We start from the raw sequence: 72,089 nt of genomic DNA, 5'->3' as shown, positions 1-72,089 counted from the left end.
AATAACCATCAAACCTAGTAACATTCGGTTGCTTACCTTTTTTGCTCCGACAAACGTTGGCAGTATGTCCTCATTTTCCACAGTAGTTACGAATAGGATTCTTGTCCTTCATGTTATTGATGTTCTCTTTGTTTCCAACTTGCTTTGATGATTCTCCTATCTTGGTGGTGTTGATCCCTTTCTTGGTAGAGTTGTTTCCTTTGTAACCGAGTCCTACAGTTTTGTTGGGTGTTCTCATATTTGGTTGCTCATCCAACATTCTTGACGATTCATGGCTTTTCCTTAGTGTTTCTTTTGACTTCTTTTCTGCTTCTAGTTCATCGGTCAATCTTGATAATTCAAGTTTCAATGCTTGGATCTCATTTTCCTTTAGAGTAGCTTCATGATGTGCATAATCCAATTGATCAGACAGATTATGTTGAACTTCAGTCATCCTTGATATTTCGTCATTTTTTGCAGACACCATTGCTTCTAGCTATTGTTTTTCTCCTTTTATATTTCACTTATTATCTTCAATTGTTCTCAATGCTTCAAGATTTTCAGTCATTTGTGTGCTGAAATACCCATGTTCCCTTCTCATTGCTTTTAGTTGTTCATTTAGTGCTTTGTTCTTTTCTTTCAATTCTGCAATCATTTCTTCAGATTCTTCTGATATGTTGTTCTTAGATGATGTCTCAATTTGTTCCACCAACTCTTGTGAGTCTTATAAATCATTAGACAACCTTCTTCTGACTTTCAGTGATCTTTGCATTTGCCTCTGCATATCTGCAATCACTTGATTAGCATGATCCAATTCTTCTTGAAGATTCACAATCCTGCGTGATTGTTTATAGCCTTCCATTGATAAGATCTTTCTCTTTAGGCTGTTAGTCCCTTTACCAATAATTAAGCTTTGATACCAATTGTTAGGTCTGACTTGGAAAGCTAATGTACTGAGAGGGGAGGGGTGAATCAGTACTTCAAAACTTTTCTTGAAAAACAATTGTACTGATAAACACAAACTAAGTATTGTTGATCTCATAAATATATAATACTGAAACATAATCATAGAAATAACATCCATCAAAATTTCACTCCATAACACAAAGATTTTTGGTCATGTAGAAACTCTTGGTTAGAGAGAAAAACTGTGGTGGGGATGGCACCCACAACTTCACTACTGCAGTAATCAAGATTGCTCTGTTAGAGCTACATGTTTAGCTATTTCTGATAGCTTACCCTATTAGGAGTATAAAGATCTTTAGATCTACCTTGCTAAAGGATTTTACAAACACTTCTAAAAAATGTTGTACCTGGTTAAAGGCTTTACAATTTATAGACTTTATTAGAGTCTTTTACCCTGTTAAAGGTTTCTAACACAACTTAATAATTCAATCAAAATATTTACAAAATATCTGCAACTTCACATCTGAAATGTTATAGCAGACTCTATGTGCTCAATATAAAATTACCTTGCTCATAGCATTCCTCGGTAATGATAAATAAACTCGGTAACCACTTCTGTATACTCTGTCCCTTAAATTGTTCTCTAAATCCTTCTTGGTAACCTCTGAATATCTCTGTCAATCTTCTTTCTTCACACTTAACTATATCATCACTTCGTATCTTCTCTCTTGATTGTCATGTCATATCTCAAATACTCAAATCATTCTATTTATATAGATCTCTGAGACGGTGATTTGTTCATGCTTCGATCATACAAACATGTTTTATTGAATGAATAAACATAGAAATTATTTCATTGGATATTCTTCCTCAAAATCATACAAAATCTTTAAATGCAATTTCCTATGTAATAACGGTTTCATCTTCTCGAATCTTGTAACACGTTTCACATGTGTGTCCAGGTTCATTGAATCTGGTAACACGTTTCCACTCGGTTCAGATTAACTCGGTATACCTTCTTTGTTGCTTGGTATACATACTGTATTTGTCTTAGTTCATAGCTCGGTGTATATCATCTTGGTGACTTGTCTCTCTTCTATAACCGACACCGATAACCTTGGTATTTATCAACTGGACTTTTTGATAATATAAACCGACTAGTGTATATAGGATGACTTTGGGCATAAAACTAATGATAACTTAGTAAATAGCAACAAAGCAAATCAATCATTCATTTGCATCCATAAAATCAAAGCATATAGATCATCATCCATGTAATCACTACATCCATAAAATCAAAGCATATAGATCATCATCCATATAAAATTAAAGCATATAGATCATCATCTATATAATCATTGCATCCATAAAATCAAAGCATATAGATCATCATCAAATAGAAAAAAACATAATAAAGATCATCATCATATAGAATCCATGTTTGCATATAAGATCATCATAAAACAATAAAAGTCCAAGTATGCAATGATATCAGATAAACAATACAAATGCCTCATCAAATACAAATCAAGTCACGACTATCCTGTACCACTACCACCTGACTCTGTCCGTCTTTGTGGTTGTGGGCATGAAGATCCTCCAGATACCTGTCTCCCATGCTCACCACTCCTTTCAGGAGGTCCCATGACCCCACCACTGCTAGTATCCATCAACACGGTAGTATGATAACTACCTGCTCTCTGGTTCTTTGCAACTACCTCCTCATATCGTCGTCACCAGTGGGAAGTCTCCTTCCCAGCCCGAACTAATGGTCTAACGGTGTCAGCCGAGAGAGTACTTGATCCAACCTATTGAATATAATCAAGAAGGCCCTGAGTATCCTGCTATCTCCTAACAACTCTATCTCGCTCAGTCATAAGAGTCTGCACCTGTGCTCGAAGATGATCAATTTGTGCTCTCAAACTGTCTATGGTATCCTGCCCTGGCACATCATGCTCTGGTGCATCCTGCTCTGGTAAATCCTAATGAGGTGCATGAACCCCAATCCCCTCACCACCACCCTATCCATCTGCTGAAATCTCGGTCCGAGTAACTCTCTGAACCCGTCGTCTAATCAGGGGAACATGATCCTCAGGATCCTCATCATCTCCACCATGCACTGCAATAACCCTAGAGTCTGGCTGAATCTATCCAAAATCAATGCCTCTCCTGCAACCCCCATCTAGTCCAGTCACGCTGCCTCCTATCAATGGCAACCCTCTCGCTGATCTCATACCTGCCCTGCCATGCTCCCTCCCAATCCCTCCAACATCTCTCCCACCCATAGGACGTGCTCTCTCAATCCTGCCAGCCGGTCCAAACGGTCCTCCACAGACTCTCAGTCGACCTCCCCTCCATCTAGGTCTCCTCCCACCACCACCTCCATCCCCACCCTCATCTCCACCTCCCCCAGCCTCATGAGTAGCTCTGAGCTCTCGTCTCTATCTCTGTCTCCTAACAACTAGATCATCTTAGTCATCATCATCATCTCCTGAGCTGGGAGGAGGATCTGTTGAATCAGTAATGCGAGGAAATGGATGAGCTAATATGTACTGAGCATAATCTGCAGTAACCCCAGGATCAAGAATGTGCAATCTCATATCATATGCCACTCTTAGAGTAGCAACAAACTTTGCATGAGCAGTCTCAAATGACAATGAAGGTCCCCAATCTCGTCTATCTTTGTACCGGTGAGCATATATCGTCACACCAGTAGGCATAGGCTGGATGATCCCAAACTGTCTCAAAATACAACCAATCAACTGTCGCTCAACAATGTAAGGAGTCCGACCAATGAGATATCTACTCTGCATGATAAATGGTAATGTATGTGCATCATCCATCCATGGCTCACAATCAAGACATGGTCTCCAAGTAATGTTATCCAATGAATCAAGCACCCAACACCAATACTCCATCTTACCCAGCTTATGCTGAGTAAGGATACCTGCATAGAAATACACATATGGCTACCTCTCTCTCTGAACTCTGTGATGGATAGGCCGAGTAATAGCAATGTGCTCCCAACACCAAATCTGCAATAAAGTGCATCCTATAGACAAACTCGCACTCTCATCATACACTACCTAATGAAGATCATGATATAAATGTGCAAGCATGAAAATACCCCAAGCATATCGAGTATGATGTTGCATCATACTCAGGAGAATTTCACCCCAACCAACGAAAAAACCTCGTGATCTCCTATCAGGACATATAAATCCTCCAATCAAACCAGCAAGAATAACAGGAAGAGCCTCATAATACATCACCATATCTACCAATCAGATCTCTCCTCTACCAATGCTATCATCAGCAAACACGACTCTGCAAGCCTCTGTCCCAACCCGATCTTGAAAATCATACTGCACTAGCTCGCCAGTCACTGGGATGTGCAGAATCTCGTAGACATCCTCAAGAGTCACACTAATCTCACCTGTCGGCAGGTGGAAAGTGTTATGCTTGCTGTGCCATCTCTCGGCTAACGCCATCAATAATCCTCTATTATGCATAATCTCAAGCATATACAACAAATGACGTAAACCACATACATCTATATGTCTAATCTCAGCCTGTGTCAACTCTAGAACTTAATGATGCACTGTCGGTAATTTCTCACGAAACTGGAGAACATCAAGTTTCTCCTATTTTTCAAGAGAAATCAAGCAATCATCATCTATCTATCTATCAAATCAAAATCAAGCAATCATCATCTATCTATCTATCAAATCAAACTCAAGCAATCATCATCTATCTATCTATCGAATCAAACTCAAGCAATCATCATCTATCTATCTATCAAATCAAACTCAAGCAATCATCATCTATCTATCTATCAAATCAAACTAAATCAAATCACTATCTATCTATCAAATCAAGTTGAAGCAACTTACGCTATCAAAACATTTTAAAACCTATCAATCATGGTTTTCTATCAATCACTGAGTTCACTCAAAACTCTGCTAAGCTCTTACATCAGAAACTAAATCGGTTTCTTAGAGCTACTCTATCAATATATCAATCAAGCTACTCAGAGCTACTCTATCAATCACACTAATCAAAGCAATCCAATCTATCAATCAAGCTAATCAAAGCAATCCTATCAATCAATCCAACAATCAAAACTATCAATCGATCTATCAATCATGTAATTGCTCAATCAAGACCCTTTTACATCATCAATGCGTATTAAACACATTAAATCTAATCATCAAAGTGATTTTTAACCTTTGCACTTATCAAAAACATCAAACTTGAGCATATGCACTATTCTTTTGAACAAATGCGCTAAATCTAAAGACATTTGCGCAAACCCATGCAAAAGCGCTACCTTATTGAGCAAAAGCGCTAACACACGAATCATTTGCATTATCCTATGCAAAAGCGCTAACATTCTTAACATATGCGCTAACAAAAAGAGTATATGCGCTAATCTATGCATTTGCGCTAATCCTAAATGCATTTGCGCTAAAATAAATTGCAAAAGCGCTAACCTAACACCGAAAAAATCGCAAAAAATTTGAAAATTCAAAAAATGCACGAAACACATGAAAAGTCAAATGAAAACTTGAAAACAAAGCTCAGGATAAGATACCTATCAGATACCCATACTCGACAGGTCATTGATATCGTTGAACACACTCAAATCGATGGTTCTCCACGGGAATCACCATTTCGCCACCTCAGCAAGAATATTTTCTCCACAAGCTGGCAAGGATAACAATGAAATTAAAATTAACTTTGGTTAATTTTATATTTACTATTTGAAGAGTAATTAATTTCAATGGGGCAATTTAATTTGTTTTTTCCAAATGAATTTAATTGACTTAATTTTTATCAATTATCATGAGATCAATCGTTCAAACAAGATTTTTTCGACAATTTCACGATCAATCTCTTGAGGGGGCACACAATCAGGATTTTTTATCTTTGCTAGGCACACTATCGAGACTTGATTTAATCTTTGAAACAATGTTGTCTTGACATTATTTCAAAGAGGGGCAAAATGTATAAACATAAAAATTGGCTATGAGTAATTAAATAAATATTTTATATTTATTTAATAATTATTCTTCTATTAAATAGTTAATTTGAAAAGATTAATTATTTAATTCATTTTCGTGTCTTTCTATTAATTAATATTTTATTAATTAATTCATCTATCCCATTCTTCTAATAATTAAATATCTAACATTTAATTATTCTTTTAACCAAGTTAATTAAATATCTAAATATTTAATTATCTCCTCCAATCAATTAAATATCTAATATTTAATGGTTGTTCTCCTATCCTATAGTCTCAAATATTAAATAATTCTCAAAATTATTTAATCCCTTTTCCAACTCACCTTCCATCTCCACTTCATCTTCCCTTTGCCAACTCATCAAACATGTGGCTAAGGAAATTAATATTTCTTAAATATTAATTCATCATTTATCTTCAACTTCCAAAACTTAATGAAAATTGTGTACATACACATATTTCATAACCATTTCCTATATTCTCTCCAACACCCCCTACATTTTAGGAAGGACTTGAGTCCACTTGTACTATCATGCCTAAATTTCCTCCAACCATCCCTAGATTCCCTCAGTCAGAAACCCAGTCAAGGTGAGATGAGTGACACTTGTCTTCTCCTTCTCCCTTTCTCTCAACCTTCACCTTTTCTCATAGCCATTCAAATCTGCAGATCTGATCATGACCGTTGATTCGAGCCACATCATCTAATCCTCTCAAAGTCTATAAAATCAAGAACTTCATTTGAGAGAGAGTTAGTCTTCAAATCAATCATATGCATCCATGAGTTTTTGAAGCAAAGAGCAAATATCATATAGCATTTTAGCATAATCATGTAGTATTGCATATCATAGTATCAATTAACTACAAGTTATCAGTCCATTCTTCATATGCCATCTTGGAAGCCATCAGTGCATTGTCTGAGAGCACACCATCTGCAACCAGGAACAATGGAGTTAGGACACAATGAGACATAAGTCATGAAGGTAATATTAATATTTTATTTCATATCTATTTCATGCAGTTTCATTGGTTGAGTTTGAATTTCCTGTAGCATCTCCATTAGTATTTTGTGATACTAACTTGTTGTAGGTAGCATTCTGAGGATGAAATTAAAGCTCACACAAGTTGATCCCCTTCGTACCATTGTTACATTCACCATCTAGCTATAATGGTTGAAATCTCTTATATGCATGCATTAGAGCACACATACTACTCATGTGGTGAAAGAACACTTCACCATTCACCTTGCCACCATAGGGAAGCCATAGAAAATAGTCACCTGAGACATTCGGGGATGAATGAAGCATACACATAGTAGAAAGGGGATAGTTTTTTGGGAGTCAGCTAGCATAAAAAGAACTACTCCTTGCAAAAGAGAAATCATCTCTATTATACAAGGGGGCATCATTTTTTTCACAATAGTCGACCTCCTCTTGTCATGAGTTGGAACCAAAGGAAAAGGCCTCGAACTCACATGGTGATGAAAAGTATACCATATCTTTGTCTTGGTCTACACAAGGGGGCTCTTCAGACACATCAAATTGGAAACTTTGAAGCTCAGGTATACTGTCAAGTTGAGCAACCAAAAGGCTATTAGCATGACCAACATGTTGTTTCTTAACGTCATCAAACTTGGCATGTTGGTCCCAAGTGAAATATTCAAGCTTAGGCACATCATCCCTAATGCCAAAGGAAACATCTTCACCATGAATGAAGAACTCATAACCAACATCATCACTTTCAGGGACAAGGGAGAACCAACATACATCATAATCAGATGTGCTTATATCCAACTCATCAGCACAAATCTTAGGTTTATGAGACACCTCAAAAGGAACCAAAATCTTTAGATTGTCTCTTTGTTTTTGTTTCCTCCTCCTAGCAATAGAAAGCAACAACCTCAGGTTCATGGCACGATCCATCCGCCATGCAATTTGTAGTAAAAACATTACCCCTTGTTGCCTCCTCAAGACTAGCATGTTTCTCCAGAGCTACCCCTGAGGGAGGTGTAGACATATCCTTCTCCTCATGATAAATAAAGAAAGGAAGATTGTCAAATGAGAGGACAGTGTCCTCCTCTTTACCTTCACACTCCTCATGTTCAATGACCTGCTGCTGCAACTGATTGTTCTCAATATCCTCCTACAACATTGTTGATTCCTCTTTCTTTGGAGCATATGAAGACTCACCAATGGTTGATTGAGCCCCTTTGTGATGATGAGGGTGAGAACCATCCGTCCTCCATACAATAGGTCTGCCCTTAAAAATGGAGATAGCATCAGGAAAGGGCCTAGGTGGTGGGGTGTTTTGCAAAAGGCACTGAGGAGAACGCTCTTGTATAACAACAACTGGAGCTCCCTTGAAACCCGGAACTTGAAAACTAGGGGGGGAAGTTGAAGGCTTGGGAGGTCTCCCCTGCCTGAAGCTTGGGATTTCAAACTTAGGAACCTTAGGGGCAAAAACCTCCTCCTCTATAAGCCCATCTCTATGGCTACTAGTTGTTCAATTTCTTCCTTCCTAGCAGAGGCAAGTTGCCTTGCAAGGAACTCCTTATGTTGTCTTTGAGCTCCCATTTGTTGTTGTTGAAGTTGAGCCTAATACGAAAGTTGGTCCTGCTGTAAATCCCACACCTGTTGTCTCTTTAACTCCTCCAACTTCTTGGTGAAATCAAGCAACACACTTTTAATTTCTACAATTTGCCTTTTTTCATCATCTTGGGGCTGGTTGGGCTAAAAAGAAGGTTGAGCAGGGGTGGGTGGGTGGTAAGCATTAGGAAAGTACCCACCTACTCCTGAAGTGGAGTTGTTTGGGTTGAAACTAGGAGCAGTCCTAGTTCGGTCTTGTTGGTAAGGAGGGGAAAAATGGTTGGCATTCTCGTAGTATGGGGGTGAATAGAAGTTATACCCATGATATGAACTTATTTTATAGCATTTGAAAGAGATGGAGCTTTTTTAACAAAATGCTTAAAAGAGCAGACAAACCCTCTCAACTAGTGACTAATAACATACCACAGATCCACCAAATGATTGCAGAGTTGCAAGGTTCTTGAAAGATGTTGCCTCCAAAGGCTTGATGAATTGAAGAACACACTGAACCTTTAGTTGGCTTGGGCTTAGGACTGCATGACTTCAGAACCTTGGGGTTCTGGAGTTAAGGACTTGGGTACTTTGAAACCTGGGGATTTCGGGGTTCTGGACTTGCGAACTTCGGAACTTGGGGGTTCTAGAGTTCTGGAGTTGGTGACTTGGGAACCTGGGGGTTCCGGGGTCCCAGAGTTAGGAATTTTTTTATGAACAAGAACTAGACTTGTTGAGAAGAGTAGCCAAGTGCTTGAGACATGACTGCATCTAAAGGCTGAAGCACTAAGAATTAGCATTGAATCCTTAGCATGTATGTCTAACTAAGTCCCACCAGGTATGCCAAAAACTGTTATCACAAAAGCTCACACCCTTGCTGAGCTATCAACTCAACAACCTTGTGAAACATGGAGACAACCCCGAAGTGTGGGACCTTACGCAAGGGGGTTGAATTTCCGGAGAAGGACGACTTCCTTCTCAATCCAAGTGTAGGTGTTGAACCAATTCAACACTTCAAAACTAACTCCTAGGCCTATCCTAACAAATTGTAGAGGAAAAGGGAAGAGAGAAATGCTAAAAATGAAAAATAAGAGATTGTTCCTCTCCCCACCCAAAATGGCACAAGGAATCAACTGAAATACCCAAGAGATGCACAAACTTCAGTTGTATGAGTGACCCAAATGCATGTATAGAGGTTAGAATTTGCTAAGTGTCAAGAGGGGAGAAGGATTCCCACAAGTCACACTCAGAGAAAAAACAAGTTAACACAACATATATGGAGAGAAGAGCCACAAAACATACACTTATGGTGAAGGTAAAGAAACATACATAGTATGCATAAGTTGAAGGAAGGCGAATATATAATTTCAATTCATTCAAAGGCCCAAGGCCAAATGTACAGTTGCAGAAATGCAAAAATAATTACAAGTCTTCAAGAAAAGAGAAAGAGCATAGGAAAGCTCAAGGCAACAGGGAGAGAACCCTTTACAATGAGGCTTAACAACCTTTATATAGAAAATTGGTTACATGAGTGATCATGACCCCTGTATGTCAGTCTGGGAGTGGAAGGAAGTCCATGCACTTGACTTCTGTACATGCAAGCAACCTAGCCATACCCTGAAAAGGGTGGATTGACTGACCTTCCAAAGTCAGAGCATGTAGACATGACTTATGCAGACATGACATAAGTCACCACAATAAGAATGGCCCCGTAGCTCTCCTAATGGAAATCTCGCCAAAAACATTAAATGCACCCATCTGGCTCCACAAAAGAAGGTGCAAAAGTTACACAAGTTGTTGGAGCATTTAAAGCCTTGAGTGTCGATCATGCCATCCATAAGTATTGTTAGTCAGAAAGAAGTTTCGAAAACTTCGGGGACTTGGGTCACCAAAGTTTGGAAACTTTGGAGACCTGGGTCACCGAATTTGGGTAGACTTGGGAACCTGGAAACTTCGGGGTTCCGGAGTTCCGGGGTTGAGGAAGAGAAGACCTAGGAACTTCAGAGACCTAGGTCACCGAAGTTGGGGAAACTTGGGAGACCTGGGTCACCGTAGTTGGGGGAACTTCAAAGACCTGGGTCACCGTAGTTGGGGGAACTTCAAAGACCTGGGTCACCGAAGTTGGGGGAACTTCGAAGACCTGCGTCACCATAGTTGTGGGAACTTTGGAGACCTAGGTCATCATAGTTGAGGGAACTTCGGAGACCTGGGTCACCGAAGTTGGCAAGACTTGGGAACCTGGGAGCTTCGGGGTATTGGAGTTCCAGAGTTGAGGAAGAGAAGACGTAGGAACTTCGGAGTTCTAGGGTTGAGGAAGAGAAGACCTAGGAATTTTGAAGACTTGGGTCACCAAAGTTGGGGAAACTTTGGAGACCTAGGTCACAGTAGTTGGGGGAACTTCGGAGACCTGGGTCACCGAAGTTTTCAAGACTTGGGAACCTGGGAACTTTGGGGTTTCGGATTTCCGGGGTTGAGGAAGAGAAGACCTAGGAACTTCGGAGACCTGGGTCACCAAAGTTGGGGAAACTTCGGAGACCTGGGTCACCGTAGTTGGGGGAATTGCAGAGACCTCAATCACTGTAGTTGGGGGAACTTCGAAGACCCAGGTTACCGAAGCTGGGGGAACTTCGAAGACCTAGGTCACCGAAGTTGGCAAGACTTAGCAACTTGGGAACTTCTGGTTTCTGGAGTTTGCGGCAAGAGAACAAGAGACCAAGGAAGAGAACTTCGGAACCTCGGGGTTCCGAAGTTCCGAGAAAGAGAGAGGAAGAGAAGGCTTGGGAAAGGAACTATCGACAAGACAACACTTCATACTTTATGATTCCATTGTCTTCTCTTGGATGAAACTGGGACAACGCTGGTTCATGGAACATATCTTTGATCGGTTCTCACTGATGGACCAAGGGTGTCATAAAATAACAACAATATCCAAAGGATGATGGTTTCAGATTATGTGCCTATACAGACTCTGATTGGGCAGGTGATATTGATGACAAGAAGAGCACTACAGGTGGTGCATTCTTTCTTGGGAAGAAATCGGTCTCATGGCTTAGCAAGAAACAATCATGCACTTCATTATCTACTGTTGAAGCTGAATATGTAGCCGCTGCAATAAATTGTACTCAGATTTTATGGATGAAGTAGATGTTGAAGGATATTCTTGGTATCAGTTAGCTTTACCAGTTGGCAATATTTGATGATTTGGTTAAGTGATTTTGGTCTAGCTTACTGTATTGGTTCCTAATATGCTGAAGGTGCTTCTTGATCGTTTCCTAATTTTTTGGTGGCTTCGCATTGGCTAGCATGATGATTTGGTGGTCCTATTTGGAATCAGATGATTATTCTGTGTTATTGCACTGAGGGTTTCTACAGGCTGGTGAAACGTGTTGGAGATTGGTTTTAGCATGATTTTCGACGGATATAATTGTTTGGGAATTTGAATTAGGTCCATGCTATGTAATGTAAATCATAATATTGGTCCGGTTGTATCGTGTGATGTAATTTTTGTAATTATAGGTTTATGGGTTTAGGGTTTAGCCGACCTTGTTATCAAGGTTGATGATCTGTATTTTAGATGTCTTATTCATGTAATTTGGTATGGATGGGATGGTATGGTTATGTCTGTATTATCAGAGAAAGGTTTATGTGTGAACAAGGTTAGATCATTCAGCGAAGGTTGTGAAGGATTTGGTGTTGCAGAGAAGACATCAGTGCTTAACCGAAACTATATCAAGAATTAGGAGATGCTACTTTCATAGTTCATTTTCTCTCGATTGTAGTCCGATGTTTATGTAAGTCAGTGAGACTTCTTTTTGTGATGCGCATTGAGCTCTAGGCGGTTGGCCTGATTGCAAGTGCAATCCCCATTGTAATTATTTCACATATTGCTGTAGAAGTATTATCTGATTATGGGTAGGGTTTCCCACCGTGGTTTTTCCCTTTATCGAATTTTCCACGTCAAAAATATTGGTGTTGTGTGTACTGTGATTTCATGTTTTATCTTTCACTGTGCTGTTCTTATCTTGCTCTGGTAAAAGGTTTATAATTTGCTTTAATTGTTAAACTTGTGGAAAACTGACTCACCGCCCCCACGCGCCCCCCCCCCCCCGCCCCCCTCCTCCTCTCAGGTTTCCTCCGGTATCAGAACATTCTAACATAATTAAAACTATTTAATCAGTTTAGACAAAAAAAAAAAAGTGAAAAGTGTCATTGAAGACTTAGAGAAATTTTCAGTGTCTACAAATATTATTTCCAAAAAAAATTATGACTATCCCAAGATATCAGTCATTCAAATTTGAATGAATATTTTTTTAAATTTTTTTGAAGTTTCTTGATTTATGTTCAAGTAGTTTGGAAGCTTTTCGGAATGTACTTGTCCTTTATTTCCCGGATTTTCTTGCTTTATGTTCTAGTACTTAGGAGGTATTTTTTTTAATTGAATCTCTTTTTATCCTTGAAAATTTCATGGTTTATGTTCAATTTAGTTAAATACAATTGGACACATAGTCTCATTGTAGTCTAAGTGCTCTTCTCCTTCAATAATTTTTTTTTTCATATAACTTTAACATGATATTGATATGGTTGGTTTAGAATCTTTAGGTTTTCATTCTCAATGGATATAAATCTAAACAATAGAAACACAGTTAACTTCCACATTTAGTAGTATTGTTGGAATCGAGTCTATAGATATTCATGGATAATCAATAAAAATCTAAAGTATTTGAAAAACACTTGGACTTTGAACATACCATGTAATTATTATTAAGTGTCATGTTATTATTCTCGACTTTGAATCCATAGATATTCATGGTTTATTGATGTAAATTTGACTATCTGAACATCATTTATGCTTAAATCAATTACTACTTAACTGTCGCACTACCATGATTGATCCATGCCTATATATTTATTCATTAGTAATAAATTTGAAGGGGTGGCCTTACTCTCTTCCACACTCCATTTTCGAAATGCAAATATTATTCTTATGATTTTACAATCCCTACTTCAAAAGAAATAATTGAAATCCAAACCATCCTTTAAAAAACAAAACAAAACAATACACTAGATCCTTAAACCTCAACCAAAACATCACACCATCCGCAAAAACTTGACTACAATTAAATAGAGTAATTAGAGGGTTAGATGAACAAAAGTGAACAAAAGTGAACAAAAGTGAACAATTATTAGAACTTGGACTTTTCCCTAATATTAAATCGAAGAAGAAGAAGAAATAATTTTAATATTCATGAGACTTAACAAAGTCTATGGAACAATGCATTAGAATCTAACTGATTTCTGTAAATCTATCCATTCCCTCTACAATATGATGACAAATCACCCCAACTTCTCAACAAAATCCTCACTGAAAACGTTAACTAATAGTCAAAAATTTACTATACTTCTCCCTAACATCGTAGAAGACATCGCACTCTAAAATGAAATGAAGTGTTTTTCTACTTTCCCGAATGTCCAAAACATATAGTAGTTCTTAATTGCCAATAACACTGCCTGATCGATGGATGATAGCTGAGGTGACAACTCGAAAGCTTACTTTCAGGGGTAGAAGTGAACTGAAAGCCGAGGATGACTTCTCTGTTTTCAAGCTAAAAGAAAAACACAAACAAATACCAATCATATGATACATCCAGCTGAAATTTTCTATGAAAGCCTCGAAGTTCTTGATCACCATTCTGAATCGTCCTCCGTTTCTTTTATCTCAACTAGCCTTGTCAAACAAGAGATTGGTAAACACCAGAATCACTTTTTCTTCATCGGAAGAGGAAAGCGATGGTAATGGGCGAGAAAAGATACCGTTGGAAGCCTCGGCCTCGGCTTACCGCGCAGCCATATATCACATCTGTACCATCGTTCGGTCGGACTCCGTGTACATGGAACGTTCTCTCCAAAACCTCAATTTGAAGCTCACATCTGAACTCGTATGGCGCGTCCTCAAAGATTGCGCTGCCCACGGAAAAGAAGCCTATCGCTTCTTCAACTGGGCGCGGCACCAGACCTCCTATGATCCCACTACTATAGAATTCGAGGAAATGATTCAAATTCTCGGCCGCACCGAGAATTGGGATCCAATGTGGAAAACCCTAAACGAAATGCGGCGTGGGGGCTATGCTCTGACGGATAAAACCTTTGCGCTAATGATTGAAAGCTATGGAAAAGCGCGCCTTGTAAACCGCGCGGTCGAGGTGTTTAACCGCATGAAAAGTACCTTCAATCGCCCGCAGACGACGCCGGTTTATAACGCTCTTCTCCGTGCTCTTTGTGAGGCTCGGAATCATCAGGTAGCTAAAATTTGGGAGTGGTTTGAACTGATTTTCCATTTTTACAATCTCAGTAGTCTTCGCACGTCTGCAAGAGAATTCAATCTTTATGGTAGCTTTCTTGTAGAAAAAATTATTTCTGTATAAATTCGATGTTTTTGAAGAATTACAATAGAAAATTTATCTTTCAGACAAATTGAAGCAAATTATCATTTTCAGATGCTTCCGCATTGTAAATGTGTTTCTGAGGAAGACTGTCAAAAATCAAAACTAAATTCAACAATCTGTTTTTTTGGACTCTGATTGTGGGTAAAAACTCGTCAAAAACTATCTATTAAAAGAAAAATATAATATATAAAAATATGTGTATAAAAGTTGATTATCTGTTTTTCCATAGACAGGGTGAGTCTGATAGAGTACAGTTGCTTAGTTTATTTTAGGTAGCAGTCACTGCTCAATTAATATTTTTAGGAGTAATTTATGGAGCTGGTAGCCTTATTTGCTTATTTTTAAGCAGTCATTTTAATTTTGCTGTTAACAGTATTTATATTAATATTTCATATAAAATTTGGTGGTAAATGAAAGAGGGAAAATTTGGTGGCAAATAAAAGAGGGAAAAGAATCTATGAAGACACTTGGCATTTTTTCAATAAGCAATTGTTGCTTATTTTCATTCCCTCTATTTTTTCACGGTGTATTTTCATTTTTTAAACAATAGCTGCTTCACAAAAATAGGAAAAGATTCTATATTATCCTTTTTCCACAAATTTAATTTTCTATGGGAACATTGTAATTGCTTAGATTTAAGCAGAAAATACACTTAAACAACAACATGGGAACATGCTGTAACTCTTGAGTCTCGAGTCTCGCCTGTCAAAATTGACACACAAAGTTGCAGGCTCAGTGAGCTTGGCTTGGACTGGATTTCCTCTCCAACACTCGCTAGTTTCAACACACTATCTAAAAATAGGCCACTGAAATTATCTCTATTTAGGGTTTACCAGTTGATATATATATAAATATATAAATATATAAATATATAAATAAAGCCCACCTGGGTCCCAACATGACCAAACAACAAGAGAATTATAAAGTAGAGAACCACCTCTCCAACATACCAACAAGACAACCATTATCCAAGCATATCCTCATGAATTAACTTATCTTACTCTTGGGAACCATCCAAAGTAAGATGCTTCCACTCACTGACATTCCATCCAAGCATGTATTCAAAAGCCCCATTTATCCAGACAATCAACCAACCTGTTCCACTCCCTTGGGATGTAGACAAGGAAACAAACTCCAAGGAATTACTTTTCAGGAGAATCTGTCAAGCAACAAAAGCCAGCTACCAATTAGCTCCATCAAGATTCTGCTTGTTCAAAAGGTTGATCAGAATCTGAGAATTTGATTCACAAATAACCTTGTGCCAGCCAAGAGCACGAACTTCTTTCCAAAGTACATAGGATAGCAAGAGCTTCCATAAGATTATTCATCATTAGATGGACCGAACCAAAGCTATCCCTCCCAATTTCACCAGTGCTAGCATGCCCAAGATTACCCCTAGAAGATTCATTTGTGTTGATTTTGAATATCCCCTTAGGAAGTGGAATCCATCTACCCTCCCTATGAGTTTTCCTTTTAGGGGAAAACAAAAGATTCAGTTGTGTTTGTTAATGTTTTAGCAACACAGAAATCTGAAACAAGAAACACAAAGTTTATCCTGGGAAAACCTTCCACTTGAGGGTGAAAAACCCAGCCCGCAAAAGTAATACCTTTATTGAAATCTCAAAAATAAGTGCATGTCTCTCACACTTGGAAGACAATCATTTTATCAATGATTGATAATGCTCAAATAGAAGTCAACTATCAGAATACCGCTTACAAATAATGTAGAAGGAGATGCAATGGAATGAATCTGCACACCCAAATGTTTACAGCTGAACATAAATGATCAACTCAGAAAATCAGATACAAAGTCCCAGCAGAAGACCATTCAACGAATATCAATCATCATCTTTAAATGACCCATGGCACACAAATAACTAATATGCTTCAAACCCGATAACTCCTCAAGAAGAAGGCAGAAGATAAATAAAAAAGAACAGTGTCAGTTACACACCGACACACACAATGAGCTGGCGAACTTAAATAAAGGAACCGAATTCCAGAAAATACAAGTCGGTGGCAGTTATAAAGAATACGAACCAAGAAGAAGGAATGGAACCATCTCCAGCTGTATAAGAAGGAACTTGAATAGGAGGAGCACGACAACATGATATCTACTGAAGTTATTATCTTTAACACTCTGTAACATGCAAAAAAAATTTAAAAGAAATAACCATTCAAATAATCTAACTGTTGCAAAAATAGCCGTTAACATAAGCATAGCAAGATGGATATATTTTTAAAAAAAAATTTCAAAACAGGAACATGAATAATGATAACTGAAGATTAAGTACATTGAACTAAAAATTAAGCATACATGCAATATTTAAGAACTAATCAACTTGCATGAAATGAAAGAGAGATAGGGTTTAGAGAGTACTTTTCAACTGATGCTAAATTCTGAACTTCAAACTCTGTCATGATACTGGTGGGGAGGGAAAGTATCATTAGGGCGCTTTTCCGCCCAACCACGGACTATCTAGTCCTCCGTGCCATATCCTTCTGGATTGGCCCGGCCCTTCGCAGGGAGGTAAAGGAATACGAGAACTCAATGCCATCTGAAACTTGGTGTTAGGACCTACACACTTAGTCGGTCATACACTAAGGGTAACTCCCTATTAGTATGACGCTCTGACTAAGGGTGTATCTGGTGCTAAAGATCAAACTAGTGCATGCATTATGCAACACCACCTTGGCCAAGGTTTTACACTATAAGCACGAGTCTTCGCGCTATCAATGATCTCACCCTTCTCGGCAAAAGTCTGGGTTGAGGAGTTTAGCTGAACTCGAAAATAATTCTAAGGACCATCTTGGGTTTAGCGTTCAATAGTTATAGTATAGGTATTTCAAGTGTTAACAACCATTTCTTCCTCGCACAACTACTATGTTTTAAACTGGTTTCAATTGAACCCCTGGCTTGGTACAAGTCTGCATCGCTATGCTGGAACTTGTCTACCTGTGCATGCTAAGATATGCGTATACGGACACGTGAGTACAATTACCTTTGCATGTACGTCAAATATTACCAGTTATAACTTCAATGGTACATACTTGCCAGTATATGCCCAAGTACTTGTAGTTATGTGCACATGTACCCGCCCTTCACATGCACAATGAGTAATCACGATGTTTAAGGTTTACAACTTATTTTTATTTTGGATAGACTTCACAATAGCCTTAACCTTTGTATCACAATTACATAAATTTCATGAAGGCAAAGATTCTGAGGATAAGATTTATTTCAGTCTATAGTTCAGCTGAGGAATACATGTAAATCTAACACATAGACCTGCAGTTTACTATACACAATTATATCTAATTTAGAGATATATGTACTTGCGTAAAGGTTTATAATATATTTATAACATAGACCTGCTGATTATAAACTTTATGGTTTTCTGGTTTAAGTTTGACCAAATGGAGCCTTTCTGCACCTCAATACTGGTTATGTTCTTATGATTTTCAGATTTCAGTTAGCTGAATGGTGTGAGTAAACATAACTTCCAGGCCTGCACATCATTACTCAGATATACCCGTATTTATAGACATAATACATTTATATATTCATTCATTCAAGCAGACCTTAATCATGCTGGTTTGATAATAGTGTGACCTTACTGTTTATAAACTTTATGGTTTTCTGGTTTTAGTTTGACCGAATGGAGCTTTTTCTGCACTATAATAATTTTCCTGACCTTTCATAACATATGCATTCCAAAGTTATATCTATACACACACACACACACACACACACACACACATATATATATATACACATACCCATGTATACATATATATATTTATGAGTATATATATATATATATATATATTTTCCATAACTGTGCATGTATGAGAACCAGTTCATAATTTCATAACCATCCTAATTTTACCACGAACAAAAAGTAAATCTGGTTTAATACAGAAATAAGCAGATATGATACATATTTTGTCATTTAAAGACTGCGTAAAGGTTTACGCTTCTCATTCATTCTTTTCCTCTAATTTTTTTTTTAGAAACTTGAATGAGAAATGGAAGAAGAATTATCAAATTCGTAGGGTATCCAGACTACATTACCTGAGAATGTAGAACCTTGTCAGAGAATGCACTTTAACGCCCTTCTCAAACAAAACCCTCTATCTTTTGTAATGGCAGAGCAGCACAATCAAATAGCAGAGCAAAACCCATTATCGTGCCGTCCAGAAGAAGAAGAATTATCAAATTCGTAGGGTATCCAGACTACATGACCTGAGAATGTAGAACCTTGTCAGAGAATGCACTCCAACGCTCTTCTCAAACAAAACCTTCTATCTTTCGTAATGGCTGAGCAACACAATCAAATAGTAGAGCAAAACCCTTTATCGTGCCGTCCAGAAGAAGAAGAGTGCCCTTTAATCCCTCCTCCTTTGTTTATGTATTCACCCTAAAACATATTACTGCTTGCCACGCCCTAATACCAGGCGGAATTCAAAACCTGCCTCATGATTCCCGTGACTGCAGCCCTCACGCACTTAGCAATTTTTTTGGCTTCTTCACCAAGCTTTTTCTGTGAAAATATCTCTTTCCTCTTGTTATGAAGTTTTGCGATAACTATTCAACCCCTCTTTTCCCCAAAAGGCTCGATAAAAAATATATCATGATGTGCGATTTTTAAAAGAGATTTTTAATTTTTGCAATACTCTTTTCTTAAGTAATCCTCCTAATAGCTCGATATAGCATAATAACTTACTCATAGAATGAGTAAACATGCCATAGCTTAGAGTACTATAAAATTAAAATGCTTTTACTTAAAACTTATTATTATTATTATTTTTTTAATATTAAGGAATTAATCCACGTAAATCAATTAGCAACTTTAGGAGGGTAAATTTATGTCTCCCCCTCACATAATCTTCACTTTAATAAAGATGCCAAATAAAGTTGGCACAAGATTATTTGTTTAATTAAAAAGAAACGTTGCCATATAATTATAAATTTATTTAAACTATAATTATATATTTATTTATATTTATATATGTGGCCTATACTCCCTACGAATACCTGACTGCGGTAGTATGTAACGACCATGTATACGTACTCTCGTACCCAGGTACTCGTATAGGATATATATGTAACATATATATATATATATATATATATATATATATATATATATATATATATATATATATATATATATATATATATATATAGGATGAAAGAACATTGGTCCAACCATTTGATTAATAATTAATAAAACAATTAATTAATATTAATAATTAATAATTGCAGCAAGAAGTGACAACCCTAATTTCTCTATACTGACCTGCCCGGTTATCTAGCGCACTAGCTAGCAAGGTTTGACAAAATCAACCTAGGTTTACCTGGCTTAGGCTAGGGTTTCCAAACAGCATTGAGTTCTTCCTTCCTTCCACCTCTCGACCTGATGATACTTTCTCTCCTTTCGTGGAGGACGACGATCTCCTACACACACTTGGCCCACGTAAATCGGTTAGATCCAATCTTGTCTAGTTCTGACAAATAATAAATCCTGGTAAAAGTGAAACATGATATCATATTGTTAACTGCTATTCATCTATTTACTATATCAAAGTACATCAAATTAGCATATAAAAACATAATTATCATTATTCACATTTGCATAATCATCTGAACAAATCCATCATTTAAAACATAAAACTAGACACATTATACATCATACGAGTATATCAAAATGCACTAGGGCTAACATGTATCAGGACGTAAATACTGCACAAAATCAACTAGGGCACAAGTGGGATGTAACACACTCCTTAACAAAGGAGATATCATTCACAGATATATAAGTCATGGAGTCTCTCAACATGACAAACAAAATATGAAAACAACAAAAATAATCACGAATTCTCTCAACGTGATAGGCATCATGGATTCATTCAACATGATGTCCATCGTGGCTACTCCCATGGATGAAATTACACAAGCTCTCATCACGGAGTCACTCAACGTGATGTTGTCATGGAGTTTGCAACCAAAGAGATGTCAACAAAAATCTCATCATAGATTTTCTTAAATAAAAAATGTTATCTCAGGATAACAATATTCACCATAGCTACTCCTAGAGGGTGAATCAGAAAAACAGAAAATAAAGTCATGGAGTCACACACATGACTTCCACCATGGCTACGCCTAGAGGGTGGATCCACCATAGCTACTCCTAGAGGGTGGAACAAGGGATTTCACCTCAAACTTCTCTCTCAGAGAAGAACTCTTTAACAAGGGATTTCACCTTGAACTTCTCTCGTAGAGAAGAACTCATTAACAAGGGATTTCACCTCGAACTTCTCCTTCACAGAGAAGAACTCATTAACAAGGGATTGCACCTCGAACTTCTCCCTCACAGAGAAGAACTCATTAACAAGAGATTGCACCTTGAACTTCTCCCTCACAGAGAAGAACTCCTTAACAAGGGCTTTCACCTCAAATTTCTCTGTCATAGAGAAAAATGCATTAACCAAATTTTCATGATGACGTGGCTCCCTCTAAAGCTGAAATGCCAAGCTCCCTCTGAAGCTAAAGTGTTGGGCTTCCACAAGCTCCTTCAAAAGCACATGATCTACCTTCAAGCAGTTAGGCTCTATAGAAGGAACCTAGCTCTGATACCATGTTAATGTTTAGCAACACAAAAATCTGAAACAAGATACACAAAGTTTATCCTGGGAAAACCCTCCAATTGAGGGTGAAAAACCCAACCCGCAAAAGTAATACCTTTACTGAAATATCAAAAATAAGTACATGTCTCTCACACTTAGAAGACAATCATTTTATCAATGATTGATAATGCTCAAATAGAAGTCAACTATCAGAATACTGCATACAAATAATGTAGAAGGAGATGCAATAGAATGAATCTGCACACCCAAATGTTCACAGCTGAACATAAATGATCAACTCAGAAAATCAGATACGAAGTCCCAGTAGAAGACCATTCAAAGAATGTTGATCATCATCTTAAAATGACCCATGGCACACGAATAAATAATATGCTTCAAACCCGATAACTCCTCAAGAAGAAGGTGGAAGATAAATAAAAAAGAATAGTGTTAGTTACACACTGACACACACAATGAGCTGACGAACTTAAATAAAAGAACCAAGTTCCAGAAAATACAAGTCGGTGGCAGTTATAAAGAATACAAACCAAGAAGAAGGAATGGAACCATCTCCAGTTGTAGAAGAAGGAACTCGAATAGGAGGAGCACGGCGACATGATATCTACTGAAGTTATAATCTTTAACAGTGTTGATTTTGAATATCCCCTTAGGAAGCGGAATCTAGCTACCCTCCCTTTGGCTTTTCCTTTTAGGGGTATGTTCCCCTAAACAAAAGAGAACCCAAATCATTCCTAAACAAGGGTAAACCATGTCTCAACCCAACCTCACTAGGCTCCAAAGGGATGTTGATATCACATTTTGTGGATATCTTCTCCTGAATCATGCCAATAATCCTCTACCAAAGGTGCTGGGCACACAAATTTTTTCTTTGAATTTTTTTTTGTTTCCTTTCCAACCAAATCTACCAAATGATGCAAGAATGTCCAATATTATAAGCCACCTGAAGATATGGAGCTTTAGCTGGTAGCCTCCATATGCTATTCCAAAAGTCAACCAAGGACAAAGCGTGAATACAAGGTTGTTTCCAAGCTCCTCACCACTAATTGTTGTGAGGTATTCACACATCGCCTCATTGGAAATGGGGACCCCCCCCCGTTTTTTTGCTTTCTGGGGTTAGCCCTTTTGGTTTTGTTGTTAGTCATTTTAGTTTTTTAGCCTTTTCATTGAAGGGATTGAGTCAGGTGGATCTCCTCAAGAGGTCAGGTCAATTGAGTGATTAGGGGTTATCTAGATCATTCCTAGGGTGTTTTTTGTGTACTATCCGGTCGCACTTCAAGTTGCTAAATCAAACCTTGGTTGAATGCATAATGTCCTCCTAGGTCCCATCCCTTACATCAAGGACAGAGTGAATTCGCCTCAAGAAGTCTGGAATGTCATCCTAATCCTCAAATGTCCTGAAATTTGGCTAAGTCTGGAATGTCATCCTGATCCTGAAATTTGACTAAGTCTGGAAAATTGAAGAATCCTCCAAAAACTAGATTTTGCATTATAACTCCTGGAGGTCCGAAACTTACTCTCAAACATCTTGACAATATATATGGAATATAACTTAAAGTATAAGGAAATGTCACTTATACTTAAATGTTATATTCCATATATGAATCCTGACAGAGAGACTAACATGTCAAATTTTGCTCTTGACCCTTCCAAAGGGTCCAGAGCGAATTCCTCTTGAGATCAACGTACCTTCCAAAGGTACCTAAGCAAATTTGCCAAGGATTGTGCTTTGATCCCAAATTTGAGCAAGGAAAACCCTTGGGATGCCTTCCTAGCATAGATTAAGGTCCAAACAAAAGTAAAATGAAGGATAAATTGAGTGAAAATATGAATTTCGCTCTTGACCCTCTCAAAGGGTCCAGAGCGAATTTCACCTAAGCTCCCGACCCTTCGAAAGGGTCCAGAGCGAAATTCTTCAAGGGACCTCCTATCTCACTCAAACAATTGAATGAATCCCATTTGAGGGCGAATTGGCTTGATTGTGATAGAAGAAGGATGGAAAAGGTAAGTCAAAGGCAAGTTGAGTACCAATTTCGCTCCTAACCCTCTCAAAGGGTCCAAAGCGAATTTCACCTAAGCTCTTGACCCTTCCAAAGGGTCCAAAGCAAATTTTCTTGGAAACCTTGTACCTTGCTCAAACCTTTGAACTAATCCATTTCTAACCATTTATTGAAGGCAAATGACTTGATCTTGATAAGGTAAGGGTGAGAGATGAATTTTTATGAAAAAAAATTGAGCAAAATGCAAAATTCGCTCTTGACCCTTCCAGAGGGTCCAAAGGCAATTTTTCTAAACACCTATTTACTCCTTGTTTGGGGTCAAAATCTTTGTTCCTATGACGTGGTTGAGAGAGGGTTGATGTATACTTGTCTTGAGAAGTGAATTGAAACAAATTAAATGATGAATTTGAGACTAAATGCAAAATTCGCTCCTGACCCTTCCAGAGGGTCCAGAGCGAATTTCATTATAGGTCCTGTCCTTGGAGAGGGTCCAGAGGGAATTTCATTATAGGTCTTGTCCTTGGAGATGGTCCAGAGTGAAAATTTCATTATAGGTCCTGTCCTTGGAGAGGGTCCAGAGCGAATTTCATTATAGGTCCTGTCCTTGGAGAGGGTCCAGAGCGAATTTCATTATAGGTCCTGTCCTTGGCCAAGGTCCAAAGCGAAATCCTTCTTTTAGGCCTTTTTGGGGGTCAAATCAATGATGTCTTCAGGAGAGAGGGATTGAAAGGTCAAGTTTAAGTCAAGGCTAAGTGAAAAGGAGTATGAATTGAGCCTAGAGGATCAAATTCGCTCTTGACCCTTCCCAAGGTACAAGAGCAAATTCTTTCAAAATCTACATCTCACCTCCAGTTTGGGTAGAATCCTTGGTTCAAAAACTTTGCATAAGGAAGAATGACCTCATCCAAGCCTTAAGGACCTATAATCATGGTTTGAGCTAGTAGAAATGAGTAAACTTGATCAATTTGAACACAAATGTCAAATTCGCTCCTAACCCTCTCTAAGGTACAGAAGCAAATTTCTTCTAAAAGTGTGTCTTTTCCTCCTAGCGTCAAGGGAAATTGATTCAAATATCTTCTTATTGATGATTTAAGGTAAGAAATGCCATGTTAGAATGAATATATATCATGTATTATTAATCATCTTTTGTTCTCTTTGTAGATTAAAAAGGCCAGGCTAGAAGGAAGAACAGACAAAGACAAGGAGGACGTCATTAGGAAGCTTCATCATGTCAAAGGGCCCCTTAAGCGAATAAAAGAAGACTCAAGTGTTTAACAGTTGCAAACAATGGAGCTGGCCATCCTCAAGGACCTCATTCTATCACATGGAGAAATCACAAGATGGCAGAGAAGAGGGATCATACAAACATTTCAAGGCGATATGAGCTACTAGAGAGGGAGTGACTTGACCATGACTTCCTATCACTATTATGCAAAATCAAGAAGAGGCCTCATCAAGCACAAAAGAGTCAAGGAGAGGTACATCATTCATCAAGTACATCAAAGACGAAAGAGGATCAACCAAGGTCAGTGCAAGGGAATGTTGAAGAAGCAGATAGTTTCAGAAGAGTTAATCAAAGTTAGGTTCTCATTATCACCAAATTGAGTATCAAAAAAGATACGAGCAAGTACCAGACAAGGTGGCATCCTAGTCAATATTCCTCCAGTCAGATGGCTCCACATCAGCATGTCCAGATTCAGTGAATCACGCTTATACACGAAGGCGCAAACTCCAATGTACCTACTGTTAAGTATAGCTTCCTTCAGATTGAATGCATGACATATATTTTGACATGGTCTAAATACTGTCGATAACTATCGGTTGCATCAATGTTAACTAATGCAATGAAGGAGGGGAGACGGAGAGTCATGTCCCCGTAGGGTCATGACTCTACGTGGCTTAAAGCCACGTAGAAGTCATGCCCCTACGTGGGCATGACTCTTAGTCCCCATATAAATATAAACATCAACACCTTCAGCAAGCGATCAATCACCGTGGAAATCGCAAGTTTGTGAAAGCCGTCGACACTTCAGTAGAAATAATATTGCAGATTTGTATTTAGATATAAATCAAATCTCAATTAATATTCATTCTTATTAAAAATCATAAGACTATTATCTTCTCTATTTTTGATCAGATTCCTTAATATGGTATCAGAGCCAAGTTGGTAGAGAAATAATAAAGAGAAAGACAACTTTTTCAGACTTGCAGTCAGAAGCGAAGGAAAGCAATCATGGTGAACAATGTCAGAGTGGAGGATAGACTTGAAGGCGCATCCAACTTTGTCTCATGGAGAATTCGAATAACAACAATTCTTCAAGAACTCGAATTAGATGCATACATTGAAGAAGACAGTAAGATGCCTGAAGACGAGCCAGAGAAAACAACCTGGAAAAGACACAACAAGGCTAAGAAAATCATAATTGACGCTGTTAAAGATCACATTCTTCCAACCATTTCAAAACTTACTACAACTTATGATATGTTCAAAACCATCTCAAATTCATATGAAATAAATAATGCAAGCAGATTGCTCACCATAAAACAACAATTAATGCATATCTACATGAACAAAGGAGAATCAATTACATCTTATTTCATGAGGATTTCAGAGTTGAAAGACCAATTATCAACTATTGGAAATAATGTAGATGACTTGGAGCTATCTCTAATAGCACTTAAAGGATTACCATCTAGTTGGGAATCCTTCATTCAAGGCATTAGTGCTCGTCCGACACTACCAAAGTTCGATCAACTCAAGAATGATTGCACTCAAGAAGAATCTCGGCTAATCACAAGAGGATTGGGTCCAAACAAAGAGGAAGAAATTCAAGCACTACATGCTAACACAAGCAACAAAGGGAAGAAAATGAAGTTCAAACAAAAGAGAGGAAATAACCACAAAAGCAGAGACTTCTCCAAGATTCAATGCTACAAGTGTGATAAATTTGGACACACTCACAGATTTTGTCCAGAAAGGAAGAAAGCTCAAGCAACCATAGCTGAAGTTAAGGAAATAGAGAATCCTATATTCTTCTTAGCTCTATCAAGTGAACTAAACTCAAACAAACATATGTGGATAATCGACAGTGGAGCCTCTCGTCACATAACCGGATTTAGAGATCAATTCGAAACCTTTGAAGGCCACTCAACTGAAGAAGTTACAATAGGAGATAATTCTACCTATCCAGTGAAAGGAATTGGGACCTGCTCAATTCAATTAAGAACAGGGGTTACACTACAGTTGAAAGATGTTCTTTTTGTACCAGGTATCAAAAGGAACTTAGTCTCTATCTCAGGACTAGCTGATCAAGGGTATCGTGTCACCTTCCATGAAGATAAAGTTCTGCTCTGGCCTAAAAATTCTAATATAAAGATTGCTATTTCTATAGGATCTAGAGATGGTAGTTTATACAAATTATGTAATATGCAAAAACAAGCACTAAACCATGAAGTATCAAACTCTAATGAAATTTGGCATAGAAGGTTAGGACATCTTCGATTTAGTGCCCTACCTTCTATAGGAAAGATTACCACAGGATTACCAAACCTAAAGACTAATCATGTTGGAACTTGTAAAGGATGTGCTCTAGGGAAGAACTCAAAGAAGTCTTTTCTCTCAAGTGAACACAAATCAAAGGTTGTACTAGAACTCGTCCACATTGATTTGTGTGGTCCAATGTCATTACCATCACTAGGGGGTTTCTTGTATTACGTGATATTTGTTGATGACTACTCTAGGAAAACTTGGGTCTATTTCATAAAACTCAAGGAATCAAATGAAGTATTATCAAAATTTAAAGAATTTAAAGCCTTAGTGGAAAATCAAACTGGAAAGAAAATAAAAACTCTAAGATCAGATAATGGGGGTGAATATATCTCTGAAAATTTTAAAGAATTTTGCATTTTTGTTGGGATCAAGAGGGAGTGTACTGTACCTTATAATCCTCAACAGAATGGAGTTGCAGAAAGAAAAAACAGAACCATCATCGAAGTTGCTAAAGCCATGATGCATGATCAAAATCTACATATCTCATTTTGGGCTGAAGCCTCAAATACAGCTGTGTATATTCAAAACAGATGTCCTCATTCAATCCTAGAGAATATAACACCTGAAGAAGCCTTTACAGGAAATAAACCAGATTTAAGCCATCTAAGAATCTTTGGTTGCCATGTGTATATTCACGTTCCTAAAGAAAAGAGAACCAAGCTAGAACCCTCTGGGAAGAAAGGTATATTTGTTGGCTACAGTGAAACCACTAAAGGATATAGAGTCTATATTCCAAGACGAAGATCTATTGAAATCAGTAGAGTTGTCAAATTTGAAGAAGATGCTGCTTATAAACTCTCCCTAAGTATAGAAGATGATCAAACCACAGAATCAGATGAAAATCTTACAGTTGAGAATCAGAGGGAGAATAGCATAGAAAATCATGAACTTCAATCACCTAATTTCGAGATTGCTGAAAATCCTAACAACAAAAAAAGACCACTATGGGCAAGAAAGATGATTGAAGAAAATAATGTGGAACCTGATGAAATCTTCAAAGAGAATAAGAAAACAAGAAGTCAATCATGCTATGTTGCACTCATGACCGAACTTACAAAATCTGAACCATCAAATGTTGAAGAAGCCTTAACATGTCAAGCTTGGAAAGAAGCAATGATTGAGGAATACCAATCTATATTAAAGAATGATGTCTGGGATATTGTATCTAGACCAAAAGACAAATCAGTTGTCTCATCAAAGTGGTTATTCAAAATCAAATATGCACCAGATGGTAGTATTGAAAAACACAAAGCCAGATTCGTTGCCAGGGGTTTCTCTCAAAAGGTTGGAATCGGTTACGAAGAGACATTTGCTCCAGTTGCTCGATATACTTCTGTGAGAACAATCATTGCCATTGCAGCTTCCAAAAGGTGGAAAATACACCAAATGGACGTAAAGACCACATTTTTGAATGGTATTATTGAAGAAGAAGTATACATAGAACAACCTGAAGGCTTTGCTACACAGGATAGAAACCTCTATGTGTGTTAAAAAAGGCTCTCTATGGCCTTAAGCAAGCTCCCAGAGCATGGTATGGAAGGATAGACAATTATCTCTCCAAACTAGGATATTCCAAAAATATAGCAGATTCTAACATATACTTCAAAATATTGGATGGTAACATGTTAATACTTGTTCTCTATGTTGATGACTTGTTGATAACAGGAGAAGATCACCTCATTGCAAAATGCAAACAAGATCTTGTGGCTGAATTCGATATGAAAGATCTAGGTCTACTGCACTATTTTCTGGGCCTAGAAGTATGGCAAAAAGAGAACTATATTTTCCTAAATCAAGGAAAATACACTACTGATATTTTGACCAGATTTGGTATGATAGATTGTAAACCTCTCTCTACTCCAATGGAAACAAATCTTCATAAGCTCAAAAGTGAAGCAACAGATTCAGAACCTACAGATCCTACATACTATAGACAAATCATTGGATCCCTTATGTATCTAGTAAACACCCGCCCTGATATTTGTTATGCTACCAATGTGTTAAGACATTTCATGTGCAAACCTAAGAAGATTCACCTAATGGCGGCTAAGCATATTCTGAGATACTTGCGTGGCACTATTGGACTAGGCCTGAAGTACAAAAATGTAGAGATACAACTCCAAGGGTATTCTGATTCCAACTGGGCAGGCAGTTCCATTGATTGTAAGAGTACAACAGGGTGTTGTTTTAGTCTTGGATCAGCTATGATATCCTGGTTTAGCAGAAAATAGTCAGCAGTTGCTCAAAGTTCCATTGAAGCCGAATATATGGCTGCCTCCATGGGAGCACGTGAGGCAGTGTGGTTAAGGAAATTGCTAGTTGGACAATTTGGGAAACCACTAGACCCCATTGTGATTCACTGTGATAATCAAAGCTGCATCAAACTTTTTGTAAATCCAATCTTTCATAATCGATCAAAGCATATAGAGATCCCATACCATTACATAAGAGATATGGTAGATAGAGATGTCATCAAGTTGACCTACATCAGTACTGAAGAACAAAGTGTCGACATATTCACCAAACCCCTTGCAAAATTGAAAGTGGAATACCTTAGAGGTAAACTTGGTATGACTAAATTATAATGGAAATTTTTAATATTAATATTGTTCATATATGATGTTTATATTCATGAATATCTTGGATGCAATATTGCATGTATGTGTTGTGTCATGAAAGATGACGATCTTTCATGTGAGTGTAAGATCGCTATTGTAAGGTGACGACTTTAACAATAGCCGGGTCTGCTATTAAGATTGACTACATTAAGTTGATGTCCTGGAATGTGCCGAAAATCTTGATACTAAATTCCCTATGATGAGTTACTGAGTTGTTATCATTAAATGGTTGTTCTGAAATATGTTGAAATTATGATAACAACAATATCATGATTGACTACATTAATTGTTGTCCCGGAATGTGCCGGATATCATGATACTAAATTTGTTTCACCTTTGATAATGACATGATTGTCACTAGAATCAAGGTGGTAATCTGATAAGACTTCAACTAGTTGTTGTCCCAGAGTGCTGGATATCAGATAATCTATCTGAGATATGAAATGTTTCCTTAGTAAATATTTCTGGGTGAATGATCATGTCAAATAAATATGTAGAAAGTTTTTCCTTAAACTCAATTGAGAAATCCAATCCTCTTTTGCTAAGAGGGAGTGTTAAGTATAGCTTCCTTCGGATTGAATGCATAACATATATTTTGACATGGTCTAAATACTGTCGATAACTTATCGATTGCATCATTGTTAACTAATGCAATGAAGGAGGGGAGACGGAGAGTCATGTCCCCGTAGGGTCGTGACTCTACGTGGCTTAAAGCCACGTAGAAGTCATGCCCCTACGTGGGCATGACTCTTAGTCCCCATATAAATATAAACATCAACACCTTCAGCAAGCGATCAATAACCGTGGAAATCGCAAGTCTGTGAAAGCTGTCGACACTTCAGTAGAAATAATATTGCAGATTTGTATTTAGATATAAATCAAATCTCAATTAATATTCATTCTTATTAAACATCATAAGACTATTATCTTCTCTATTTCTGATCAGATTCCTTAACACCTACCCCTGTTTCCTATTGGTTCTCATGCATTGAATGCAATTTTCTCATTGGCTAAAGGAGTTTGTTGTAACAAACCCTAATTAGGGTTTTCATCTTGTAATCCTAGCCATTGAGTGTAAATCAATCTGAGCCATTGAAATGTAAAGAGCTATCTATATAAAGCTCCGACTCTTCATTTGTAAAGGTTAATAGTTAGTTAATAGTGAGAGAATAGTTAGTGAAAAGTTAGTAGCTAGAATAGTGAATAGAATAGCAATTAGAGTAGAGTAGGAAGAGAAGGCAAGAAATTGTTGCCTTGATTGTAAATGAACTCCATTTTCATTGAAGTTATGGTGAAGTGTGTTGTTTCTTTGCAATATGCATGGTTTTTTGTTGAATCTTCGTTTTAGATGGTAAATGATTAGATTGAATGAAGGAAGTTACTGAATGCACTCGCGTGGAATCCGCCTAGTCCAAACCACTAGCCTCTTGCTGACTGTAAGTGCGCCCTGCGTGGTGAACTGGCATAGAATGAACTTAATATCGAGTCGTTACGTGTCTATTGTTCATGCATTAACTTGAATGGTGATCAGTGTCTGATGGTGTAAAGATTTGAATATATTCGAAGCATCCCTTAGAAGATTGCACTGAGTTGATGTCGGCTTGTTCAACCTGATGGTGAGACCCAACCCAGTAGGACTCCACCTAGTCATACACCTATCTTCTTACATTCTAGGTCTTAGATTAGACTCTTTAAACCCTGCACCTTTTGGTTATTTCTTTATTATCCCGGTGAGTAGATAGGACTTGAGTTCCAGCAAATCAAACGCCCAGGCATTCAAATGTAAGTCCCCTTGTGAATCCAACATAATCACATCAAACCAACTGTGCTTATCCACACGTAGAGAACCTACATATTAGAACCTTGGAGTTGCCTCGATTGATCCTTAGGTGAAATCTTCAGCATTCGGGGAAGTTTTGTTCAAGAGAGGATAAGGTACCTTTGGGTATTTTATTCTGTGTTTGATCGTGTATAAAAGACACATCAACAATAATGTGTCATGTCCCTGTAGCAAATGCACATCTGCCTGTTCCCTTGTGACAACCTGAGTAATGAAAGGGTAGAAGGATATCGCATGCATTGGAAAGATGAAGAGACAGAACTGTGTTAAGCATAAAGTAACCACCAAGTGTTGAGGTGCGATTCACTAAGTCAATGGCTTAGTCACTTAACGATTTGTTAAGGCAAGCAGTAGTCACTTAACGATTTGTTAAGGCAAGGGGCTCCAAGGAACTAGCTGCTTGAGCCAGCGCATTGGCAGCCTCATTGTCACCTCTGTGTATTGTCTTGATGTTGAATGCATCAAAACTTTCAATTAGGTCCCATACTCTATTACGGTAGCGGCACAACCTTTTGTCATGACAAGCATATAACTTTCTTATTTGCCGCACCACAATCTGTGAATCTCCCAGGACGTGCAAGGATTTTGCGCCCTTCTGGATTGCAAGGAGCAATCCATGGACCAATGATTCGTACTCGGCTACATTGTTAGTGCAAGGGAATTGTAGCCTGTATGCTGCCAGGTAAGCTTCTCCGGTTGGGCTAATCAATTCAATTCCAGCGCCACTCCCATTCTTGGATTTGGATCCATCAAACCTTAGAGTCCACGTTTGGTCAGCATTTTGACTTTGGGGTGGCTGGATGGCTTGTTTCTTCTTTTCCCCCTTTTGGGAGTCCTTATGATCCGGGACTGCTTTGAAAGGGGCTTCAGGATTAATGGTTTCTACAACATTTGCCATTGTTGGGTCTGAGGGCACCACCTTCACTACTTGCTTAATAGCAAGTTTACACATTTCACAGGTAAGCTCTGAATGGAAGGCATTATGGATTCTGCACCAATTGGGTAGTAACAAATCTCGGGTGCCAATGCCTTTGCCCAACTGAGCTTCTTGCTCCATACTTCTTGTGACGAATTCTCTGAAGCTGTCAAACATGTCCTTACCTCCACCTGGTTGTTCTTCAGGATCATCTTCAATAAGAATTTCCGTGGAGTCAAGCATTTCCTTCCTCCGTTCCGTCTTAGTTGAGCCATGCAGCATCAGGACTTCATCAACCTTGGGCCTGTAGGTACCCAAGTCGGTTTCTAGAAATAGGACCTCATTGCCTTCTCCATATTCAGTGATTGTCAGGCGCAATTTGGGCGTGCTATCAATTCTGATTTGGTTGGGAACGCCCTTCCATGGAAGCCACATGTGGGAAAAGTCGGTGGAGATATATCCATTTAACTTCCTCGACCAATCTCTGCTTAGTAGCATGCCATATCCGTCTGGGATGTCCACCACTGAAATATCAATGCAGCTCTGCACCCTAGGGTCGGCGGCCAATTGCATGTGTATGTTGTTGAGCTCCCCAACAACGGGCACTTCTGTCTTGTCCAACTGTGTGACCTTCTTATTTGTATGTAAGGGCATTATCCCTAGTTTCCGACACACCACCAATGGCATTACATTGCTTGAGGCACCAGAGTCTATTAGGCAGTTGTGTAAGAGTTTGCCGAAGATCTTGACGGAGACCAGGAAAGGAGCAGGCTCGTCCCTCCCTGTGTAACAAATCGTGGGCTTCCTTTTTTGTTCACCACCGTTGATAACTTCTTGGTTTCTCGCCTCTGGCTGTGAATCTTGATCTGTGGCTAGTGCCTGGATGATCTTCGTAAAGGTTGGCTTTACAGGTTCACTCACTTTTTGAGCTGTTTCTTCTTCTCTTGCTGCAGGGGTATTTTGCAGGGCTGGTTGAGTTGTCACAGGATTCTGCTCTTGTGGATTATGAGGAGAGCTTTGCACCATTCCGATAAAGCTCGGGGGTTGCTGCGGAGCGTCAAATGCATTGGGAAGGACATTTTGAACAATATTCGTGTTTGATGCCAGGTCTGAATTGTTGGGCGTACTCCTTTGAACATTCGTCATGGCTTGCGGGACACTCCTAAGTACTGGAGCATCGCTCAAGCTTCCCAACAATGACTCTCTCACCTCAGGGATTTTCATTAGCTTGAATAGAGGCAAGCTTATCTTAATCTTCTTGAGCTCTTCCAGAATGTAAGAGCTTAATCTTTTCAATTCCTCCCTGGGAGGATTCTCCTGTTGTCTTCTCTCTGCAGGTTGAGCAGATGGTGGGACTCGTTCATTCTGAGGAGCGGCTGCTTGTCTGTACTCTGGTGAATCCTTTGGCGGATCAGGAACGTTGCTGGCGTTGGGATTAGGCGGAGTTGAGAAATTATTCGGAGGGATGGAGGATGTGAGGGGCTCATGGTTCCGATAATTTCTCTGATATGCCCTTGGGGCGGAATTTCCATTTGTTTGTTGAAATGCCTGAACTTCGCCAACCGCTTCCACTAGAACACTGTTATTCAATGGAGGAAAGATGTATCCATCTTTGACTTGAGGTTTGTCAGGTGAAACCTTAGAGGATCCATGGTACCCTGGGGCCTCCATGGGGCCATTCGCCGATGCTGGTGGGAATCTGTAAGATCCCGGTGGTGGCGTGTAATCTTCGAATTCGGGCGGGAATCTGAAATCCTCTAGAATAAGAGCCTGGTCGTATCTTTGCGTTGGGACTATCTCATATCCAGTGTTTGGAGGATTTTCAGGACCTTCAGAATTTCTCATTTCTTGCCGAAAAATATCAGCGGCTACTTGGAACTCATGACACTGCAGCTCAGAATGTTGGCTGGTGTTGTGTAGCCTACACCAAGTTGACAGGGCAGCTTCTGCGAGGAATATCTTGTCTGCAGGTCTACCGTCGGAGGGTGGTGGATTGTCGAGCGGTGAAGGCACACCCCCATTTTTTGGTGCTGTGTTCCATGCTTTTTTATGGAATCCTTGATTATTATTGTTATTCTGAAAACCATGATTGTTATTTTGATGCCCGGTATTATGCCCTTGATGGTTCTCATGATGATTCGGAGGGTTATTATGGTACCCTCTGTTGCCTCCTTGGTATGGCTGATGATTTCTCTGCATGCTCTGCATCTGGTTATTCTGATTTCTAAGGTAAGTTACTTCAGTAGACAACTTTTTCACTTGCTCTATCAGTTCTTTCATGTCATCTCTTTCCTCCTGAGTCCTGGATGGAGTGGTTGTGTTTTGTAGATAGACCGGCTGCGATGGTGGGGCCTGTGACATTGGGGCCCCCGGATGCGGCACTAACTGATTGGTTGGTGCGGGAATTGGATTGATGGCAGGGAGATAACTTGCTACGCCAACTTGTGGATTGTAAGGAGTCGTTCCTGCAGCAGTCGCTGGTGATCGCAGGCTAATCTTGAAAGCTTCATCATAGGCCGTCTTCAGATCAGCGGGGTTAGTTTGCTGGACGAACATAGAGGTGAAACAATCCAGTGCCGCATAGTATATATTTCGAGCGGCTTCATCACTCACATTGTAAGGGGAGCGTAGCCTGGAGTAGGCTCTTTGGAATCTGTTATTGAAGGCGCCAATTGGCTCCCGTTCTTGTCTCCTTACTTCGATAAATTGTCGATATACTTCTGCCGGGGAGACGGGCAGTCTGAATTTGGCCAAGAATGTGTCTTTCATTTGTTGCCAAGTTCCAATAGAGTCCACCGGCAAGTTGATGTACCAATAGAACGCTTCTTCGCCCAAAGAGTATGAAAAAAGCCGGCAGGCGACATCCTCGTGCCGGATATCCCGATTCTGGAGGGTGTCTTCAAATACTTTAATGTGCTCTTCAGCAGTGCGATTGACATCATTAATGTAGAATTTGGTGCAGAAGTGTTCCGGATTCTTTGGCATGTCGTGATATGCTGCGAAAGAAGCGAGTGGTGAGGCATTCACAGGGCGCCAATTCAGCCCTGGGGCTTGTTGTTGTTGCTGGTGTGGCTGCTGCTGTTGCTGTTGGTGTGCCATTGCAAGTATCGGCTGCTGCTGAACAACTGGTTGTGTTGGGGCTTGAGTGAGTCTTTGTTGAATACCCGCAGTAACTACTCTAGTTACTGAGCGCTGAGGTGGTGGGGTCTGGAACAAACGGGTAAGGTCTTCAACACTTGGTGAACCTTGACTTGAGGATGTGGTTTCCTTCTTCCCACGCTTGGGCTTGAATGCAAGCTCTTGGAATTCCTTTGCTCCTGGGGTAGATCGCAAAATCCTTTGATGTCTCTTTGGTGAGAATGAATTGATGCGCTCCAGCTTCTTGGATTACCGGAGGCGGGGAGCACGTGGAGCAAGCGGAAACCTTTGGTTGAGCAAATCTCTTTCAATCTCAATAGCGATCTCAATAGCCTTCTCTCGTTCTCCTTGCAAAACCAGCCGGATTTCGTTGTACTGTTCTTCGCTTCTACTTATCTTCTGAGCAAAATTGGCTAAGTCGGCAATGATATCCTCCTGATGATCGTGGAATCCCAAACCAGGTTGTAGAACAGGAGGTGAACTTCTAGTGCCAGGTAGCACCATCTTGAGTCATAATTTTCTCTTTGAATGACAGAATTTCTTCTTCAAATGAAAACAGGCCCTCCTTCTAGCGCCAATTCTGTTGACGTGTTTTTTATGACGGCGTCCAGCACAAAATAAAGTTGCCAAACGGTCACTTCACTCTCTCTTGATCAAAGTACGATTGCATGCTGATATAGTAGAAGAATCAGACAACCGACTCCAAGGTTCCTTTTATGCTGCGGATGTGACTCAGTTGGCTGATGTGATTGCTGGTAATCCAAGGGGCCTTACGTATGTTGAAGAAATCTATGCAAGCTCGAGAATTTATCGACGGATGATTTGCAATGAAGCTCTAAGTTTTAGATTTTCGGACTATGAAATATGCAGAAAGTAAATGGGAATAGGGTAGAGGGAAGCTAAACTAAAGGTAATCTAATCCTAGGAACAAGGAGACGGGATAACTTGTGCAAAATCCAACCGCGATTCGCTTCGCCAGCAAAGCACAACTTACACGAAGGCGGTGCAATCTTCAGGGGGAGTGCTAAAGATTTTCAAATTGTCAAAAGAAACCATCAGATAGAACAATCTCTCCTAACAATCGAAGTTAGACATACACTTATAACGAGGCTCAGACTAACTTTGCACGGTATGCAACAATCAGCTACACACCAAAAGTATGAGCAGGGACTTGGCAACAAGCGATCCTATCAAATCCAGTTCATCTAATTGCATGAAAACAAATCTAATCTATGAAGAGAACGAGACCATGCAAGTTATGAAACAACACAAGAACACACCAACAATTGAACAATGTATTAAGTGTTTGCTTCAAAAACTCCTAGCAACAATCTCTGACTATAGTCTCTCCTCCTTCACAAATGAGGGAGTCACCTTCTTATATAGGCCTCAAGCTCAGATTACATGCAAAACCCTAATTAGGGTTTGCCCAAAAGATTCCCCACACATGATGCAACAAGGTGGGAATCTGCATTAACTAACCCATTATGCCCATTTACAATAAATTTAAAAGGGCCTAAAATAGCGCCCACTGCGCATTAAATGCACCACCTCCTTCAAATTCGCCCAACATGCGTTGAATATTCATCCATGCAAAAATCACCCCATTATGTCATAAATGCTCCATCATTTCCACATGCGGCGGCTGCATGCAAAAGGAATCTGCCATAAATTCAACATGCAATGACCAGGTTGCCATTTGGTCAAATATTCCGGCAATGAATGTGCCACCATACTGCCATGCGTTCAATAGATCCTCGCCATGCAAATGGACTCTGCCGTCGTATATCCGCTCCTGCACATCTGGAATTGTTGGAGGGAAAATTCGATTCAGGAAGAATTTTCTTGAAGTCTCCTCAACTTTCCTTGCTTGAAGAAGGTTTTTTAATCAATTCTGCACATTTCCTATTTTTTAGGAAAATTTCCAAATTGGGGTTCCACGATCCAGGAGAGAGAAAATTTTCCTACGAATCCAAATCTGTAAAACTTTTGAAATTTGGATGTGATTTGATGCCCGAGAATGGATTTTTCAATTTTTTCCCCGGAGGGGAAATTTCTTGTTCAATTCATCCCTGATTCCTTCCTTGCCTTAGAAATTTTATGTTCAATTCATCCTTGGGTGTATTTCTTCCTTGCTTGGAATTTTGTCCCGAAGGAAGGAATTTCCAATACTTAGCCAAATTTTCATCTTTCTTGGAATTCTGCCCTGAAGGAAGGAATTTCCAATACTTAGCCAAATTTTCACCTTTTTCAGGAACTCTGTCATGAAGGAAGGAATTTCCAACACTTAGTCAATTTTTTACCTTTCCTGGAATTATGTCCTGAAGGAAGGAATTTCCATCACTTAGCCAAATTTTCACATGTCTCCTTTTCAACATCCCTATTTTTGGGGATCCTCCTAAAATTTAGGAGCCAGGTTCATTGGATGAAGAATTTCACCCCGATTCTGAATCTATAAAAATTTCCATATTTGGCCGGGATTTGATGTCTAAAAATAGCATAACTGAAAATTCGCCCGAGGGGAATTCTTCTTTTTATTCCTCCTTGACTCCTTGGATTCCATGCCTTAGGCAGAATTTTGAATTCTTTGCTTGGACAAAATTTTTTTTTACCACGCCAAGGATTCATGAATTTTCTCTCTGTGAATGACTTCTTGGATTCAGCGCTCCAGCCCAGACCTGGGCGCATTTTGGCTCTGTCCATGGAGAGGTGGATTATTGCACTTGTGAATTCATTCTTGGTTTTAGCGCCCCAGCCCATACCTGGGCGCATTTTGGAGATGTCCATGGAGAGGCGGAAAATTGCACTTGTGAATTACTTCTTGGTTTTAGCGCCCTAGCCTATACCTGGGCGCATTTTGGAGATGTCCATGGAGAGGTGGATTTTTCCACTATTTCAGGCTCTTCGTCAGGATATATATATGAAATATAACATTTCCTTTCTTATACTTTAAGTTATATTTCATATATACTTTCAGGATGTTTGAGAGTGGTTTCAGGTCCATAGGAATTATAATGCAAATTCTGGATTTTGGAAGATCTTCCAAATTTCCAGACTTAGTCAAATTTCAGGCCATTTTCGGATTAGGATGACATTGGTGGATTGATGTGAATTTCTGGACTTGGATGATCATGCTTTCTTTCCTCTTCTGGAATAGGAGATCCAAACTTAGCCAAATTTTGACCACTGTCTGTGTTGAGATGCCACTTTGGGATTTTGAAGGTGGATTTTCCAGACTCAGAACAATTTTGTGCTTTCCACTTCAGGGATGATTCTCATACTTAGCCATTTTAGACCCCTGCTTGTCTGCGTTCAACTTTCCAGATTTAGAAGTGATTGTGCATGTTGATTCTTCACTGTCTGCTAACTTGATCCTGCCACAAATAGACTTTCCCGAAATAGAAACTTTCCAAAATGTCAGAGTTGGAGCCTAAAACAGGATGCAGGAATGACTTACTATAAATAGAAACTTACTAAAAATAGAAATTACTAAAAATGATAAGTTTGATTTTTGGCAAAATGGCGACATTCCAGGACTCGGAAAAATCCCTAAAAAATAGGGACTTTCTAAAAATAGAAAGTAACTCCGTTTGGGCTCAAATTTTGCTGGGAGGTCCCCTGAAGGGTCCTGACTCCATTCGTATGTTCAGTTTTTCAAAAACCCTAACAGGGACCCCTAAAATCTAGGACAAAAGGCAAAACCCTAGAAAAAGGACAAAACGGGCCCTAGACCTCACAGAATTTGCTGGACAAAGAAGCAGATTAACCCCAATTGACTCCCAAACACCTGCAACGTGGAGAGATTGAAGAGATTGCCGCTAACACACACGAAAACGAAAGCCAAACGACCAAAAGGGCCAAAAAGCAAAGGGGGGCCCCTATCTGGGATGGGGTGATGTGTGATTAGGTCACAACACTACCTATACCTTATATGTCAATCAATTATCTTATATATATATATATATATAAAATTAGATTTAAAATGCATATGTCAAAAATTTGTTTGTAAACCCCTATCATGTATAGAAGGAAGGATGTGTAAGGAAGGGGAAAATCATGAGGATTGCCATCTAGGTAGTAACCCTGAGTGGATGTCCATGTTGCTTGCCACTGGGGCCAAGAGGGCCAAAGTTCCACTTGTGGGCTTAGAAAGGACAATTGAGGAATATCCATTACGATCTCCTCTTCGACTCAATAATGATGGCTGTTAATCTTAGGAGATGAAGCATGGATAGGGAAAGTAGGTACAAGTACCCCACTAGGTAGGATACCTCATGTGCATGTCCATGTTGCCTCCCATCAGGGCCAAGAGGGACAAAGTTCCACTCTTGTGCTTAGTGTGGGATGGCTTCGGGTGAACCTATCGTGCTTCTTCTCCCACACCCTAATGTGTTTGAATGATGTTATAGATATCATACGAATATCATGTGTTATGGACTAACCCTAATAATGGATGTATATTATATGTGTATATGTTTCTTATGCTTGTAGGATTCAATTCCAGGATCATATTATTTTAAGAGATATTTTACTTGGCAAAGATGTAACCCTAGCCCTAATTTGTTGCAATGGTGATTCTAGGGCAAACTATAGGGCAATTAGGAAGGGGATATTACAATTGATATCAGAGCATCCTTCCTGCCATCCTATGAAAGGTAGCTGATGCAAACTAGCCGAAGGGTTCAAAGGGCATTAGAAAGAGAAAGAAGAAGGCTTGCGTCTGCCATTTATCCTACTCCAAATAACACCATGGGTGAACGATTAAGCAATGAGTTGAGGGCCTTCATGGAACAAAGGATTCAATCCCTCATGGAACAAAATGAGAGGAATGAAAGAACCAACCAGCTACTCCTTTAAGCCATTCAAAATATAAGTAGCAATAACTCTCCAACCACTTCGAGAATAATAATATCTCCCCAAGAATATCCGACCCTAGGCCAACAAGACCTTCCTTCCTACCTAGGGAGGAACACATGGAAGAAGAAGAAGAAGCAAACACTCCATCCATGGATAATGTTGATGAAATTTTAGAAGCATACTCTAGACTTGACCAAATTAGAGAGAAATGCATATTTTAAGTATTATTGTGATGCCAAAATGAAAGCTGCCCCTAATAAGAAAAGAAAAGGACAACCAGATAAGGACCTTAAGGAAAGGGTGAGTAAGATAACCCTTACTAGCTTTGATTGATTTGGGATAATTCATAGCACGTTCATGGGTCCAAAAGTTGGACACTTATCTTTCACTAAGCCCCATGACAGAGGAAAATGCCATCAAATTTGCGATGCTCCATTTGTGACGAGAACAACCCATGAATGGTGGCACCGTGGCCTTATTACCCAAGGTCATCAACATGTAACCACATATGACGAATTTACACAAAAGCTAATCGCAAGATTCGATTAAAGGCATCCACAATGGTATTTCAAAGAATTAACTCAACTAAAGCAACGAGGAATAGCGGAAGAGTTTGCCACTGAATTCCAAAAGTTGACCATCATGGTACCGAAGATCTCTCAAGAGAGGTTCACTTACCTCTTTGTGGAGGGATTGAAAGAATCAATCTGAAACATAGTAAGTGCCATGGACCCAACAAACCTGGAGGAAGCAATTTTAAAGGCAATGAAATTTGATACTCATCCATCAAAAGATAAGCCCAAAAGCTTTGCATCAAACACACATTCCAAGTATTTCCATAAAGAGGATACGCATAAGGGGGATTCCCAAGAAGGAAGACCATTTTATCATTGTAAAGAGCTATGGGAGAAGGGGCATGTGTGCAATAGAGAGAATGTCAAAAAACAACGTGATGATTTAAGGAGAAATTTGTGCTTCAAATGTAAAGAACCAATGGAACGTGGACACGTGGGAAAGGAAGCCGAATTCATAACATGGAAGCAACATCCGATGGAGAAACATATGAAAATCCTAGCAAGAAGGCAAACTACGATGATAAAGAGCACGAGACTTTGGCTAGTATCTCTCATGCCTCCAAGCACTATCCGTTCAGAATCAAGAGTACCCTCAAAGGACATAGGGTAATCACCCTAGTGGATAGTGGGGCAACCCACAATTTTATTGACGAGAAAATAGTTACAAGGATGAAGTTGAAACCTGAAAGCTTTAAGGGATTTATGACAATTGTTGTTACAGGAGGTATGGTGAGATGTACTAAAATAATTCTCCAACTAGAAATCACCTTAGGGAAACACCCCATTAAAGAAGATATCTATGGGGTATCATTAGACGTTGATGTAATATTAGGCACCCCTTGAATATATTCTCTAGGATGTTTCATGTTTGCCCTCTCAAACTTGAAAATTTGTTTTCAACATGAGGGACAAGAAGTCACTTTGGAAAGTTTACCCAACAAATCCCCAAAAGTAGTCCAGTGCAAAAGAATGGAAAAAATCCTTAGACATGGGCAAGGAGAGTGCATTGCACGATGTATGATCCTTGACAAGACCTCCACCCATGGTAAAACAATTCACATTGACATTCAACCTAACTTGAGAAAATTTAAGAAAGTATTTGATGATATTCCCCCAGGGCTACCCCAAAAAGAGGATTCGAGCATACAATAGAATTGGAAGAAGGGGCCAAACTTGTAATCACCACACCCTATTGACACCCCCACAAATTCAAAGAAGAGATTGAAAAAACCATTAATGAACTACTAGAAATGGGTCATATTCAACCTAGTTCTAGTCCCTTCGCATCATTTGTAGTCCTAATCAAGGAAAAAAGATGGTACCATGAGAATGTGTATAGACTATCGTGCCTTATACAAGAAAACAATAAAAATCCGTTGCCCCATACCCAAAATTGATGATTTAATCAACGAACTCCATGGAGCTAGGTACTTCTCCAAAATTGATTTGCAATCAGGGTATTATGATATTATCAAATAAGGATGAGGAAAGAAGACATTCCTAAAACCGCATTCCGATGTCAATATGGGCACTTTGAGTTCTTGGTCCTACCATTTGGCCTTACAAATGCCCCAGCAACGTTTTAGTCATGCATGAATCACATATTTTCAGAAATAGCTAAGGAGATTAATACTCGTATTTTTCGATGTCATCCTCATTTTCTGATGCAAGGGTATCATACAGTGTATTTTGTCATTTTTGGTTTTTAGGTTGTTTTGGATATGTTTGGGTGTAATAAGGTCGTTTAAGACCATTTGGGATCCTTTAAATCCATTTTGGAATCTTTGAGACCAAGTTGTTAAATGTTGTCAAAGTTGCACAAAAGCTGTCAATGTTGTAACAAAAGTTGTCAAGCAACAATGTCAAAATTGTCAAATTTGCTATGATTTTTAACAAGATGATTAGGTGGTCGGTTGGACAGTTGGAACTGATGGCAAATGTATAAATATATGCTTCCAACTTGAATTTAGGGGTTGGAGAAAGTGTGGAAGGTGAATATTATTATTGAAGCATTTTATCTCAGTGTTTCCCTCACGTTGCAGTCTGAAAATTTTGTTTTGTAGAGTCTGCACCTTCATGTAATGACCTGCATATGATAGGAAATTGTTAGTGTTGAGAGTTAACTTTCATTTGCAATTGGTTTTATCCGATTTCATCAAGTATTGTGGAAGATATTGGTTTTTCTTTGTGGACAGGTTCAAACCCTACCTAGGGTTAACAGTGGGAGAAACAATTGCATAACTCAACCCTACACCGGTGAAAAATCATGAAAATGGGTGGAGGGGTCTGTGTTGTCACGTTGTACCATATTTTTAAGTTGCAGGGTCCCAAGTTGAGGTTTGCACATGCTTTGAATTGACAGTTGGTCTGATAACAGTGTTGATCAGGACAGCAGAGAGTAAAGTTTTGGTATAGTAATCCATGGTTTGTGTTACTTTGTCAAAGGAGGATGTGTTGAGAGGCTTGTAGATCTGTTTCCATTTGTTTCAGATCATTATATGAAGGTTGGCATGAGTTATAGTTGACTGTCCTGTAAGGACAGAATATGATAGTGTTAGTTGAGGGTGGTGTTAGGATATGACAGAGCATATCAGTGTGCATTTTGGATTGAGAAACCAAAGAATTCACCAAGTATGATGAGAGAAGCCTTCCAAGATAGAGTTTGAATGTCTGAAACCAACTTGTAAAAGTATGGCCTTAGTCTATGAAGATTGTCTCTTCTAGATTGAACAAAGTCAAGAAGTACAATGACAAATAAAGTGTTGCACTGTTGTAGACCATAATAAGGAATTGTTTGTGATCTTTTATGTTACATAACAGATCTGCCCATGTCATTCAAGATGTCCAATACAGATATGTTCAAAGGTCCCAAGGTAGACCCCATGGTAGTAGTCTAGGGAAGAGCACATAGGTGTACCTATGTAGATGGTGAAGAAAGCCTTTGTCATTTTTGTGTCCTTCCTCTGCATCATTTTCAGCCAGACATGGGAGGAGAATCTCAAACACATCGAGGAAGTCCTAAGCATCCTAGAACAAGAATCCTTGTATGCTAAGCTTCAAAATGCGAGTTTGGCTTGGAAGAGATCCGGTCACAAGATCAATGCGCAAGGAGTAAGTGTAGATGAATACAAAAAATTAAAGCCATTAAGGAATGACAAAAACCCAAAGCCCTAACACAACTAAGGGGCTTCGCGGGACTATGTAGTTTCTATAGATGCTTTGTAAAGGGATTTTCCAAAATAGTCTCCCCACTCACAAATTTGACCAAGAAGGGGGCTTTGTGTGGAGTGACGTATCTTAATAGGCTTTCAAAAGACTAAAGGAAGCAATGAGTTTGTGCCTTGTTCTAGCTATCCTTGTTTCACATTACCCTGCAAACTACAACAGGATGCTTCTATGGAAGGAATTGGAGCGATCCTTATGCAAAATAAGCATCCTTTTGCATTTGAAAGTCGCAAGCTCATCGAGATAGAAAGACATTACTCGATCTATGATAAGGAGATGCTAGCTATCATGCATGCCTTAGCCAAGTTTCAAGTATATTTGGTTTGTGGAAAATTCAATCTTGAGACTGATCACAATAGCTCGAGGTTCTTTATGAATCAAAATACCCTAAATGACATACAACATAAGTGGGTAAACAAAATACAAGCTTACGATTTCGATATTGAGTATGCAAAAGGGACAGATAATGTTGTAGTAGATGCTTTATCACAACGACCCTATTTAAACACCCTAACAAGTAAACGCCCTATGGACTCTCCTGGACTTAGCTCACGAGTTTGTGGTGAGTCAACTCGGCCCGCCACTAGACTCGCGAGTCTTGGCAAGTTTGCAGAGTTTTCAAACTTTGAATTTAATATTTATGAATGTCCAAATATTTTCAATATCAAAAGGACATTTAAATATTAAATGAAAATATATGGAAACAATTAGTGGGTGTTGGATTTTATGCTATAATGGGAAGTTTGAAATATTTCTAATTAATGACTTTCCCACGAAGAGTGGAGTGGGAATTGAAATATTTCTAATTAATGAATTTACCACCAAAAGAAAATTTGGCAAGAGTCGAGTGGGAAATTAAAATTTTTCTAATTAATGATTTTCCCACCAAGTGCAAATTTGGAAATTAAGAGTGCAGTGGAAATTTTTAATATTTCTTATAAAAATTTTCCCACCCAAGGGGCAAGATAAACACTAAGCATATTTGGGAAAATGGATCTTTATGCCATTTCCACTTTTCAATTTCTTATTGTATGAACATCATGTTCTGCAAAATTCTTTATTGGATGGAAATTCATGGAGATTGGAGGATTGTGGATGGAAACCCATAAGTTTCAGATGGGTAGTGGACGAAACCCCATTGTTCACATAGAACAACCTCATCGAGAGGTTGCATTGGAGCTTCAAGATTTCAGCAGTTTCAGCAGTTTTCCAATGTGTTCAGGGCTTTATTGATGTTGTTGAAGTGATTCTATATATCTTTTGAGGGGTTTGCTGTTATTAATCCTGTATCAGATCATATGTATGTATTTTCCATTTGGAAACCAAACAATATCAGTTTGTGGTGATTACAGTTAAGTTGTAATAGGTTTTATGGGTTTTTCTTATAAATTGGAGTTTGAAGATATTTACTTTGCTGCTGTTGTAAGTCAGGTTTTAGACCTGATATTGTTGTTTTGGATACCATAAAATATATTTCAGTGGTGTTCAATGAAGTTTCATTCAGTTTTATGTCCTTTTATGCAAGACTAGCTCACTAGTTTTGGTGTTTTCAGTGAAATTTCGTATAATATTTGTGAATCTATTTTCCAGATCTGAAAGTAATAATAAATTTTGGGTTGAGGACATTACACTGTTGATAATCCATCATACGGGTTCTTTTTGTGTAAAGTTGCAAAAACTCCACAAAAAGCTTAAGGCTGGGTTATTTCCAATGTCCTCCCTTGTGTTTTGTGTATTTGTCGACCTTTTGGAGTTTCGGGGTTCCTCTTATTTGCTTGCTAGTTTCCCTGACCTCGAAAATCCAAAACCCCACTTAAGTCCTTGTCAAAATTTGCATAAATATGGTTTTTTCAGTGTTTCATAGTGTGAGAGTAATTCATCCCCTTGTTGGACTTGTCATCCTATGCATTCCTTCCCCAAGAGTTTGGCATTCCCTTAAGCCTTTTCCAATATTCCTTCGTCTTTCAGACTTTTGTAGTTTCCCATCCATTTTGGCCCCATCATTCTGAAAGTTTGCTTTTCTTCTAAGTCCATTTGCATTGAAATTTCAAAGTTTTCCATTTCTTGATACCCTAATTTGAATGACACATGTTGTTGTTAGCAGTTCCTTGTCGAAGTTGGACTTTCGATTGTTCCTCAACTTGGTACCATTTTAAGCCCTGCCCAAAATCCCGATTTATGTCATGATGATGTAAGCAGTCCCAATTACGTCATGTCGACGTCAACTGTTTGTTGGACCTACAGACTTCCTCATCCTTCCATCCTTCATGACTAAGTCACTGTGTTCGCCGAATTTTTGGCTTCAGGTTCAAAATTCGCGAACATATAAAAAAAGTATGAAATTCGCAAAATTCGTTTAAAATTCGCAGGAAACAGGCAGAGATTTTTGCCGTCGGTGGATGACCACTTAACTGTTGCCGTCGGGAGGAACGAGGGCTACGAGTCGATGCTGTGCTTGCCGTTGGGAGGAACGAGGGCTGCGGGTTGACGCTATGCCGGTAGGGTTTGTAGACGGCCGCATCGGGAGACAAAAGATAAATCTTAAAATTAAAAAGACTTCATAAAGTTGCCCGATAAATGTGAACACTTATTAAACATTTAATAATATTAAATTCTAATGTAAGTTGTTGCCGAATATAATGTTGTTGCGGGATATAATGTTCTTGCCCGATATAATGTTAATAATAAATATATTAACGCTTACTATAAAAGCTGTCAAATTTAACATTTAATATATTAAAAATTAAATATTTCAAAATATTTAATTATTTATATATAAAATTTGACAAATTTAAATAAAAATATATAAATAAATTTAATATTGTTTATTCTGATTTTTTTAGATATATTATTTATATTTTTTAAAAAGTCAAATTTATATAAGGCGAATTTAATGATGAATTTTTTTTCGATTTTTTTCCTCTTTTCGAATTTCATCCGAATTTTATTGTTGGCGAATTCGAACCCGAACTTGAACGCGGTGACTTAGCTTCATGGTATCCATTTCATTGCGACCTTGTTCTCTAATCTTTGATCCATTGTGTTCCAAAAATTGTCTAACTCTTTTGAGATCAGACTTTTGCCATACCTTTAACTGGATATCTATTTCCACCAGCCTTCAAAAGTTTGAAGTTTTGCTAATTTGCCCTTTGCAACTTACTGGAGTTGGACTTTTGGCCTCCTCTTATCTCGGTACCAATTTAAGTCTCTTCCTGAACCCCAATCCCGATTTTTTGAAAGCCTTTCCTTTGTTGGAGTATCCTTGTGGGCCTTCCCGCTTTCCCCATCCCTTCAAGTAGTATTTCTTGGCTATCCCCAGTTCCTTGACACGCTTGGCATGTGCTATGAGTTTCCTCCAATCTTCGACAATCCAAATTCTCACCATTTTTCACTTCAAGCCTCACTGACCTTTTTGATGATCCAATGCTCCATTAATGAGTTGATTTGGCCTTGCAACTACTAGATCTAATTCATTTTCACCCAAAAATAATTCTATATGTAGGTTTGTATGGATCCAATGGAGAAATTCAGTCCATTCCATAGTTATTGTTGCAAAGATCAACAACTAGCACGCCATTTCCAAGCCACTCTTCCAGTGGGGCTTTAGGTGATTTCCTCATCATTGCACAAGATTTGACATGCCATTGATGATCAGAGATATGGCGAATGGATAGGGGAAGATTCTCATGCTGTTCCAGATGTTTGTGGTTCCCAAAAGGGTGTTTCTGACAAGTTGCATTTATGCTAATGTTGGCTAGGGCATGGGCGATCTCTGGAGAATCAAATCCTCACACTTTCTTCTTCAATGCTCGATTTCCCAGGTTTCCAATCTTTATAAACAAGTTCTTCATTCATTCAAAGGGTTAGTTTTAGGTTTTTTGGACAGAGTGCAGAATAGTCTAGGGTTTCAATATTTGATAGTTTATTCACCATTAGAGTTCTCTAAGTTCAAAGAGGTAGCTATTGTAGCAGATATATGTAAACAAATGTTTCCTTGGCTAGTGGTTGATAATTTGGATTGTTTCTGGACTAAGAGGTGTGACGGGCACTCATCTTGTTAACTTTCTTCCACTACATTTGTTGGTGTAGCTATAAGTATAATGGGTATTCGAAAATGTTGCAGCATTAAATCTATTGCATTTTTGTTACATGTAGTGGTCTCTTGTTTGTTGTAGGTAAATATCAGTGAGTTCAGAGAAGGATTATTAAGCATAATTGTTTATTTTATATCTCATAACTCTGTTGTTATTTACAGTGCTTAACCTGTCAGTTGTCATTGCTGGATATAACTTTGTTAACCAATAAGGCACCAGTCAGTGGGAATCTTGACCTTCAACACCATTTAAAAAATCATCAAAATCATTCACCAATGGTATAGGAAGTAGGAATAGATTAATGCACTGTTTTTTATGATTCAGTATTACATCCAGGGATAAATCTTGAGTAAAATGAAAGTGTTATATCATCAGTGAATCATTTACAACATGTTTGTACTCTGCTAAATGTTGAAAGGTTTGAAAGAAATTATCTCAAGAGGTTACTTAACTGTTGTCATCTGTAGTATTTGAATCAGCTATGTAGAGGTTATTGCAGTCAGTCGGACTTAACTTAGTGACAGTTATTGGAGACTAAGTCTGCATTTGGGTATGGCTGCTGTGGGTTGCATAATTGTTCATTATGTTTGATTTAAGTGCTTATTTAGGCATACCTTTAGGAATACCCTCTTGGGTTTAAGCTGAGCCCAATAAGTAGGAGAGATTACCCAACCTTTAAAAGTGTCTTAGAGTCCTTTGATGAACCTCTATTCAACTTCTTGAAGACAAAGCCCTGGCCTTGAAAATGGAGAAAACCTCTAGGACTTGGGAGTGCTGTTTTGGGACCTAACTAGTGGGTCCTGCCTTCTCAACAGAAGATTGTATGGGAAGCAATTATGTAGGAGGGAAGATCAGATAGTGAAGCTATGAAGATTCCTTCCTGTGAGGAATTTTGTTTAGGATCAGGTTCTGCCTTGAACTGAGGAAGGGGATGAACAATATGGAATAAATCATCAGTATGATGAATTTCAAATTGGTTTAGAAGGCATTGTGGAATATACTTGGGGAGACAGCAACAACCTTCATTGCCATGCTCCGTGAATGCAACTACTGGAGGAAGTATCACAGCAAATGGAACGTGCTTCAGGAGTGTTTTAGTCCCAAAAACAAGAAATCGAATACCATAGACCTTGGGGCCAACTATTTGAGGGGTGCAATATGCCTTGTGTTTAGGAAAGCATGGGTCCTATAGAGATGGCAGCAAAGGAGAATCATCGATTTCCTTGACAACCATAGGAAATGAAGAAAGCAAGCTTGGATGTGTCGACAGATCCAAGTTGCCAGGTGGAGCCATTGTGCAGTTGTTGAATAGTTTGTGTGATGTTTAAATGTTAATTCAAACCTTTTCATCTTTTGTTGGATTAAGTTAAAATTGAAAGTCATGTTGTTATTAGATTAGTCTGGTGCTCCCCTGTGAGCAAATGGACCAAATTTCGGTTCTGGACAATGTTTGTGGATTCATTGAAACATTCATCAAGTAGAAACAAAAGGATACACGCCAAATGAAAACTTGAAACCAAAAAAGGAATCAGCAATGTAACATCAAAATCTGCAATCAAAGATTTGATGAGAAGCAGTCTGAACATGATAACTGTGCTAGGCACCGCAAGTTGGAGGCAATACCCAAAATGAGAAAAAACAGCCAAAACCTCAATGTGCAGCCAGATGAATGCTGATTTAAAAAAATAAAAAATCTGAGGTCAGGAAGGGCGTTGACAGTTATAAGAATTCTGATATAAAGCCACACTGATGTGAATGCTGGTTGTAGCAAAGGGGCAATAGACTTAGCACCTTAAATGAATGTTGAGCAGATATCTGCAATATCAGAAATTGGAACAAAAATGTTTCAGAAAGAGGATCAGCATTTGGCAGTAGAGAAACAAGTTTCTGCAGCAAAGACAGCTCCAACAAGGGTGCCAGAATGGATAGCAAAAGGGATTTATCATTTCATGCTCTTGCTGATAATGCAGCAATCACCACAATTTGTCATATTAATATGTGGTTAGGGCAAAACTAATAGCATTGTGTTTGATCTACACGAGGACAATTTGAAATTTGAAGACATACAGAAACATCCCAAAGGCTTGATCCTTAGGACATGATACCTGCTATGATTCTATTTATGAGTGTATATTTACATAAGAGAAGCATTTAATCATAACAATGGCATTGTAGTGTTTAAACTTCAAAGCATTCCATCTACTTTTTAATTTATATCTTTCATCTTTTTCAGCTATCCACTTAATTCATTTCTATATGCACTTTGGAGTTGTTTCAGCTGTCACCTACTTTTTAATTATCTTCTGTCCACTTTCTTATAGACTATAATTAACATTCTTATTGCATTAGATGCCCTGATCAAGTATCATTTGGGTTCTGTCTTAATTTTGAAACCACCTCACTGCTCAATTTTTTTCTTTTATGCGTTCAATTTCTTTTCCTGTAGCCACACTTTATTTAGTATATAAATAAGAGTTTTTCAAGTGATTGTCTGAGATATGTGATCAATTGCCTCTCAAACAAGCAAGACCATGGGCTCATTTTTAAAGGTGTTGAAGAGATTGCTCAGGATCAGGATGTTAGATTGAACCCTAGCTGCAATGTATCACAAGCATTTACAATAGAACTAGCCTCCATCTCTTTGTCTTCAGTCATTCTTTCTTCCCTGTTTTGGCTTAGAAAACCTCAGCTATTTTACATGCTCAGCCCTCGCTTCATTCCCAGTGCAGATTTGTCTTGATTTTTGTAAATTGATTTGTTTGGAAATTTGGATTTAGGATTGACTAGATAATACTTGGGAAGTTTTCATGCTTTTATCCTCAAATTATAGTGGGATTTCATCCTTTTTTTATTGGTAAATGTGGGGTTTCTGTCAGCCTCCACAACTGCCAATGCACAAACAGGGGTCTGGTCCCTGGGCACATCAACGTGCACTTTCTTCCAGCTCCCAAGTCTAGTTGCTACCAGGGGGATTTGAACCTGGGTTGTTGTTATAGTAATGCAGCCATTTTACCCTCTCAGTTATGCCCACTGGACGGTGGGAATTCATCTTGATTTCTATAGAAAATGTAACCAACATTGTGTATAAGACTATAAATCATAAGTAAATAGGAAAATTTTACAACTTTTTGTCAGGGGTAAAAATTTAGGGTTTCAGTTAATAATAAAAAATTGACTAAATTTCTCAATTTTACCTTAACTCCAGTATACAGGAACAGTTTGACCTTTTTTCTGTGCAAGAAATTATTTATACTGGAAATTTTGCCAATGTTGTGTACAAAATTCATATAACCTTATGAAGTCAAGAACTATATTCAAAATTTTTTGTACTGAGGAACTTTCAATTAGGGTAAAATTTAAATTCATGGTTTTTTCTGTTGAATCCTCAATTTTCAGTGAAACCTGATGTGAAATTTGTTGAATTTGTGAATGAAATATAAAAAATATAAATTTTTTGAAAGTTTTCCCGAAGAAAAATTTTTAGGCAGGGAAAGCAATTAGTAATAATATTTCACAAACTGATGATTTTTCTCAATTTAATTCCAAAATTGTTTTCCAATTTTCAGTGAAGATTGTTTTGATTTCTATGTAGGAAATTGTTTTTCTTTAAATTTTTTCCCAATTCTTATATAGATTAAACTCTTTCAAAAATTGGAGTTATGTTTCTTTAAAATTTTCCCAATTTTCAGGGAGGCTATGCTTTAATTCGCAGAATGATCCGCAAGGGTTCAAAGCCAGATACTGAAACTTACAGTATTTTAGTGAATTCGTGGTGTCGTGAAGGCAAATTGCAGGAAGCACAGGAGTTCCTAGAAGAAATGAGTATCATGGGACATAATCCTACTGCAGCCAGCCGTGATCTTTTAGTTAATGGCCTGTTAACAGCTGGGAATCTGGACATGGCCAAGGAGTTTGTGAGAAAAATGACAGATGACGGTTTTGTGCCAAATTTGCAGACTTTTAATACATTCTTGGAATCTTTATCCAATGCTGGGGAAATAGACCTTTGTGTTCATCTGATGAGTGTTTCTGCGAAATTAGGGCTATGTCCAGACTCCAATACCTATAGGATCATGATAAGGGGGACATCTAGGGCTGGAAATATTGCTGAGGCTTTCAGGATTTTGCACAGCTCAATGGAAGATGGCCACAAGCCATTTCCTGGCCTTTATGCTCCAATTATTAAGGCATTGTGTAAGAAAGGGCAGTTTGCAGAAGCATATAGTTTGTTTAGTGATATGAAGAAGAAAGGGCATCCTCCAAACAAGCCTATTTATATTATGCTTATACGGTTACATTGCCGGGCTGGCAGGTATCTGGAAGCTGCAAATTTTCTGGTTGAGATGACTGAGCTCAATTTTGTTCCAAGACCTCAGAACTTTGATATGGTTACCAAGGGTTTGAAGACTATAGGCAAGTATGATCTGGCTGAAAAAATAGACCTCTTAGAGTTATCAGTCTATGGAATGTGATGATCACACAGAGTAACTGTAGTGGTTTTTTGTAGTGAGGTGACATGTTTTTGCTCTATACTGGAAATTTTATTCACAGCTGAGCTTCAAACTTGCTAACAAGAGCAAAAGCATTTAGCGGTAGCTTGGTCTGCCTGAATCAAAAAAAAAATTGATGAATACTTTGGAGGCTGCAAATTGGATAGCTCGGCAATGTGCAGCATTATATGACTTGTGCTGCAAGAATTGCAATGCCCCCGATTCAAATTGGCTAGGCGGTGAGAAACTCTCTGATGCATATTGTTACTGTTCTGATGCAGTGCTTGCAGCAGTGTCTCTGTGCTTTCACTTGGTAATTAAAAATTGAGTCACTGCTGCCAATCTACTTGCTTGTTCTGTCTACGCTTCTCTTCTTGTCACTGCACTATTACTGTATTAGTGATATTTGTGGTTGATTCTGTTGTTTTGAGCCACAATACGGCTGTTATTTTCTGTTGTACCAATTATAGCAACACTTTGGGGGCATGGAGTTAACTATTTGGTAAATGAGTGTGTTTTATGTTTTTCCTACTTAAAGAATAGAATTTTTTGAACATAGTTGAATATTTAAATATTATCATGGTAAGATACCATGATGGGTTGTGAAACCCTAGGCCAAAACGAGATCGCCTCATGGAAATTAGAGCCAGATTTTTTTTTTTCAATAATAATAACAAGAACTTAGACTCACCACCAACAAATGTACCGATATTACAGACAAAAATGACCAAGTATTTACTTCCAAAATCGTTCTGGGTGACATAACTGTTAAGTTTTATGACCAGATTAGGTAACACAATAATGCACAAATATTACCTTGGGAAATCCTTCCTCTTAAAGGTGAAAAACCCAGCAATTAAATATGACTTTAATATTTCAAATGTGCCAAGAGATTTTACAAAAGATTTGGCTTCACTCTTGAAGCTATATATATTAATAATACAATATGGGAAATATCTGATCTGCAATAAGGAATAGGTATTCCTTTGTTGATCCTCAACCTGCTGTAGATTGTCTTCTTCAATCATACACTATCAAGGAACTATTATATATGTCTTCAATCTGCTATGCAATCTCCATGAGATGTATGCTAAGTGATATACAATTTCCACGAACTATCTGCTCTGAATAATCTGATAATCACCGACTATCTGCTTTCTATGCATTGGATAAGAATACGAACCTTCATAAATATACCCGATTGAGAGAGCCTTCAACCGTTGCAACTCTTCAAATGTCAGTTTCCAATCACACGTTTTGCATTGGTTAAGTTTAATTACACATTGGTTTACTAATCACAATTCTTGAAGGTTGACGGGATTTATGTGACTCGATATATTTAATGAATATGGAAATCGTGTTTTACTTTAATAATTTTATATTCAACTATTTAATTTGTCTAAGGTCGATAGGCCAATTAGGCCAATTAGTTATGTCGTTTAGTTAAGAAGGATATCGACTGAAGCTATTTCATCAACACTCCCTCTTAGCTAGGGAGGAATCCTTCTTGATGACTGAGTCACATAGTGACATTCATCATGGCTACTCTCAGAAAGTAAGTATACACAAGTGCGGGACCATGACATCCACCATACCTACTCGCAAAGGGTGGAACAAGGGCTGAAACCTCAAACTTCTCTCACAGAGAAGAATGCACAACAAGGGCTGACACCTCAAACTTCTCTCACAGAGAAGAATGCAGGACAAGGGCTAATACCTCAAACTTCCCTCACAGAGAGGAATGCATAACAAGGGCTTGCACCTCAAACTTCTCTCACATAGAAGGATGCATAATAATACATATTAGGTATTTACTGATGCTGAGACTCCCTCTCAGCAAGAGCTTCATTTTCCACAGTTCCAAGCTTGTCTCGAAAATGCACAAATTTCACTTTCGCAAGAGGTTTGGTGAAAATGTCAGCTCTTTGTTCCTTAGTACAAATGTATCTCAACTGAACAACATTCCTTTGTACCATATCTCCGATATAGTGTTACGGAATCTCTACATGCTTCGTTTTGTCATGAAATACTGGATTGACTGAAAGCTTTACACAACTTTGGTTATCACAATGTATGATGGTAGGCTCCAATAAGTGACCAAACAATCTTGCAAGGAGCTTACGAAGTCACACTGCTTCACGAGTTGCTACACATGCTGCAATGTATTCTGCCTCTGCAGTGCTCAAAGCTACTGAAGATTGCTTCTTGCTACACCAGGAAATCATAGTAGATCCCACGCTGAAGCAACAACCAGAAGTGCTCTTCCGATCAGTAACACTCCCTGCCCAATCAGAATCAAAATATCCTTCAAGAATCAGGTCCATACTGGGAGAGTATTTCAAGCCATATCCAACCGTGCCACGCAAGTATCTCAAGATATGCTTGACTGCAACTAGATGTATCTGTCTAGGTTCACTCATGAACTGACTAAGTGCACTCACCGCATAACAAATATCTGGTCTAGTGTTAACTAGATACATCAGGGACCCAATTAATTGCTTGTACATAGTAGGGTCCACAAGATCTGAACTAGCTGCAGCTTCCCTTAATTTCTTCAAGTTAGTTTCCATGGGTGTGAACATGGATTTACAATCAGTCATTCCAAATCTTTTCAAGATGTGGATGGTGTATTTACCTTGACTTAGGATAATTCCATTGGGCCTCTACCACACCTCCAACCCTAAAAAGAAGTGCATAAGTCCTAAGTCCATCTCAAATTCTGAAGTCAACTCCTTCTTACATCTATTAATGAGATGATCTTTTCCGGTAATAAATAGATCATCAACATAAAGTACCAAGATCAACATATCACCATTGAATATTTTGAAGTAAAGATTTGGATCAGCATCATTTTTGCAGAAACCCAAACCCACTAAGTATCTATCAATTCTTTCATACCAAGCCTGAGGAGCCTGCTTAAGACCATATAGGGCTTTCTTCAATTTACACACATGAGACTCTTTCCCATGAATCACGAACCCCTCAGGTTGCTCGATGTAGACTTCTTCAATCACACCATTGAGAAAAACAATCTTCACATCCATCTGATGCAACTTCCATCCTTTAGCTGCTGCAATAGCAATGATGGTTCTAATGGAAGTATAGCGAGCAACAGGAGCAAATGTTTCTTTGTAGTCTATTCCTTCTTGTTGGGAGAAACCACGAGCCACAAATCTAGCTTTGTACTTTTCAATGCTGTCATCAGCTGCATGTTTTATCTTGAATAACCACTTGGAAGATACAACAGACTTCCCTTCTGGTCTAGGCACAATATCCCACACATTGTTCTTGAGAATGGATTGATACTCTTCGTCCATTGCATCTTTCCAAACTTGTTGATTTGAGGCTTCTTCTACACTAGAAGGTTCAGATTCAATAAGATTACACGTTAATGCAACATAACCAGAGTATCTTTGTGGTCTTTTGCTTTCTCTAAATGTGCCTCTAGGAGCAGCAAACTATTCTGCTTCCTGCATAGTGTTTCGTGCCCAAAGAGGTCTCTTTTGAGACACAACAATATCCCTAGGCCTATTAGTGGGATCCAAGGGTTCAATCGGATCATTACTTATATCAGGTTTTGTAGACTCCCTCTGAACCTCAGGAGTATGATCAACATCCATGTCTTGAGGAGTCTCATAATCTATTTCTATGCATGAGCCTTTTGATTTCCTGAATGCAACATCTTCCTCAAATGTGACGTCCCTGCTAACCTCTATTTGCTTTTGTCCAGGAATGTAAATACGGTAGGCTTTGGAGGTTTCACTGTAGCCTACAAATATTCCTCTTTTGCCAGAGGGCTCCAACTTGGTTCTCTTGTCCTTGGGAATATGCACATATACAGGACAACCAAATATTCTCAGGTGGCTGATATCGGGCTTGATACCTGAGAAGGCTTTTTCAGGAGTCATATTTTGTAATATCCGATGGGGACATCTATTTTGAATATACACTACTGTTCTAGAGGCTTATGCCCATAGAACAATATGAAGGTCTTGATCATGAATCATAGCTTTTGCAGCTTCAATAATAGATCTGTTCTTCCTTTCAGCAACCCCATTTTTTTTAGGGTTGTAAGGAACACAAAACTGCCTCTTGATCCCCACCTCAATACAGAAATCACGAAAGCTACCGAAGTGTATTCACCTCCATTATCAGACCTTAAAATTTTCATTTTCTTTCCAGAGATATTTTCTACATGAGCTTTAAACTCTTTAAACCTACCTAGGATTTCATCAAACTCTTTAGACCTTAAGAAATAAATCCAAGTCTTCCGAGAGTAGTCATCTATAAAAGTTACATAATACCCACTTAGGGATGGAATTGACATTGTACCACATAAATCTAACTGTACAAGATCTAGTATTTCTTTAGACCTACTTTCATTGCTATGGAAAGGACTTTTAATATTTTTACCCATAGCACAACCTTTACAAGTACCATCATTTACATAAATGAGTTTAGGAATACCTTTTACCATCTTCTCCAAAGATGGAAGAGCCCTGAAGTGAAGATGTCCAAGTCTTCTGTGCTAGAGTTTGCTGGAACTTGCAGAATCATGAATAAGTGTTTGAACTGGGAGAGTGGGGAGATTGTATAAACTCTCATGTCAATTTCTGATCACACGAGTAGTCTTGATGCTGGAGTTCTTAGGCCAAACAAGAACTCTTCCTTCAGAAAATGCAATTTGATATCCCTTATCCTCCAAGGCTGACTTGATCCCTGGTACGAACAATACATCACTTAGGTGTAGAGAAACTCTTGATTGAAGTTTTAGGGATGTAGCACCAACTCCTCTTACAGCATAGCGTGCATCATACCCAATGATGACTTGGAGATGTGACTCTTTCTCTACTAAATCAGAAAGGTGCTCCCGATGACTGATGATATGTCAAGAGGCTCCACTATCAATTAACCATGTATCACTGTCCATAGGAACATTGCTTGATAATGCTGATATGAAAAGAAAACCATTGGAGTTATCTTCAACCTCCTTCTGAGATGAGACTTCATTGATGTTTGCTCCTTGATGATTAGGTCTTGTTAAACAATCCTTTGCAAAGTGACCAAACTTGTCACATCTAAAACACTGGATGCGAGAGAGATCTTTCTTCCTCTTCCTAGAATCAGGTGCAGAATCAGATTTGAAATCTCTATTCCTTTTGAAGTTGCCCTTCTTCCAATACTTTCATTTCTTGGTAGATTGAGTGGCAAGAACATGTGTATCTTCATTTTGAGAACTCTTGACGATTCCTCTGGCAGTCAATCTTGATTCTTCTTGAATACAATCTACACGAAGTCGATCAAACTTAGGTAATTTTGACCTTCCACTTATGCTTTGAATAAATGGCTCCCATGAATGAGGCAGACCATTCAAGGCTAGCATAACAAGGTCTTTATCTATCACTTGATCCCCAATTGCGCATAGTTGATCTCTTAATTTTGAAATTTTCATGAATTAGGTGATGACTGAATCTCCTTTTGCCATCTTCATCTGGTTGAGTTGTTGTCTCAAGGCAAGAGCCCTACTTACGTTGTTAATCTCGTATAAACCCTCCAAGGTCTTGAACATATCTCTTGCAGTTGTCATCTTGGAGATGAGAGGCACGAAGTGATCCCTTAAGGAGTCAATTAATATCTTCTTTGCCTTGATTGCATTCTTCTTGAATTGCAGTTTCTCTTCATGCTCTTCAGGTTCGGATAAATCCTTCTCCTCTATGAATCGAAGAAGATCATTTTCTTCAAGTGCAATAAGCACTCCGAACTTCCATGAGGTGAAGTTAGATGCACCTTCAAGCCTATCTTCGACTTTAAGAGCGTTCATTATTTTCGAGACTTAGAGGTACTGCTCAACGGAGAGAGAGGAGAGAATACTTAGAAGTTGTAGAGAATTTGATCATGATCTTCTTTCACCGTGGCTCTGATACCATGTTAAGTTTTATGATCAGATTAGGTAACACAATAATGCACATATATTACCCTGGGAAAACCTTCCTCTTAAAGGTGAAAAACCCAACAATTAAATATGACTTTAATATTTCAAATGTGTCAAGAGATTTTACAAAAGATTTGGCTTCACTCTTGAAGCTATATATATTAATAATACAATATGGGAAATCTTTGATCTGCAATAAGGAATAGGTATTCCTTTGTTGATCCTCAACCTGTTGTAGATTGTCTTCTTCAATCATACACTATCAATGAACTATTATATATGTCTTCAATCTGCTATGCAATCTCCACGAGATGTATGCTGAGTGATATACAATTTCCACAAACTATCTACTGTGAATAATCTGATAATCACCGACTATCTGCTTTCTATGCATTGGATAAGAATACAAACCTTCATTAATATACCCGATTGAGAGAGCCTTCAACCGTTGCAACTCTTCAAATGTTGGTTTCCAATCACACGTTTTGCATTGGTTAAGTTTAATTACACATCGGTTTATTAATCACAATTCCTGAAGGTTGACGGGATTTATGTGACTCGATATATTTAATGAATATGCAAATCGTGTTTTACTTTAATCATTTTATATTCAACTATTTAATTTGTCTAAGGTCGATAGACCAATTAGGCCAATTAGTTATGTCGTTTAGTTAAGAAGGATATCAACTGAAGCTATTTCATCAACAATAACGAAGGGCCTACAAAGTCTTCGTATTCAACAAAAAACATCAATTTGTTAGAGCTGATTAGACCTTGAGATAATCAATTATCACATCTAGGCTAGAACAAACCAACCATCAAAGACATATAGAAAAGTTGAGAGGGCAGCAAGTTCATTTTGTTAGGCTTGCACTTTCCAGCATCAAGAATTGTAGAGCGAACCTTCTAAAAACCATTTCTTATACCCATTACCTCATCCAGTGCGTGAAGGGTTGCACTATCACAACAAACACTATTAGGCATTCTTTATTTTTTGGAATATCTGGAGGAGGATTCTTTGTGCAAGAGCAATCCTATAATATGAAGCAGACAACCAGGCCGACACCTTTGTCTATCCAGACATTAGAAATGAAAATCTTGTCAAGTTGAGTTAAAAAAAATTTAAGTCCCTCCTTTGTAAGATTTTCATTTCTGATGGCTCAATAGATGTTTCCAAGGTTGACAGCCTGAACACAAAAACTTTATTCCTTATAATTGTGGCAGGTTTAGGTCACTCACATATTTAAAAGTGAAATATTCTACTTAGAAAGCGACTATTCTCCACACAAAAAGGCAGCCATACAGAAAAAAAATCATCAAACATACCATACATCCCAACCATCACATATGGTGTTTGACAGATGACATTATACACAAATGACGATAGAGAGGGATGGGAAGGATGTTGACTTTTAAAAATATTTCACCCAATACAATTAAAAAATTTATGATATTTTTTAATATTTTTTTTATATCAAACAATTTTAAATATATTTTCTATTATATTACAGTATATTATAAATTTTGTAAAATGCTTTTGTTTTGTTTCTTTGTTCAATTGTATTTTTAAAAACAAAAAAATAGGGTTATAACAATAGATAAATAAAACAATTCTCAACATTGTAGACACCTAAAACTTGCGCAACTAATTAAATGAATTTTATTCATTTAATCACCATTTATTCATTTATTAATTAGACTAAGGTTTAATTAATATCTCTATCAGCCTATTAATCAAACTAAACACTTGATTAAAATCCATTTCTTCTAGCCTAACCTATTAATTAAACTAAGGTTTGATTAAATTCCCCCTAGCCATTTAATTAAATAAATCTTATTTATTTAATTAAAACCCCTTTTCCCTTTTAAAAGAATTTAAATTTGATTAAAAGTCCCTTTGCATTTAAACAAATCATTATTTATCAGTGAATAGTTCCCCCCACCTACAAAATCCTACAAATGCAAGTTGCATCCCTTTTGACTAAAACAAATCTTTTTATTTTATCTAAAATGCCTATTTTCCTCCACTTGCATTCTCCTACACTTTTCATTAGCATCCTAATATTCTTCCAGAACCTCTCTAACCCCATATTAATCAACCTAATTCTTCTAATCATGTCACATCCCTAAATTTGGGGGAGTCACTTCTCCAAATTTGGAAGAAAGTCTTCTAAAAATGTGTTGAAGACTTTGACCTTCTCCAACAAGTTAACTTGTTGAGTCTTCCAAACTTGTAAGGTTATCTAACTTTCAACTAGTTAACCTCTAAAGTCTTCAAAGAACTTTTAATGCCTCTTACAAGACATCATCCGAGCCCATGATGGTTGTCCCTTTGACCATCCCTCAACTTTGCACAAGAGTTTACCTCTTAGACAATAGCATGCTCTCTTGGATAACGACATTGTTCGTTGATGTCATCTCTTGAGGTTACCCTTAATGCTTACTTAGCATCTAATGCTTGCTTAGCATCTTCTCAAGCCATCTCAAGGTGACATTTGTCAACTTGGGATTGGATTGAATCCCCTTCATGGACTGATAAATTTCAATCCCAGCCCTTGTTGAGATTACTCAATCTCAACCATCCATTTCTCTATTTTCTCTATAAATAGAGTCCATTTCTTCAATCTATCATATGAATCCACTTTATGCATCCTTATTATAGTTGTTTTTGTAGGTTAGCAAGGAGCTCTCATTGTGCCTCTCTCAAGCATTTAAGCCATCCTAATTGCATCATGTTTAGATTATATCATGTGTTAGATTAATCGTTTAGCTTAATTGCATATCATTTCCATATCATTTTCATCTTCATCTTAACTTAATTAGATCATTTAATCCTTCAATTTGGAAACACACCTCAATTTTGCATATCATCTTCATATCAATAGTTTTGATCATCTAATCAACTAGGATCTTAGTTGCATCCATTTAGATTCTAGTTCATCATTTAAATCTCGCTCTTTAGGTTGTCATCTTAAAGATCAAGTGCTTTTTCAAGTGAGGGCCACCTTGAATCTTGAAGATCCTTGGAGATAGAAGACAATGAGACAATTTTGAGAGGTTTAGATTAACTAACATGCTTTGTTGATTTTGATCTCTAATGCAATGCCCCATTGGTGTGTTTGTGTTGTTTGTGTCTCTTGTGCAGGTGCAAAGATTTGAGCATACATTTTTGGCGCCCACCATGGGGCTAGGCCCCTGATTTTATCAAAATTTTAACGTTTTTGCACATAAAAGTTTGAAGATTCTTTTAGCGTATACGTTGTACGCTTTAGTGCGTTTGTTCGTTGTTCTAGCATGTTTATTGGCTGTTTTAGCATATTTGTCCATTCTTCTAGCCCATTTGCAGTACGAAGTAGCACATACACAGTCTGTTTTAGCACGTTTGTTTGTCTGTCTTTTTTTGGGTCGTTAACAGTTTAGTGCATTTACACAGTCTTTTAGCGCTTTTGCAGTACGTTTTAGTGCATACGTAGTGCAATTTAGCACATTTATCTCTTGTTTTAGCGCATTTGTTATAGAGGCAAAAACATTGTAATTCGCTTGGAAAATTAGGCTTGTCTCGCCCACCTAGTGATTAAGATTTTCACTAACTCTCTTTTTGCAGGTTTCTAAGAAATTCTTGCAGGTTGGAGGAGTTTAAAATAGGATTTTGTTTTCTTTCTAGCTTTTTTTTCAAAGTTGGATAAAAAGATTTCACATTTCCTTTTTGGTAAAAAGAACTTCACATTTCGTTTTGGTGTTCTTCAAATAAATCAAACTTGTTTGTGGGTTTAAAAAGAACCTCACTTGCTAGGGTTAAAAATAATCACAAAATCAAACCTTCATTTTCTTGCAAGTTCGGAACAAAAACACAATCTTTCATTTGGGCTTTAAAAAACAATCTTCACTTTCTTGCAAAGGTAAAAATTCACAATCAACATTTTATTTGCAAGTTAAAAAGAACAATCAACTTGTCCATTTTTGCAAAGCGATTTACTTTATTGCAATGATTTTCATTTTGTTGACCGGGATTTCCAATTCCTAGTCTAGAAAATTATTGCTATGTGGGACTAAAATGAACACCATGTTTGATTGGAGCAACATCTCCAATTAGAACTTCAAAAATCATTGCTTTGAAAATGCATAAAAAAGAACTTTGTGTGCTTTGTCTTGAGTGGTAGGTATATGCTCTCCCCTTAATTGGGTGACCAAAAAGCCAAGCCCATTCTTTTCATGCTTTATTTACTTTCAAGCATTTAGAACCTTTAGAAGGTCTGCCTTCCTAAAGCCTTGAGGGGGCTAGTGAGAAGGGTATGACCCAAGTGGGCAACGACTTTATCGCCAAGTTTACTTACCCACTATAATCAAATGTGGAGGTTGATGAAAATCCCCTCCAATGGAAGTGTGTATTTGATAGCCTTCCCCTAGTATCCTTGTGATGCATAAAGCCTTTGCTCTAAAGGTTGGGAAGCCTCTTAATTGAGTTTATCATTTGCCGTGCCGAATGGAACCTTTACTACGAACCATAGAAGTAGAAGCTTTGAGATGAGTCAATTGTCATACATTGACAATATCATAGTGCAAGGGCGGTGATGAATCTACCCCCTAGATTACTCACCATACATATCCCAAGATAACTACTCAATTGAGGGGCAATTCTCTTTGGGTTAATTTTCTGGACAAAGGCAAAAAAATGGGCGCCCTTTAGGGGATGACACGACTACTTGAGCTGAAGGAGTATCGAGTGTGGGCTATGATATTGTCAATGACCATTGAATAAATAGTCTACTTGGTGTGTCTTATTTGTATCAAAACTTGTGAAAACATCGAGGATTTGAACACATCCTCAAAAGAACATACACTCAATGTTTAGCATTAGGATGACCATTGTCTTCATGTGTGCTATGTATTATTGTCATAAATGCTAAAGTATCTTGTAAAAATATCCAACAATCAAACCCAAAAATCAGTTCAAAACAAAGAGAAATCAAAAGTGGAAGAGATTTTCAAATCCAACAAAGCACCTTGGAGGTGGCTATCAAATTTTCAACTATCTTAGACAAGACTTTCATCCACCAGAATTAGGGGAGTATCAAACCAAGTGATCAAGAGTTATCATCCAACTATCTCAACAAACAATACCTAGCTAGGTATTCAAGTTAGTCAAATCAAGTTTCCATATAAGGAGACTTTATCCATATCATTTGATGTGCTTTGTCATAGGGGCCTATCGAACAAACCTTCTATTTGACTTAGTAAGCTTGAATATCAAAACGAAGTATCCATATCAACCAACCATATCAACTTTTTGATCATTTGTATGAATCCACACATTTTGAGAAGAAGTCTTCCTCAAAAGACTAAGTTGAAGAAGAGACAACCTAGTCCTAAGGAGCTTATCAAGAGGAGAAAGTTTCTCTACATCAATCGTCAACTCTTTGTGTCACATCATAAATTCTTGCGTCATATGCGATTATACGTTCAATGAAAATCTAACAAATTTTATGAAGAGCCTTTAAGAAGTAGGGTTTATACTCAAAAGGCAACATTTAACCAACATCTCAACAAAGGGGGAAAAATCAATCCCACCTCCTTTCCAAAAATTTGCATCACCTATAACAAAGCTCGACCCGAGCCACCAACTCCACCAAGAACCCCGCTAGAAGAGGAGGAATTCACTATTGTAGAAATATATTGATGCCCATTGGCACTCGATCTCGAAAAGGCAAAGAATTGGATCCACAATCGGAATCAAGCATGAGTCGTAGAGAGTCCAACCCTTTTGATGAATACGCGCATATGGTGGAAGAGGAGATCACCGAGGAACTCATCCAACAATGCCATTAAAGTGCTGCCTTCCAAATGCTCATGGAAAGGCTTATAGAAGCGGATAAACAAAAATACCTCCTCATGCTAAATAGTAAAGGAGTCGGGATTCCTGAGGACTATGACATGGAAAATTAGAGGAATACCAATGAAAGGATCCCAAGAATAAGGACAAGGACCTACACATATAAAACTCAGAATCAAGAGCATTTGAGAGGAGATGACACACATGATCAAGACAACACCCGCAACCGAGATGATATCCGTAATTATGACAATGTTAGTGAACAAGGGGATGCCCATCATCGAAGGTCCAATGAAGAAAATGTTCCCTTGGGCCACATCGCACAACGACTCCAAGCACTCCAACGACAGATGCAAGATATGCAACAAGGGTCTACGATGAGTATTCTTTGGAGGACATTTGTCATTATCCTTTTGATAGAAGGCTAAACATGATACCCTTCCTACCAAATTCAGATATACCAAAGTGTCACAACCGTCCTTTATCATTTTTGGATTTAAAATACAACTCTATTATATTTTTGAATAAGCTATTTAAATGATTGAATGAATATTATAAAAGGATAAAATAATAACACACACACACACACACACATGGAAAATATACATTATTTTTATTTATTTATTTTTCACATTCAATTATGGCACATGTTGTAGGAAGAATAAGAAGCTTCTAGAGGATTCTCCACCACCTTGCATGTAACTCCTCCACTAAGTCTAATCAATTTGCATGAAGTCCAAAATTGGGAAAGAATCTCCTTTTTAATTAAATTTTCCAGATAGTGGAATGGAGGGAATTCTCTTATAAAATTATATGCAAGTTTCAAAGAAGGGAGTTGGTTATGTTTTGAAGAAAAATTTCCCAAGTTTAGAAGTAGGATTCTCTTTGTTAGTCTCATTTTCGTTGCAGGAATTTTTAAGTTGTTGTTGAAGGTTTCTCTCAAAGTTGCAAGGAAGGATCAAAGAACAGCTAGAAGATTCAACTTCGAGCTTCAGTAAATCAGGTTCTCTCCTTTTATCATATGAGGAATTTGTATTATCCAAATATATAGTTTTTAGATTCTTTGGTTGAATATAGTATTCTGAAGAAGTCATTCTCAATTTCTAGATAGGGAGAAAAAAATCTATTTTTGTTTTTTTTTAAGAAATGTAGTGATATAGTTTCTTCTCTTTTTTTTACAAATGCAGATTTCTCTTGCATATCTTATTTAATCTAATTTAAAAGGTAGAAAATTAGATTTTTGCTTTTATGTTTTCTCTTAGATGATATTGAATATAAAAATAAATAAATCTCCCTCTCTGTGAATGAATAAATAAAATCTCTGTGAATATTGGATTGGACCTCTGTGAATATTAGTTAAATGAGTTGAATAAAATTTCTCTATGAATATTAGCTGAATCTCTGTGAATATTAGTTAAATGAGTTGAATAAAATTTCTCTTTGAATATTAGCTGAATCTCTGTGAATATTAGTTAAATGAGTTGAATAAATTTCTCTGTGAATATTAGCTGAATCTCTGTGAATATCAGTCGAACAAACTCTCTCCCTGTGAAATCTGGAAATAAATAATCTTCCTGTAAATAACTCTCTATCCCCCTCTCTGGACATTGGTTGAGAAATAGAATATAGTCCCTCTGTGTTAACTTGTATTTCTCAGTTTAAACACCTACCTACTTCTGGATAATCTGTGCATCACTGGAGCAAATTTACTTCTTTGGTTATTTTTATTTCTCTGTTTTATTTCGTCCCTGGGATTAATATGATATTCTCTCTTACATTAATATCTTCTTATGTATTCATACCTGTTTATGTATTCTCTTTATATTCAATTTAATATCCTGGAATGAACTATATATATATATATATATATATATATATATATATATATATATATATATATATATATATATATATATATATATATATATATATATATATATATGCATTATGTATTAATAAAATTTATGCATTATGTATTAATAAAATTTATGCGAAGTGATTAATGTTTATATTGCACGATATAGTGCCTGTGCGTATCGGCTCGCAGGTGGAGGACAAAGTTAATACTCCGTAGGGAGTGGTACCATAACAGTACCCCCCACTAGCTTGCGGTCACTGTTGCAGCAGTGGCCGCAGGGTAGTGGAGGGGACCCGTGGGGTCCCACTCCCATTAACCCTTATTAATGCCAATCAAACATAGTTTGAAGGCAATGTTAGCTTTTAAAAATAAATTCTTTTTTTTCACATATGTTTAAAATTTTAGTTTATTTTAATTCCTTCTTTTTTTGTATATATATAAATCTTAGTTAATAAAATTTTTAAACTTAGGTAATTATTAGATTTATAACTAGTTTTAACAAATTTATATTAAATGATACTTAGATCTTCTTAAGATCCACTTAGCAATTAAATGATTTGAAGCTAAATTCTATGTTGGGATTAGTGGTTTTATAAGCGATATTCTCGCATGTAACTTACCCTACCTTCACTTCATTCAAATGTCTTTACATTGATTTCAATTATTGGTGTTCCCATCTTCATGCAAATTACACGTTTAATTGTTATTATGCAAGTTACCTAACTGTCATTATTATGCAAGTTATATTCAAGTTTTGAATAAAAAAATAATTTTAGTTATGGTTTTATTCCATGTCATTCATCAAGTAGTTATTTCAATTAATTGAGCTTTGCAATGACTAAATATACGCGTTCAATTCATGATTAATTTTCAAGCTTGATGTTTATCATAAGTTAGAAAATTAAATAAAGGAAGTTGGAAAACCAAAACCTAGTAGCGTTCGGTATACATAGTGCCTCTGGGTCACGCTTACGGGTAATGTCGTTGTGTTGAACTATTGCACTTAACGCCTAATAAAGATACATCAACGACATCTGTGGCATCGTCCCTATAAATCGTTAGGGAGTAATAAGGGACACTTGGAAGTTAAATTCCAAGGGACGGGTAATCCCCCTTGGATCGATAATTTAATAAGATAATTCTAAAATGATCTTTCATTCGCTAAGTTAAACTATAGTAAACCCCTATAGGGATGATGAGTGAAATGCTTTTATAACTGATTTAATCTCGAAGAATTATTGTCGATTGGCAATTGGTCAAGGGTGACGCTCATGATAAGAATTAGGATCTAGTTGTTTTAGGCCACAAGCAGTAGGCCATCTGGAGCCTTTGCTTAAGCGCTACCATCGTGGGTAGTAACCACAGAGAAACTATTTGGGACATTGACCCTAGAAAGGGTTGCGTACCCACTAATCAGTTTACATCAAACCATAGAGTAGAAAATAGAACTACATACTTTACGCCTTGATCCCGTGCCGAAGTGGGTATGTAGGCAGTCTTGGGATAGAGTTGTCCCTCATACTCAGGCGTTCGTGGGTGGGGTCTAGGCTTGGTAAAAGAAAGATTGAGTAAGAATCCTATTTTGAAAGATAAGATAATTAAAATTGGAAAAAGGTAATTCAATGCATACTTGGAAGGAATCCCGTATGGATTTGCTTGACTTCCTAAGGCTTTAAGCCAAATTCTGAGGTGGAATTCAAGCTTGTATTATGTTATTCAATTACTCCTAAGGACGGTGACCTCGGTGCACTTCTGTTAGAAGAGTGTAGTACTTAGCGAGTGGCTCAGGACCCGAATGGTCCTGATGAGTCTAAGTCTCTAGCCATAGCACCTCCTATCCTGATTGGATAGATGCCTACCCTGCATGGGTAGATGCCTATCCCAATTTTGATAGATGCCTACCCCATATGGGTAGATGCCTATCCCGTATTGGATAGATGAAATCTTATGTCTCGTATGGACAAGTGCCTAACCCGTATGGTTAGATGCTCATCCCGGATGGATGAATGCCTAATCCAAATGGATGGATGCCCAGAGTATGCGATTGAATCAAACACAAATGATTAAATTTAACAAAAAAAAAAAAGGTCAAATTTTGTTGGGTTAAATATGGTGGGTTATTACACGAAGTATGATAAATACAATGGTAAGAGTGAACCCCATGATCACGTCAGGGAATTTGCCCATAACGATACATACATGATGAGGCTATTCCCAAGAAGTTTGGGAGTACAAACAATGAAGTGGTTGTCAAAACTCACACCTCCTATCAGATCATTCAATGAGTTGGTGAATAAATTCATTACAAAATACTCCTATAATATCCAACATGAGGTCACCATGCTTGACATATGCAATATGAAGCAAAAGAACAATGAAACATTCATGGTGTTCTTACAACGATGGAGATGCATGCACTCAAGGTACCCACACGATATACCCGAAAAGGAAAAAATGGAAATCTTCATAGACATTTAAATGATGAAATGAGTTATCAACTCAAAATACAATGTCTACCTACTTTCCAAAAATTAATCAAGAATGGCATCCAAGTGGAGGAAGCCTCAATTAAGAAGGGAACCTTGAACTTCTCCAAGGAAGGTGTTAGTTCATCAAGTAATAACACCTATAGAAATCAATATAAAAACAACAACTTGGACAAGTCCAAGTTTTCGACTAGAAACAAAAATGTTGTTACTGATGGCGTAGTCGATGCCAACAATGTAAAGTATAACAACCAGTGCTGAATTTATCAGGTAACACACCATCCAACAATAATCAAAGAAGTGCCAATCAAGGCACTAACAACTATCAATGTACCAACAACCAAGGGAACAACAACAACAACCAAGGGAACACCAACTACAGAGGGAACAACAACAATCAAGGGAGTAACACCAATACTCCACCTCCCCAATATCGAAGAACATATACACCATTGGGACAAACCCTGGAATCTACATTTTGAGAACTATTGGAAAATAAACTCATCACATTGCCAGTCATAAGCAATTTTGATCCCCAAGTCAAACCACCATGGTGGAATGACTTGCACTATAGTGATTATCATCAAAACAAGGGGCACAAAACAAATGATTGCATGAGGTTGAAAAACCTAGTTCAAGACATGATAGACAAGGGAGATATAACAGTTGATGGTCATAAAACCAATGGTGATCACGAGGCATTAAAAAATCCTCTTCCTAATTATGACAAGGGAGGAGCATCAACATCGAATAACAACAAAGGAGCCTACATCAACCACATATACGACAACATCATCAATCACATATTGGCATATGACAATCAAGTGAATGTCATAAAAATCAAGGACAAACAAGAACATGCGCCGATGAATGTGACAACAAGGGCCCAAAAATATGTCTTGAAAGGGAGCACGTCTAAAGCAACAACTCTCCCCAAGACTCAATATAGCTTGGTCGATCAATTGCAAAGGACACATGTCCAGATATCGATATTAGAGTTGCTCAAACTCTCACCAAAACATAAGGATATCTTGGAGCAAGCTCTTGTAGAAACTATGGTTCCAAACGACCTAGACATCGACTGATTCCAAGCCATGGTGGTTCATATGATAGTGCCACAAAACTTATCATTTTTAGAGCAAGATGATGTCTCTTTGAGTCACCCACACAACACATCGCTCCATATTGAAGTCCTAGTCTACAAACATTGGGTGAAAAGAGTGCTAATAGATATGTACCTTAAAGGTTATCCATGCATTGGGCTTCTCTGAATAAGCTATTGATCCCAAAAATAAGATCACTATCAAAGTCTATGATGATGAAGAAAGGTCGTCTGAAGGAACAGTGGTGTTACCCATTCAGGTAGGACAGGTGCAAAAAGACACAATGTGCCAAGTCTTAGACATAGACTTAACATATAAAATACTCTTGGGTCCTCCTTGGATCCATGAAATGCAAGGGGTACCTTCCACGTATCATCAATGTCTCAAGTTCCCTTACAATGGACAAGAGATCACAATATCAAAAGACACTAATCCCTTTCAGTATTGCAACACTATGGGGGAAAGTCAAAATGTTCTAGTACCACACAACAGGGAAGCCCAAGCTTCCTCATCACCCAATAATCAAGAAAAACTCAAGTCTTTGTTCATAGACAAGATGAAGATAAAAGACCAAGTCATGGGGGAGTACTCTTTTGAACCCCTATGTCTATCAAAATTGCCCATATCGCCAGGATCCCACAGACAACCTTCAACATCAAGGCACCAAGCATCACAACCCATCAAAAAGTTTGATGGAAAATTTATCCAAATCGATACACTTGCAGAATAATTAGAAGACAAGGATATCCTTAACTAGCTATACAAGGATGAGGAAGAAATAAGAGCCGCTACTCTAGGAGTTTCCATCCCCACAAAACAAGATGGTAATGGGTTTAGAATCATGCAAAAAATGGGGTACAAAGGAAAAGGATCTATTGGCAAGCGTCAAGAGGGCATCACGGAACTGATCCAGCCTCATTCACAACTTGCAAAAGATAAATCGGGACTAGGGTATGGCCAACATATCCAACCTGTACAAAAACGAGATCACCAAAATTCTCGAAGGAAAAGAAATGAGACATATAACGAGGAATCATGGCAAGAAGAAATACACCAAGCAGCTAAGAAGACAAACAAAGAACAAGATGACAAAGAATATGAGAAACAACAAGAGGAGCTCGCTATTCAAAGAGAGGAAGCTTCTTATAAATGGATACATCATGTAACAAGACCCGATCAAGCCGAATCTGAGGCACAACATGAATATGAACCTGCCATTCAAAGGGAGGAGACTATTTATTAACAAATCCAAAGAGTACAAGCAAGCACAAAACCTGAATCAACACAAGTCACAAAACTTGTATTGATTATCAGTGACCTCTTCTCGCCATACAAAATTCATGTTAGATTTAGTGGGGTAACCTTAGACAGTATTCTAAAACAGATTCCAATGAGTATGAATGGGACATTTGTTATGATGTCACTGAGGATATTGAGGTGGATATAATCCATACATATACACCCATACCTTTCGAGGGACAAGGTTCGAGGCCTAGATCATTTGAATTTGGACCACTACATATCTATGAGGCTAGTGAGAATGAGCAACGTCAATACAAAAGAGGCATCATCGAAAAGCTTGATACCGTCATAGACTTTGATACATCCAATGACAACTATGACAATGTCTCCATCATGACTCTTATAGCAACAGACCTTGACCCACCAAATGATTCCCTACCTCTCATATATCCTGAGCTTATAGACTGGGAGCCACCTGAACACATTGAGATACCAACCTTTCAAAATGATGATGCCATTATCCAATACCTTTGCTCAGTCAACCTGGAAACATGCTCCACTAGTGAATCCCATAACGGTGTCTGCAATCAGGAGAGTGCTAAGTCTCTTAGTCACGAAATAAATAAAATAAAAAATTGATCTAATGGTGAAAACCATTTAATGACATTATTAGATCATAAAAAAGTAAAAACAAAGGACGTATCTAATGGTGAAAACCTCTTTGAGGCACCCGAGGATGAGAGACTTGACACTCCACTAGTAC

At 38.0% G+C, this 72,089-nt stretch overlaps 1 protein-coding gene across 1 annotated transcript; it reads left to right on the top strand.

Annotated features, from left to right (window-relative positions):
• Positions 1–13,781: 13,781 nt before the first annotated feature.
• LOC131077723 (pentatricopeptide repeat-containing protein At5g18390, mitochondrial) lies at positions 13,782–53,431 on the top strand. Its single transcript, XM_058015262.2, has 2 exons — positions 13,782–14,777; positions 52,075–53,431. Exons 1-2 carry the CDS (start codon positions 14,142–14,144, stop codon positions 52,855–52,857), a joined length of 1,419 nt encoding a protein of 472 aa, XP_057871245.2. The 5' UTR covers positions 13,782–14,141; the 3' UTR covers positions 52,858–53,431.
• The last annotated feature ends 18,658 nt before the right edge of the window (positions 53,432–72,089 follow it).

Source organism: Cryptomeria japonica, chromosome 5 (assembly GCF_030272615.1).
Source record: "Cryptomeria japonica chromosome 5, Sugi_1.0, whole genome shotgun sequence".
Lineage (NCBI taxonomy): Eukaryota > Viridiplantae > Streptophyta > Pinopsida > Cupressales > Cupressaceae > Cryptomeria > Cryptomeria japonica.
This window is presented reverse-complemented; position numbering and strand designations above follow the sequence as displayed.

Coding starts and splice junctions, on each gene's coding strand:
- LOC131077723 (XM_058015262.2), top strand. CDS start 14,142: ATGAAAGCCTCGAAGTTCTTGATCACCATTCTGAATCGTCCTCCGTTT. Junction 14,778..52,074: donor GTGAGGCTCGGAATCATCAG/GTAGCTAAAATT, acceptor CCCAATTTTCAG/GGAGGCTATGCTTTAATTCG.